General features: G+C 43.2%; 1 protein-coding gene across 4 annotated transcripts; it reads left to right on the top strand.

The window, feature by feature from the left end:
- Positions 1-13113: 13113 nt before the first annotated feature.
- Positions 13114-51132, top strand: LOC120021326 (phosphatidylserine decarboxylase proenzyme, mitochondrial-like). Of its 4 annotated transcripts, XM_038965034.1 has the most exons (8): positions 13114-13191; positions 13964-14034; positions 18004-18179; positions 40894-41130; positions 44964-45111; positions 45400-45549; positions 47633-47793; positions 49101-51132. In XM_038965034.1, the coding sequence occupies exons 1-8, from the start codon at positions 13127-13129 to the stop codon at positions 49323-49325; spliced, it is 1233 nt and encodes a 410-aa protein (XP_038820962.1). In that variant the 5' UTR covers positions 13114-13126; the 3' UTR covers positions 49326-51132. The 4 variants fall into 4 exon arrangements, with proteins under 4 accessions (XP_038820962.1, XP_038820963.1, XP_038820964.1 ...); XM_038965035.1 differs by lacking the exons at positions 13114-13191; positions 13964-14034 and adding an exon at positions 36561-36726 and having other exon boundaries at positions 18067-18179; XM_038965036.1 differs by lacking the exons at positions 13114-13191; positions 13964-14034; positions 18004-18179 and adding exons at positions 23438-23555; positions 36561-36726.
- The last annotated feature ends 7091 nt before the right edge of the window (positions 51133-58223 follow it).

Here is a 58223-nt window from a genome sequence, read left to right as displayed (position 1 = left end):
CAATTTTGTCAAACCAGATTTTTCAGATTTTGAGAGTTTTACTAAGATCAGCAATCTTATCAATTATTGCAGTCATATTCTCAGAGGAGTCAGGGAGGAGCATAACACAATTTTCAGGATCAATAATACCTAGTGCGTTACAGTGTCCTCCTTCCTTCGCCAAAAGATCATCTAAAACCAACTCATGGCGCCAGACTACTGCGTTCAGATTTTGGACATCTAATGAGAGTTGGCTAAATCCTCAGATTGTTAAATTCATATGGGCCTGTAAAGAATAGGTTAAATTGTTTACCCACTTTCCTAGGACAGCCACACCCCAGGAGGGTATGACTGACATACCAAAAATCTCACCTGGGTGTAGGACATGACCATAGGCTTCCTGATTGTCTGGGATGAGTCGTTTGGCAAGCTGCAGTACCACAGAGTTTGTTTTACCTGTCTCATTGAAAAGATCGGTGACCTGAATTCTTAACATGTACATTTCTGTTCTCCCCAAATAACAACATCCCGCCCATCCAGGAGGTAAAGTGAGGTACCCCTTGTCACTGCTACCCACATCCATCCAAAAGGTGCTCCCATGCCTTCCTCTATCCTGGAAATGTTTACACCTGTCACCTGTTACTGTAAGTCTCATGCCTTCCTCTATCCTGGAAATGTTTACACCTGTCACCTGTTACTGTAAGTCTCATGCCTTCCTCTATCCTGGAAATGTTTACACCTGTCACCTGTTACTGTAAGTCTCATGCCTTCCTCTATCCTGGAAATGTTTACACCTGTCACCTGTTACTGTAAGTCTCATGCCTTCCTCTATCCTGGAAATGTTTACACCTGTCACCTGTTACTGTAAGTCTAACACACTAAAATCCCCTTTAGCATAGTTTCTCCGATCACTATACTCTTCTCTCAGTTGACCCATATATTCATGACAAGCTCTATCTAGTATCTCCCATATCTTCCTTCTACCACATTAGGTAAGTTTGCTCCCTTCTTGTGATCACCCCAACATACCTGTGTCACATAATCCCCAAATGTTCAACAGTCTTTCTAGCCAAGCACTTTATTATACCTAAAGCAACAGCAAAACACAAAAGTGGAACAATCATGGCAGACATGATAATCATTACCTTACCCATCACGTTTCCAAATACACCCTTAAACCAGTGTCCAATTTGGTCAAAGATGGTGTTGTCAGCTTTTCACAGAGTACCTCCTAATTTAGCCAGGTCATTTATAATAGCTGTCATGTTGTCAGAGGAGTCAGGAAGCAACATGACACAGTAATCCTCATTGTTTATTCCAAGGGACCTGTAGGCCCCTCTGTTTTTAGCCAATATGTGCCATTTCGTCTCTGGTCACTACTGCCTTCAAATTCTGCACATTTAGTGACAACTGAGTAAAACCCTGTACTATCAAATTAGTAAGGGCCTGCATGGAGTATGTCAAATTGTTAATCCCCTTACCCTTTACTACAACTCCTGCACCTGGAAAGATTACTAGGGCTGCCATCTCTACCTGAGACAGCACATGTCCATAAGCTCCATTATTTTGAGCCACTGCTCTTTTAGCTCTGCCATTCGATTTGAAACTAATTTGCAGTGAACTGTTCAGCAGCTCAGAAGCAAGTAATGTTGCTGCTGTCAGTTCAGTTTTCCCCAGATAACAACACCCTTTCCATCCCATGGGGAGGAACATGTAGCCAGTACCCCCACAGATCCAGAGATGATCCAGAGGTGTCCCCATGCCTTTGCCTATGTTTGACATATTTACACTAGTTATCAATTGTTGCCCATCCAGTACATCAAAACTACTGGTATCCGTTTTTAGGCCTGTGTAAGACAGGCAATTAGTGGTGTTTCCTACATCCCCGAGTTGCAGATACAAACAGGGGGTTTAAAACCCACAGTTATTGTGGGTTTTAATCCTGTCAACACAACATCTCCTTTATCATTTAGGGGCTTTACACTACCAGTCAGATATTCTCCCCATTGTACTTTTGGAGGTCCTATGCATTTAATCAGCTGGGAATTGTTACCTGGTTGTACGCTAGGAACCTTCTTCTACCTTGGCCATTTAGTCTCAATGTGCCCACCCTCCTTAAATTCTTTAGCTGCATCTAAACTATTACCTATTGTCTTATTGGATACTCCACCTTCCCATGTTACTTCCTTCCCCCTAGTGACCAACATTAGAATAGTATAATTGCTGTTTCTTTGTCGAACCCTGGTATTGTTCCTTTGCATAAAATGGAGTCAGTACCAATTGGACAGAATGATTTTGGATGTTAATATCTGGGTTTCCCACAGAAAGGCTGTGGAAGTGGGTTTATGGAAAATCATTACCCGTGTGCCAGATGTGTTCCCCCTCCCCTGTAATCCTATGTATGTCACTGTTTTCACCCATTTATTATTCTCCACATCCCTGTCCAGAAAGGGAACGGGTAGGATTTGGAGAGCAATAAATACCCTGATGTGTGTTTCCATGGTTGTGATTTTCTTGTTTCACAACCATAGTGTGTGTGTATGATGGTTTCCTCGACATCTGATGACTCTTCAGGTTCTGTGGCTGAACCCTCTGTTGGTTCTTCTGACCTTTGGTCTCGGCCTTCTGCTCCTGTCCTTTGGGTCGGACCTGCTTCCTCCTGCAGATGTTCTCGGGGCCCTGCTCTCCCTCCCTCCAGTCGCTCATCCATGGCTTCCACTCTGGGAGGTGCTTGCAGTGGGAGAGATGATGCTAGCCGGACCTCTCCTCTAGCCACAGGGCTGTTGGTGTTACCATGGTTACCTGGAACAGACCCATCCATCGTGGTTGGTTCCATTTTCGCTTGTGGACCCCGAGTTTCACCCATTTTCCAACGTTTATGGGTAGCTCGTCAGGGTCTTCACCTGGGATTGGTTCTGCTGCTTTCCTAGTGTGAGAGTGGAGAACTTACAACAGAAGTCAGTTCCTTCATGTACTCAAGATGGTCACACTATATCTCAGTTATGTCTGTCTGTCGGTCAGTCATAGGTCTCACCCCTGGGGTGTTCATTGGTCGTCTTGTTAACATTTCATAAGGTGTACACCCAATACCTTTGTTAAGGCTGCTGCGCATTTTCATGAGGACAAGAGGTAATCCCTCTACCCATGTCATTCCTGTGGAGTGGCATAGTTTGACAAGGGAGCCTCTCAGGGTCCAGATTAGACCTCAGTAACTCTAGTTACTCCACGGTTGATAGATGGACACAAACTTCTGGTCAACACCCATCATTTTGGCCATTTGGGTAACCACATCTCCTGTGAGATGGGTCCCATTGTCTGCAGACAAACCTCAGGCACTCCGAACCTGAGCATAAATTCCTTAACTAGCAATTTTGCAACTGTTCGCGCATCACGGATGGTTCCACCCACCTGGTAAACCTGTCAATTATCACCAGGCAGTATCTTTTTCTTTCTTTTCGCTCTACCATGTCTATGAAATCCATAGCTAGGTAGACAAAAGATCATTTTGGAGTGGGGAACATCCCTGGTTGCAGTGGAGTTCCCTTGTCTATGTTATATAACAAACATGTCGTGCAACGATAATTGAACTGTTTTACTTGCTGATTCAAATTCTGGGTCAAATTTTCAAACATTCTCCTCCTCCTCCATTCTCCTCTCATATCCCCCTTTGACGAATGGCTCACTTCATGAGCCAATCGGCAATTATTAAAGATCATGGTTGATGGTAAACAGGGCATGCCATACAAAAGATATAGCAACAAGCCAGACCTAGGACAGAGAGCACACCCTCTCTCCCTCCACACTTGGTGATTGAGAATATCAGCCTGCTGCTGTTTCTCAAGATTAGTAGTTTCAGATGACACAAACGACTAAAAATAAAATGCATGTGTGTGACAACGGGAAACAGCCAATTTGGCCGCCTCATCAGCTATGCTGTTACCAATTCTAGTATTATCATACCAAACCGTGTATGCCTCAACCTTAACACTAGCCAATGTGTTAGGTTTTCACATAGCTTCAATCAACTGTTCAACATAAGGTCTGTTGTGGGCCTCCCGGGTGGCGCAGTGGTCTAAGGCACTGCATCGCAGTGTGCCACCAGAGACTCTGGGTTCGAGCCCAGGCTCTGTCGCAGCCGGTCACGACCATGGAGGCCCATGGGGCGGTGCCCCATTGGGCTAGCGTCATCCGGGTTAGGGAGGATTTGGCCGGCAGGGATATCAGTAGTTTCATCTCACACTAGCGACTCCTGTGGTGGGCTGGGCACAGTGCACGCTGACCAGGTCGCTAGGTGTACGGTGTTTCCTCTGACACATTGGTGCGGCTGGCTTCCGGGTTGGATGTACGCTGTGTTAAGAAGCAGTTGTGTTTCGGAGGACACATGGCTCTTGACCTTCGCCTCTCCCGAGTCCGTGCGGGAGTTGTAGCGATGAGACAAGACAGTAACTACTAAACAATTGGATACCACGAAATTGGGGGTAAAAAAAAAACATAAGGTCTGTTTTTAATAGATTTGGAGAGCAAGAGAGTTTACTAATAGGCGTGTGCCTGGTATTAGTAAACTCTCTTGCTCTCCAAATCCCACACCATGACAAACAAATCCCAATAGCATATGCTGAGTCTGAGTAGCCTTCCCTTCCCCCAATTCACAAACTGTAATAAATCTGTCTGTTGCGCTGATAAATGGTCTGGTAGGGGCCGTATAACCTCAATATCACCTCCCACATCTACTACATCAAATCCTACATGTTTCTTCCCTGTGCTTTGATCTATATAAGCAGAACCATCAACGAACTGCACCATGTCAGAGTCGAGCAGAGGTTCATCAAACAAGTCTTTGTCCAGTACACATTCCTGGGCTGTCCAGATGCCCCTGTTATTTGCTCAGGGAAGCTCCAACAACTTGTTCAGGTTTGCATGCCCCAACTTCCCACAGGTCCAGCATTGAGTGTTTGTCCAGTCACGAGGGGCTCTGGTGGGCCCATATCCTCTTCCAGTCCATGGTTGTGGTGAGCCTGTAGAAACAACTTGAGCAGATGTCTAGGGTCTTCCAGTCTGTTCCTTTTTGTAGAGTGAGTTGGGGTGGCGAGGGAAAACTCCCTCCAGGAACTGTGCCTCCGTTTTCTTCCAGCACCATCATTCCCATCACAGTTTCTGATACAAGGGCACTCTTCATCCCCTTCTTTTTGTCCATTTTTCTTGTCTGAATTATCTCCTTGACTAAATCCAACCTAGTCTTGTTGAATGATCCAGCCATTGGATATCTATTTTCTCCTGCCATCTCTGTCCAGACATGCCATTTCTCAAAAGTGAATGTAAATTCCACAGCAGGAAACTTCTCTTGCATATATTCAACAGGCGTGACAGGCTTCATTGCTCCTATCTCCTCATTCTGGTTTAACTGTGCCATTGTTCTCCGGCTTTTTGTTTAGATAGTCTGCGTGTAATGTGTTTTCCAATTACTATAGGGCTATTCTAAAGTGGGTGTAATATGTATGAATATGCCTATATAAATTCCTCTCTATCTCCTTTCAGTGTGTGTTAAATAAGAGTGGTTGATACTGTAATCCTAATTATATTCTCACTTAATCCAGGCTATATAGAAATGGTTCTACTAAACTCAAATATATTTCATACACGGGCCTCACAGAGAAACCCGAATGCCAGACTTCAATTCCTAATGTGATATCTTAAATGTAGAGTAACAGTAATATGTTATACACCAGTGCCCCCTGCTGGTGATAAAATCACATAATAACTTTTAATGAAAATTTCCACAGAATTTCTTCGTATTTCTTTTACTGGTATACTAAGGGTTGTACATTTCCAATACTATGGTAGGAAAGTGTCACTAACAAATACGTTCAACCTTTTAATCAAATAACTTCTGTCCTACTCCTAATTTTTTAATCCACCATCGGGCCATTACCCAATACACCCCGCCCTAATCCACAGACAAACAAACAATGAAACATATAACGCACTATTCATAAACAACTCAACTCATTCACTTGGTAAATTTCACACAAAATTACCACTATTCATAACAAACTCAACTCATTCACTGGGTACCTCTACAAAATAAAAAAATAACTAGTATCCAACAAATAAAATGAGGTGATTAACGCTAAATCACCTCTGCAAAACGAATTAGTATTTAACTCATAACCGGCCACCCCTCCGTAGATAGGGCATGCCTCCGGTAGCCTCGTCAAACCACCTCTGCAAAATAAAATAACTAGAAAACAAATTAAAATTAAAATCATCAAGCTTTCATTTCATTCATCCTATATTGACATCATGCATTTCACCAATAGCCCGTTACGTAAATTTACCAAATTAAGATCCGACTATGTCATATTCAAAGTGTATGTCTAGAATTTAAATTGAGTGAGGTGCCACACCAGTGAATGCCAATTAATTACAGACTTAGATTAAACGGGTGTCTGCTTACCTTTTTAAATTTGGAGCTCTGGCACATGGTGTGGAATCTCCTCCAACCAGGGGTTGACACTCACTCCTGGCTAGCTCACCAAATGTTGGGGTTCGTTCCTTGTTCCTTGTCAGTCATTGGCTCATTGGTGAAATTAGCATTATGACAATATCTTTAATTAAATAATTCAAAAACCTTTATTAATGCAATTGCAGACAGAAGTTGACAACAGGAACATAACGCGTGTTTCTGAGTAAGTTCTGCAAAGTAGAAAGGTCCCAAGTTGCTTTTATTAAACCCGAAGTCCAGCCGTAGTGATGTCACTGCCTACGTCATTACCTTTTACTCATGAGACCAAAACCATGCATACACAGCTATATAAACAAGGATTTTAGTGTTATCTAAAAGCTTAGCAGTAAATGTCCAAGTTGATTTATAGTGGAATGTCTGACTAGTTTCCTATCTCTTATACTCCCCTGCAGAGTTCTGTCTTCACAGTCACACATTTCTCAGACAGTTTCTTCATAAGAGGCAGAGAGCCTAGAAAAGTACTGTGGAACAATATTAAACCTCATAATGTATATATATTGTTAATCTGTAGTCTAGGACCCTATAAATGTAAGGAGGGAGGGGTCTTATAACCCCTCCCCTTCTATTAATACAACATAAGCATAATCAATTATTCTAATACATCAAACATTTGGTACAGCCCCAATCATGACCCCTAGGTGAACCTCTAACAAGCTTATGGCTTGGTTTTTGCTCTGACATGCACTGTCAACTGTGGGACCGTATATAGACAGGTGTGTGCATTTATAAATCATGTCCAATCAATTGAATCTACCACAGGTTGACTCCAATCAAGTTGTAGAAAAATCTCAAGGATGATCAATGGAAACAGGATGTACATATTTTGCGGATGTAGCGAAATGCTTATGTTCCTAGCTCCAACAGTGCAATAATACCTAACAATATACGCGAATCCCAAAAATGTGATGTCAGAGTCAGGAATATAAATGTATATAATTGTGTGTACAGACATTATGGACAGTATATTAATAGAAAAGTTGTGTACAGCATTAGTTGTATAGAATGAGCCTTGTCTAGAATACAGTATATACATATGAAGTGGGTAAAACAGTATGAAGTGGTCACTTTAATGATATTTACAATGACTATCGGCAGCAGTTTCTAAGGTGCAGGGTTGAGTACCGCTCTCTGGAGAGCCCTGCCGTTGCAGACAGTGCAGTTGCTGTACCAGGCGGTGATACAGCCCTACAGGATGCTCTCAATGGTGCATCTGTTGAAGTGCGTGATGGTCTTAGGGGCCAAGCCGAATATCTTCAGCCTTCTGAGGTTGAAGAGGCGCTGGTGCGCCTTCTTCACCACACTGTCTATGTATGGACCATTTCAGGTTGTCAGTGATGTGTACGTCGAGGAACGTGAAGATTTTCACCCTCTCCATTGCGGCCAGTCAATGTGGATGGGGTCGTGCTCCATCTGCTGTCTCCTGAAGTTACCAATCAGCTCCTTCGTTTTGTTGACATTAAGGGAGAGGTTATTTTCCTGGCACCACTCTGCCAAGGCCTTTACCTCCTCCCTGTAGGCCAGGGGTTCCCATTTTGAAACATTTGAGTGACCTCAACAATGTGAAAAAATTATGTAATTAACAGACAGTTTACTTTTTTATTTCTGTGAGTGGGAGGTATGGGAGGAGTCGACAGTGGGGAGTGACCATTACCCCATAGTATGCACAGTAGGCCAGAGGGAGGAGGTGTCAATGGATAGAGTAGGCAGGTGGGTGTTTGGAAGGGAAAATGCGATCAGTTTAAGGTGCTGAGTGAGCAGGTGATGGCTCGGGTGGATATGAGAGGGGATGTGGATAGTATGAATAACTGGGTGAGAACAGCGTTAGTGGGGGCAGCTACTGAGGTTATACCTAAGAGTTCAGGGAGGAGGAGGAGGAAAGCAGTCCCATGGTGGACGGAGGAGTGTGGGGAAATGGTGAGGAATAGGAACAGGGCATATGAAGTACTGAAAAGGATGCATGACTTCCAACATCTGATTCAGTATATGCAGGCCCAGGCCCTGGTGAGGAGAACTATCCGTCAGGCAAAGAGGTCATGTTGGCGTCGGTTCTGTGACACCATTGAAAGGGCGACACCTGTGGGAGAAGTGTGGGGGATGATTAAGAGGATGAGTGGGCTCAGAAGGGAGTGGGATTATCCAGTGTTGACGAGTGGGAAGGATGTGGCAGTGAGTGACAGATGAGAGAAGGCAGAGATGATGGCCAAAGCATTTGTCCAAGTGCATAACTTGGCAAATGGGGCAGATGGGGAGAGAGAGAACGAGAGAGGAGCATCCTGGAGTGCTGGATAGGAGGGAGGATGTAAATGATGCGTTGAATGCACCATTTACCATGGCAGAGGTGAAAAAGGCAATAGGTAAGGCTGGGTTAACTTCACCTGGGAAAGATGAGGTGTGCTATGTTATGTTGGCCAGTCTTAGTGATGAGGTACTGGATGGAAGGAGACAGTAGTGGTACCAATCCGGAAGCCAGGGAAGGACCCAACGAGGCCAACGAGCTATCGGCCAATAGCTTTAACATCACATGAATGTAAGATTATGGAACGTATGATTACGGAGAGGCTAACTTACTTCTTGGAGAGCAGGGGCCTAGTATCGCCACATCAGAGTGCGTTCAGGAATGGTAGGGGAACTATGGACCCAGTGCTCTGCTTAGAAGCAGAGGTCAGGAAGGCTCAGGTGAACAATGAAACTGTTGCAGCTGTCTTTTTTGATGTGGAGAAGGCCTATGATATGATGTGGAAGGAGGGGTTGTTATTCATGCTTGATATAATGAGTGTGCTGACAAACTGCCTGGGAGCTTTGTTCGAGACGTGAACGTCAAAGTGGTCCAAAGCTCCTGCCTTCCTGTCACAAAACCCGCACTAAACCGGCCATCGGCCAAAGTCCTGAAAGAAGCTACGCAAACCACAGTCCTGCACAGAGATGTTCGACGCCTGGTTGTCTTGCTACCAGTTGAGGATCAAACTCGGAGCTGACCGGCAGTATGTAGGTGCTGATTTACGATCTTTCCATCGGTTCCCGTGGGAAGATTGAGTGGGAGGTGTGCTGACAAACTGCCTGGGAGCTCCTCAGTGGTGAAACTCCTCCTCCTTCAATCAGTGGTGAACCAGGTGGAACAAATCTTCCAGGCAATCTGGGCGTGCCAGCACCTGGCTCTGCTGTTGTCTTTAGACCGCAGTGAAAGGAGCATTTATAACACCACAAGACCAAGGAAACTTCATCTTTGTGATCAAGGTGACTGTGCAAGTCCAAGCCCTCCACAAAACTGTGAAAGACAGCCGGTAAGCGCCATATTGGCCATGCTTGGCTAGACTGACTTAAGCAGTGCACTGCTAATGATACTCTGGAAAACACAGACTCTTAACTCTTAACTTTGATAGGACTTTTGCAGTGGTATTTATAACTTCAAATGTTGTTTGTGGGGTATAAAGGAAAAGTAAGAAGAGCCAAATTCATTGTTGACAAAGAACTTGTTTGAAATGGTTAAAAGTAATTTAAACTTTGTAGAAATCTTAGTAAACCAAGTTCTTAATTCAGTAACAAATGTATAGTCTAAAAAATCTTTGGCTAAAAAAAACTAAAAACCTCAGATTTCCCACTTCCTGGTTGGATATTTTTCTCAGGTTTTTGCCTGCCATATGAGTTATGTTATACTCACAGACATCATTCAAACCGTTTTAGAAACTTCAGAGTGTTTTCTATCCAAATCTACTAATAATATGCATATATTAGCAAATGGGCCTGAGTAGCAGGCAGTTTACTCTGGGCACCTTATTCATCCAAGCTACTCAATACTGCTCCCAGCCATAAGAAGTTGAATGTGGGGATTCAGGTTCTCTGTAGAGAAAACTCAGACAGTGTTCTTTACCAGGAGGAAGGTGGGAGATGAGGTTATATGGGAGAAACTTGGAGAGGGTGGGGGCCTTCAGGTTCCTTGGGGTGTAATTTGACACTAGACTGACCTGGGCAGAACACATTGAGAGAGTGGTGGGAAAGAGTAAGAAGGTGCTAAATGTGATGCGCTGTCTGACGGGGAAGGGGTGGGGAGCTGGGCGTTCCTCAATGAGGACCATGTATGTTGCATTGATCCGATCTGTAATAGACTACGGCAGTATAGCGTATGGTTCGGCAGCCCGGACCTCATCTGTAATAGACTACGGCAGTATAGCGTATGGTTCGGCAGCCCGGACATCATTGTAAAGGCTAAATGTCATACATGGGAAAGGACTCAGAATATGTAGTGGGGCGTTTCGGACGTCCCCAGTGGCTACACTATAGGTGGAGATGGGGGATATGCCATTGCAGATTAGGAGACAGCAGCTGGAAATTAATTATTGGGTCAACCTACAGGGACATGGGGTGTGTCATCCGGCAAAAGGTATTCTACAGGCATGCTGGTTAACATGAGCGAAGACAGAACACAAGCTTTTGGTGGGTGGGTATTACCCAGGCGAAGGGGATGGGACTGTATGGAAGGGAGTTTAGTCCAACGGTAGCTATTCCTGTAAATCCACCATGGCTACTCTCACCTCCAGTAGTTGATCTAGAAGTGTTGGAGAGACTACAAAAAAATAGGGATGGTGTTGATCCATCTGATTTGTTTAAGAGATGTCTGGATAATGTGTATCAGGATTTTGTGGCCATTTACACAGATGGTTCAAAAGATCCAAGGACAGGACGTTCTGGGTCAGCATTTGTAGTGCAGGAATGTGGGGTGGCAGTCAGGAAACGTATTACAGATCATCTGGCTGTATATACGGTGGAGCTGATGGCCATACTGTTAGCCTTGCAGTGGGTGGAGGAAGTCAAGCCAGACAGAGTAGTTATTTGCTCTGATTCATGTGCAGTGTTGAGTCTCCAGTCCTTTAGCTCACATAGCAGACACAACCTGCTTTGAGGCGCAACAAATCCATGGCAGGATTAGACAGATGGGTATACAGATAAGATTTACTTGGGTCCTACCCCATGTGGAGGTGATAAGCAAGGCAGGGGCAAAAAGCCTGATATGGACAGTGATGGTGCAGAGATGGCAGGAGCAGTGGAATAGAGATACTAAGGGCAGGAATTTATTTCAAGTACAGAGGAACGTCAGGGAGGGGAGGACAGCAGGAAGGGACAGAAGAGGATGTTTTTACAAGATTAAGGGTGGGACACGGCCGGTTGAATAAGACTTTAATTGTGATAGGAAAGCATCCAACGGGAAAGTGTGACTATTGCCAGGAAACAGAGACCATGGAGCATGTATTACTACAGTGTGTAGGGCATTATCAGAGGGAAAGAGAGAGGCTGATATCTAGTATCTGAGTATACTGAGTAGAACGTCATTAGATATAGTCTCAAATATGTTATCTTTGTTTAAGAGCAATGGGGCTGGCAGGTAGGATTTAGTTTCTCCCTGTCTCTGGCCCCCACTCCAGTACCGTATCTCGGTAAAGCACCATACGTGGATGCCAACCGCCGATAAACCCCGAAGAAGAAGAATAAGCAGCAGCGTTCCTCAATCCCGTGTTATGATTGGTTGTTAACGCTAGCGTTTTAGGCGTCGCGTTGGATGTGGAGACCTCGTGGTTTATGAGGAGCATACTAGGAGTAGTTGAAGCACGCTGGAATTTTGAAGTGGATTTGAAGAAATTAAAAAGCCTGTCGGTATTATTGATGTTTGACGAAGAGTATCTCCATTCACATGTGAAGATGGGATGTGTTAGATATGCGGCGAGAGCTTTTGTGTCCAATCCGTTGTTTTGCCGGAATTGTAAAAGGTATGGACATGTATCAAGTGTGTGCCGGAGGAATGTTGTTATAGAATCTGAGGGTGTTCGATTATGTAATTGTGATGGAAACCACATTCCCAATTCCCCGGAGTGCCCGGTTAGGGTAAACGCGGGTAAAGTGGCCAGGGCTACACAGCAGGGCTCCTACACTGATGCACGTGAAATAGTTGAAGGAGCGAAGCGAGCTGAAAATATGGCGGTGGATGCGCTGTAGACCGTAGATTCAGTGTTGTTCAACAGTTGAGGGGAGCTGATATGCTGATGGTGAAGGTGGATTTTTATGGTGTTTATTGCACATATGATTAATTGTACTGAACAAGAAGTCCAAGAAACTGGGTATTGTAACGATACAGTATCTGCGGCTGAAAAGTTTGAGTTTCCAGGACTTCACTTTTTAGTGAAGTAAAGTTTAGTGTAGTAAAAAAAAAAAAAAAGAACAACAAATCAATACAGGAAGTACATGTGGGAACACAAGTGCATATATAAATAATATACAAAGGACAATTGGGCTAGGGGGTACAATATCACATTACACAAGGACCAGAACTTCACTGTTGAAACATTGCAAAGCATGTCCGAAGATGCTCTTCCTATAGGGATGGGCGTCCACAGTTGAATCTGAATAAAGGAGTACATTGAGTTTATTTTGTTTAGTTTTATTTTAATTATTTGGGCTGATATACAACCAAAACAGTAGGTGGCAGCATGCACATATAGCATTTATTTGGGGAGTAATATATATATATATTTTTTTTTTTAAAGACTCCGTACAGTAGGTGGCGGCAATACACCAATAGGTGTTGTCTGACATAACACTTTAAAGTAGAACACTAGCGTTCTACACACTCACAAGATGGCAGCGTCCTTAGGAAAGGTGTGCTCTTATCAGCTGCCACTGAATGCAGGGAGATTTGGCAGGTAATAGGTAAATTGCTATTTCAATGTGTGGTAGCTACACACTATTGGAAGAGTCGCAAAGACACAGTGGCTGTCTTGGTGGGAGAAAATGAATTCTGGTTTGCTCATTTCATAAATTCTTGCAGCTAACATTAGCTAGCCAGCTAGTGTAAGCTAACTAGCAAGCTCTTACCTTATGATGCCAATGTCTTGTTACTCGTGTCAACAAATCTACTTGTCAGCAATATAGTATATTATAGACTTTATATAAACCAGGTGGTTCGAGCCCTGAATGCTGATTGGCTAAAATGTGTCATATACCACTGGTATGACAAACATTTGTTTTAATGTTCTAATTACGTTGGGAACCTGTTTTATAACACCAATGGGGCACCTCAGAGGTTTGTAGTATATAGCCAGTATACCACGGCTAAGGGCTGTATCCAGGCACACCCCCTCTTGCCTTATTGCTTAAGTATACCACACCGACCTACTTTATGATTCTGCATTGTCTCTGTCAAATTGTCAGTGACAGTTTCTGGAACATGCCTTAGTATTAATAGCCTTACAGACATGTCCAACCCGAACAGGAGGGTTGCTGTTTTTGTGAGTTCCTTTTTGACTTCATCTGACTGTCAAATAGCCACTCCTCAGTTATTGGTATAGTTTGCAATGGTTTGGGTATTGTATCATAATGCCAATACGTTTGACGCAGACAAGTAGGAAAAACTACATTTGAGTCCATCTCATTGGGTACATTTATAATATGTGCTGCTTCTCTGTCTGTCTGCAGTGACTGGCTCCTCCTCAGAGCACAAAGAGCCCGGCAGTTTCAGCAGTGGCCATGGTGTTCATTATCCAGTGGTGAGTTTCACAATGACATCCTCAGTCCGACCCAGCTTTTTACAACCCACATATTGTTGACTGAGGCTGTTGACACACTCTTAGGCTACCTTCGCATTAGTCTCTGTGCTAATAAGATGAGCACACTCGGTGAACACACTAGCTTTACTACCCTCTACCCTGCTGTATTGCTTACAAACTTTCTTTTAACCTGTTCGGGAATCAGTACTGGCGGTACAATTTCCTGTCAAATTGGAGGGTGCGTAATTCAAAAATTCTAATAGTTATTATAGCGGTTAAACATTTAGGTACATATAAATGTCTTATATCGGCTGAAAGCTTAAAATCTTGCTAATTTAACTGCACTGTACAATTTACACTAGCTATTACAGCAAAAACATGCCATGCGATTGTTTGAGGACGGCTCCCCAAATCAAAATATTTTTTCCACCGGCACAGGTTTCATACATTCACATAAAGATTAAATATTCACTCACTTTTTGATAATCTCCCTCTGATTTGTCATCCAGAGTCCCAGAAATAACATTTGGTATCGTTTTGTTAGGGAAAATCCTTTTTTATAACCCAAAAAGTCCGTATAGTTGGCGCCATCGATTTTGAGTAATCCACTCGTTCAACTTGCAGAGAAAGGAATCCGAAAATCTACCCCTAAACTTTGTTTCAACAAGTCAAACTGTGTTTCTATTTACTCCTCAGACACCCTAAAATGTAATCAAACTATAATACACTGCTCAAAAAAATAAAGGGAACACTTAAACAACACAATGTAACTCCAAGTCAATCACACTTCTGTGAAATCACACTGTCCACTTAGGAAGCAACACTGATTGACAATAAATTTCACATGCTGTTGTGCAAATGGAATAGACAAAAGGTGGAAATTATAGGCAATTAGCAAGACACCCCCAATAAAGGAGTGATTCTGCAGGTGGTGACCACAGACCACTTCTCAGTTCCTATGCTTCCTGGCTGATGTTTTGGTCGCTTTTGAATGCTGGCGGTGCTTTCACTCTAGTGGTAGCATGAGACGGAGTCTACAACCCACACAAGTGGCTCAGGTAGTGCAGCTCATCCAGGATGGCACATCAATGCGAGCTGTGGCAAGAAGGTTTGCTGTGTCTGTCAGCGTAGTGTCCAGAGCATGGAGGCGCTACCAGGAGACAGGCCAGTACATCAGGAGACGTGGAGGAGGCCGTAGGAGGGCAACAACCCAGCAGCAGGACCGCTACCTCCACCTTTGTGCAAGGAGGAGCACTGCCAGAGCCCTGCAAAATGACCTCCAGCAGGCCACAAATGTGCATGTGTCAGCATATGGTCTCACAAGGGCTCTGAGGATCTCATCTCGGTACCTAATGGCAGTCAGGCTACCTCTGGCGAGCACATGGAGGGCTGTGCGGCCCCACAAAGAAATGCCACCCCACACCATGACTGACCCACCGCCAAACCGGTCATGCTGGAGGATGTTGCAGGCAGCAGAACGTTCTCCACGGCGTCTCCAAACTCTGTCACGTGCTCAGTGTGAACCTGCTTTCATCTGTGAAGAGCACAGGGCGCCAGTGGCGAATTTGCCAATCTTGGTGTTCTCTGGCAAATGCCAAATGTCCTGCACGGTGTTGGGCTGTAAGCACAACCCCCACCTGTGGATGTCGGGCCCTCATACCACCCACATGGAGTCTGTTTCTGACCATTTGAGCAGACACATGCACATTTGTGGCCTGCTGGAGGTCATTTTGCAGGGCTCTGGCAGTGCTCCTCCTTGCACAAAGGCGGAGGTAGCGGTCCTGCTGCTGGGTTGTTGCCCTCCTACGGCCTCCTCCACGTCTCCTGATGTACTGGCCTGTCTCCTGGTAGCGCCTCCATGCTCTGGACACTACGCTGACAGACACAGCAAACCTTCTTGCCACAGCTCGCATTGATGTGCCATCCTGGATGAGCTGCACTACCTGAGCCACTTGTGTGGGTTGTAGACTCCGTCTCATGCTACCACTAGAGTGAAAGCACCGCCAGCATTCAAAAGTGACCAAAACATCAGCCAGGAAGCATAGGAACTGAGAAGTGGTCTGTGGTCACCACCTGCAGAATCACTCCTTTATTGGGGGTGTCTTGCTAATTGCCTATAATTTCCACCTTTTGTCTATTCCATTTGCACAACAGCATGTGAAATTTATTGTCAATCAGTGTTGCTTCCTAAGTGGACAGTTTGATTTCACAGAAGTGTGATTGACTTGGAGTTACATTGTGTTGTTTAAGTGTTCCCTTTATTTTTTTGAGCAGTGTATATATTTCGGAAAGAAGTATGTTCAATAGGGAACCGATTTAAGCAGGTGCGCAACTTCATCATGGCGTGCGATGACATGGATTTTCAAGACTGTCTTCATACAAAAACTCTTATTTCTTATTCGTTTTTGAAGTTACAAGCCTGAAACTTTGAACAGACTGCTGACACCCTGTGGAAGCCATAGGAATTGCATCCAGGGAGCTATTTTACAATATGAGCTTTCTCTTACATTTCTAAGAGGATGGTCTCTCAAAAAAAATTCTGCTTGGTTTTTCATTGGATTTTCTCCTACCATATGCATTATATTCTCCTACATTATTTTAACATTTCTACAAACTTCAAAGTGTTTTCTTTCAAATGGTACCAATAATATGCATATCCTCCAATGGCCTCACAGGGGCGCCATCTCACCTCTGACACCAGGGTAGCAAATTCAGAGACAGTGAGACCAGGTCATCTGATGCAGCACTCCATCACTCTCCTTGGTCAAATAGCCCTTAGACAGCCTGGAGGTGTGTTGCGTCATTGTCCTGTTGAAAAAAAATGATAGTCCCACTAAGCGCATACCAGATGGAATGGCGTATCGCTGAAGAATGCTGTGGTAGCCATGCTGGTTGTGTGCCTTGAATTCTAAATAAATCACATACCACCCCCTCCCCCCACACCATCACAACTCCTCCTCCATACTTCATGGAGGGAACCACACATGCGGAGATCATCCGTTTACCTACTCTGTGTCTCACAAAGACACAGCGGTTGCAACCAAAAATCTCAGATTTAGACTCATCAGACCAAAGGACAGATTTCCACCGGTCTAATGTCCATTGCTCGTGTTTCTTGGCCCAAGCAAGTCTCTTCTTATTATTGGTGTCCTTTAGTAGTGGTTTCTTTGCAGCAAATCGACCATGAATGCCTGATTCACGCAGTCCCATCTGAACAGTTGATGTTGAGATGTCCGTTACTTGACCTCTGAAGCATTTATTTAGGCTGCAATTTCTGAGGCTGGTAACTCTAATGAACTTATCCTCTGCAGCAGAGGTAACTCTGGGTCTTCCTTTCCTGTGGCGGTCCTCATGAGAGCCAGTTTCATCATAGCGATTGATGGTTTTTGTTACTGCCCTTGAAGAAACTTTCAAAGTTCTTGATATTTTCAGTATTGACTGACCTTAATTTCTTAAAGTAATTATGGACTGTCGTTTCTCTTTGCTTATTTGAGCTGTTCGTTCCATAGTATGGACTTGCTCTTTTACCAAATACATCTTTCTTTATACCACCCCTACCTTGTCACAACACAACTGATTGGCTCAAACGCATTAAGAAGGAAAGAAATTCCACAAATTAACATTTAACAAGGCACACCTGTTAGTTGAAATGCATGCCAGGTGACTACCTCATGAAGCTGGTTGAGGGAATGCCAAGAGTGTGCAAAGCTTTCATCAAGGCAAAGGGTGGCTACTTTGAAGAATCTTTAATATACAATATATTTTGATTTGTTTAACACTTTTTTGGTTACTACATGATTCCATATGTGCCATTTCATAGTTTTGATGTCTATTATTCTACAATGTATAAAATATTGAAAAAAACCTGTAATGAGTAGGTGTACAAACTTTTGACTGGTACTGTATATGCAATACTTGTTATGGGAAATGCTTAAATTGTTCCTAATATAAACCTCTGTGTATATTCAGGGCGAGGGCGGTTCAATGCAGCCTCTCTAGGCCTTCAGGCTCGCGTCAGGCCCTTTCCCCTCCTCATCGCCACCGGCGGGGGCTACATGGGATACGACCAGTACGGTCGCTACAAGGACCGCCAGTTGACCAAGATTGGCGTGGAGCTGCCTCCACGCATCGCCAATGACGCCCAGGTAGGGTAAATTCAAGTGTCAATCTATTGTACTGTATTTTTGGACCTGGTCACGGTCCCAGGTACCAGGATGGGTGTTGTGCAGAGAAATATCACTTGTCTTATGCTTGCTGTCAACACTAATTCAGCGCACTGTTTACTGGTTGGACTTGAGTAGCTCACTCCAATTTCAACTCGCCAGCAAGGAAAATCCACACCCGGTATGATTGAGCACTGTGGTTTTTCAGTCCCTCCATGTAAGCCCAACGCTCAACCTCAAGTTGACACCTCTGGATGCTGAGAAGTGTGTACAGAGCTAAGACTCAAAGGATGTGTGCGTTGTGTGATTGAGCTTCCTACGTGTTTGTCCGTTGGACCCTGTCCATTTGTGTCCTTCCTCGATGCTGCTCTTTCTTTTCGTCCTGCTTGCTGGCATTGTCTGTGTTCTGTTGCTCTGTTTTGCGTTGTCTGTGTTTTGTGGCTCCACAGGGAATATGTTTGTGTCGCCATAACGCTGTTCCTTCCCCAATAGTTGGAAAGTACCTACCCTCGTGTTCAAGATGAGCAGCTGTTGCGAAATGAATTGCTTTCACATGAAGACATTTTCAGTTCTGTTGCACCTATGATCTAGCCTATGTAGGCAAAATATTGTTTGCTGAGATCACAACATTGCTTTGAATTATGCCAGGTATGTTGGCTTCATCAGTTTAAGTTCTCTGTGTTAGTTATGTTTTTTTTCTGAGTGCAGAACTATATTTGTTCCTCACTTTGGGCCTCTAATGCCCTACACGTTTTTGACTTAATCAAGTTGGTTTGGAACAGCTGGATTAGCAAACCTGATCCAGAAGTGATACTGAGGCTCATTCTGTGAGATTTTACAGTTAGATTAGTGAGGAGGGTCACCGTGTTCTTAGTGTCCATAGTGTTGGTGTCATATAGGAGTAATCAAAACAGGCCCTTTGTCTGTGCCATAGGAATAATCACAACAGGCTTCACAAAGCTTATTGTTTGCTTAGGCTATTTAACATGGGAGAGAGCCAAGTGGCAACATAGGTGATGTCATTGCAGATACAAAAGGGTGATTATTTATTCACCAAAACTGTGATAGATTTTTGCTTATTGTGAAATGTGCTCTTTGGGGGGCATGGCCAGCAGACTTGCTCAGTAGGGCTTTGCAATGAATAGAGTGTGGGGTGAGGTTCCCAGTGGAAATGCAAGCTCATTGACTGGTATGGGGGATTGTTTTAGGGATTTTCCTTGACTGCAAATGAAGTTGTCGCTATATTGTAAATAAACATGGAACAGCAAACATGATGGACTTTCAGTTCCACCCCCTGTGAACTGTTCAGTACAACATGCCACGAGGGAATTCCAGCGGTCTCTATTTGGCAAGCGTACCTTCCTGAAGTTGTTGACTTGTTGTGCTGGCAAGTTTGCTAGCAGTCTTTAGCTGTTGGCAGTTTCATACTGTATTTGTATTTTGAAACGCGTATTTAAATTACTTTAGTATTTTGTCATGTAGATTTTTACGGCCTGAACTACAATCCAATGTATTTTGTAACAAGATATTTCTGTGAATTGTAATTTGTTTTCAAAATAGTTTTCTATACTTTTTTTTTGTTGTGCGATTCACACTTTTCTGGGCCCATTTCACCCTGCATTCGTATCTGAAGTCTCATGGCACTATGGTGTGATAAGTGTCTGCTAAATGAACACTTGCAAAGCACGCTGGGTATTATTTGAATGAGCTCCACCCCTGAAACAAGGCCTAAAATAATAACCAGTGTGCTTTGGAATTGTTTACGTTTTGGTCATTTTATCAGACACACTTAACCAGAGCGACTTAGTCAGTGCATTCGACTAAGGTAGATAAACAATCAGACATAGCAAGTGAAATGTTTTTTTGTTACTGTTAATGTTGCAAATGTATTTTGGATTGACTAAATACCTCCAATATACCTTTGGAAAAGTGTTTTGGAAAAGTGTTTTGGTTTGATATGTTGGTCTTTAGTGTCTTGTGTTTGTAACAAGATAGATACATCAAAATGTATCTTTTTCCCAGCTCTGAAATATTTAATGTGACAGATAAAACATAAAAATACCGTTTTATAGAAGGTAATGTAAAAATCCAAACTGGTCCGTGAATGAATACCGTTATAGTTTTTACAGTTTATCGCCCAGCCCTAGTCAACACACACAACCCATTGGAACAAATACATAGTTTGGCCCACGCTTCTCAAAGAACCAAATGCACATGCCCTCCTAACAATGGCCTGAGTTTTTCTCCGGGTGAATTTGGGCTGAGACGTGACTGGAATGGTAATGAGCAGACTGGAGAGGGGCCCACACTTTTCCCTCGGACAAGCCAAAGACGCATGCACAATTCTGAGCCAGCTACTGGGATAGGAGCATTCACTATCTCACTCTCTAGTCTCTACCCAAATTGGAACTGCTAAATCTGTCTGTAAAGAGTGCCACTGAGGTATTGTGTATTGGTGTAACATATTTTACATTTGTGTAGATGGATACATTTTGAACATCTAAATATTTCATAACACCTTATTTTGATTGTAGAGCATCTACAGATGGACTGACTCAATAAGATTTCAACTATATCTACTAACCGTAGCTCTAACTAGTGATGCACCGATATGACATTTTTGGCCGTTACCGATATCCTATATCTTCCTTGCCAAAAAAACCCGATACCAATATTTAAAATTTTTGCGGCTTTTTAAGCATTCTAGTACTGTTAAATAGTTACACACACGGACGCAGTGGTCGAAGGCACTGCATCTCTGTGCAAGAGGTGTCACTACACTCCCTAGTTTGAATCCAGGTTGTATCACATCCGGCTGTGATTGGGAGTCCATCTATGTGAATCTAGCCACAATAAGGATTAGCCACAACAGTGGACTTTGCGGTCAGCCTTCAAAATAAAAGTACCTCATTGACAGTGATGCAAATGAATACAAATAGTAGAATTATGCCATAATTGAATAGATCATGCTAAACGAGGTTGGAATATTATATAAAATCAATAAGACAATAATTTGATGACAATCTGTTGCAATCACACTGGCTGTATTATACTTTAGAATTGCATTGGGGGCATACTTATTTCACTGTACATCCTTACCTATGATTCTGGATCAATGCCATGGTGTATCAGTCTATTCGGTGACACCCAGAGAACATTAGCTTCGTCGCTCTTATTGCGGGACTCTGAAACATCTGTGTTGAGCCACATGTATTGTCAACCTTTGTGTATTGAACACTTCCAGAGGGAAAACAATACTGCATGGATGTTTTGGCATCTGATAACTCTGAGGATGACGTTGGGGGAAAATATCTTGGGTATTGAGTAGACTGATAACCCATTGCATTGATCCCCAATCCTTAGGTAAACCTGTACAGTGCAATATGAATGTCAATACACACAATAGGCTGATTGGGAAGGTGATTTCACAGTCCCGCAATAGCTACAATGCTAATATTTGCGTAAACTCTTCAGTTGTGTTCTGTGCGTGTCACCGAGTAGACTGATACCCCATTTCATTGCTTCACATTCCAACCTTGTTTAACATTATCTAGTCTAAATATGGCATGATTCCACCAATTGTAACCTTCATCGCTTTCAAAGAGGTACTTTTATTTTGAAGGCCAACTGCAAATTCCACTATTGTGCCTAATCCTTATTGTGACTAGTTTCACAACACAACCCGCTCCGGTCGAGCCTCACCAGCCAGATGAAGCTAGCTGGCTGCTTATAACGATAGCTTTGGGCAACAGGGTTAAGTAGCTGGCTAGCTATTTATGATCATGAACTGAAGTTAAATTTCAATAGGTGAACAACAAGTGGCTAACTAGCTAATACTTACAAGGATTCCTAATTCATAGCTAAGAATAATGAAATGACTGCCGTTTCTACTGGTCATTGTTTTCAGGCTATTGGTGCTAGCTAGGTACCAAGCTAAAGCTAGCTACCACAGAAGTTGCGGTCTAACAAATGTGTTATTTCCAAGGCCGTATTGTAAACACATCGTTCGTTGTCGGTGTTTGCTTGTTTGCAGACATTTTTTGTACAGCTTTGACAGTGCCACTGATAGTAGTGGTGGTGCTTGGCTTGCACGTGCAAATTCAGAACACACAACATTCTATAATATAACTGTTATTTGACATGTATCTTTTTTGACACGTAAAGACCCAAATGGCGTTTCATACTATGTCGTGAAGCGAACAGCAGTGATGCTATTACTGTGTAACTCTGGTAGGGCAACATGTGTACCGGTGCTCGACCAGTCGGCGAAAGCCAACATCACCCACGACAGAACGGTTGATTGTCAAGGGCAATGAATTCCGTTATCTTGGCGTTGTCTTGCTGAAATGTTGTTACTCTTTCAAATGACTGCTCGATACACACAGCAGACATTGTGGGCTAGGTTAGGAATGCTGAGTTGCACGTGTACCGCAACATTTTCATGGCGTCACGTACCTACCATTATATAGGTATGCACGTCAGCTTTGACATTGGTTTTGCACATCGGTGTTAAACTAGACATTGGGCAGATACCGATGTTGTCATTTTAGCTAATATCTTCCGATTCCAGATATTTTCACTGTTTTATATCGTGCATCCCTAGCTCTAACCTTTACCGTAACCTTAGCAAGCAGTTGCTTATCAACAGATGGTCGTAGTATCTCTAAATCATCTACCGATAGAAAGTCCAGACTACTCAAAATAAAATGACCAAATATTTAAATAGGGTAATATTGGCGCTTTCTAACTCTGCTCATGGATGCATGTCGGCCTAGTTGAATACAGTTCATCACCCCAAATCGTTAAAGAGTCCTTAGTTGCTACATTTTTTTTACTTGTAAATTTAACGATATACCCATTGATTCCAGAAGAATATAACTTATAAATGCTTCATGAGCTTAGTTCAACTGTCATACCCCATAACTCAAATATAAGCTTGTTTTAGGTCAATGTTTGGAAACAACATATGTTAACAAACATGGTTAAAACTATACATTTGATATCATGGATGGTCAGTTCCTGTACCCATAGCAGAACACTTTTTATTGTATCAATTAAGGATTCTAGCTTTTAAGTTAGCTCTGCTGTAAACTTGATGAATGATGAGATATTGTACAGCTACAGTAGATTTGTGTGTTTGGCCCATCGGGCTACTTTTTCTGATGACATCACCCAGCAATGACAGTCTTTAGAGGGTGGGTGGGCAGATATCACATTCAAGTCTCTTAAAGGGCTTGTCTAGTCAGCATGCAGCACTTTCTTGTGAGAGTAGTCTTCACTTTTAACTAGCACGCAGTGAGAGACTTAACTTTGCCTTTGTCAATTTTATTCACATTTCAGACAAAACACCAAAAGAAGGTAAGGTTCTGAGTTTCTTTTTTAAAATAAGCTCAATACTGTTTGATGAACTTGGTATAATGCATTAGCTGAAATACGTAACTGTTTATGGAAATTGTTCAATGTATTCTAGTTAAACCGAAGAGTGTTTTAAAATGGAACTGTTACAGTAAAGTGGTCAAAAACCTATGTGAATTTAGGCATAAACAGTCTGTACTGAAGTTTTATTTGGACAGTTCCTGTCTTTACGGTAACTGTTTAGATGAGTCATCTCACAGGATACGTAGTCTGTAGCGTCAGTGTTTCAGATAAGGAAGTGGGTCCTGTTTCCTGCTTTTTGTGGCTTTTAGGGACCGCCTTCCTGTTTGGTCAAAACGGGTTGGTTGAGAAACTAATAGAGTAGGAACTCACCCCTGAAGTCCAACATCATACTGCTGGATAAACAATATTGAGAAAATACTTGCACACTTTTGGGAGTATAGTAGGCCTATAGTGTGCGACTACTAGCGTTAGCGCAATGACATGCTAGCTGTTCCCATAGACTTCCGTCATTGAGCCAATGACTATCCATTTAAAAGCGTGTCTTGGAAGAATATATACATACATACAGTTGAAGTCAGAAGTTTACATACAACTTAGCCAAATACATTTAAACTTTTCACAATTCCTGACTTTTAATCCTAGTAAAAATTCCCTGTCTTAGCTCAGTTTGGATCACCACTTTATTTTTAGAATGTGAAATGTCAGAATAATAGTAAGGATTTTATTTCAGCTTTTATTCCATCACATTCCCAGTGGGTCAGAAGTTCACATACACTCAATTAGTATTTGGTAGCATTGCCTTTAAATAGTTTAACTTAGGTCAAACGGGTAGCCTTCCACAAGCTTCCCACAATAAGTTGGGTGAATTTTGGCCCATTCCTCCTGACAGAGCTGGTGTAACTGAGTCAGGTTTGTAGGCCTCCTTGCTCGCACATGCTTTAAGTTCTGCCCACACATTTTCTATAGGATTGAGGTCAGGGCTTTGTGATGGCCACTCCAATACCTTGACTTTGTTGTCCTTAAGCCATTTTGCCAACTTTGGAAGTATGCTTGGGGTCATTGACCGTTTGGAAGACCCATTTGCGACCAAGCTTTAACTTCCTGACTGATGTCTTGAGATATTGTTTCAATATATCCACATCATTTTCCTACCTCTTGATGCCATCTATTTTGTGAAGTGCACCAGCCCCTCCTGCAGCGACGCACCCCCACAACATGATGCTGCCACCCCCGTGCTTCACGGTTGGGATGGTGTTCTTCGGCTTGCAAGCATCCCCCTTTTTCCTCCAAACATAACGATGGTCATTATGGCCAAACAGTTATATTTTTGTTTCATCAGACCAGAGGACATTTCTCCAAAAAGTACGATCTTTGTCCCCATATGCAGTTGCAAACCATAGTTTGGCTTTTTTATGGTGGTTTTGGAGCAGTGGCTTCTTCCTTGCTGAGCGGCCTTTCAGGTTATGTCGATATAGGACTTGTTTTACGGTGGATTTAGATACTTTTGTACCTGTTTCCTCCAGCATCTTCACAAGGTCCTTTGATGTTGTTCTGGGATTGGTTTGCGCTTTTCGCACAAGTACGTTCATTTCTAGGAGACAGAATGCGTCTCCTTCCTGAGCGGTATGACGGCTGCGTGGTCCCATGGGGTTTATACTTGTGTACTATTGTTTGTACAGATGACGTGGTACCTTTTGCTCCCAAGGATGAACCAGACTTGTGGAGGTCTACAATGTTTTTTCCTGGGGTCTTGGCTGATTTTCTTTTTTGATTTTCCCATGATGTCAAGCAAAGAGGCACTGAATTTGAAGGTCGGCCTTGAAATACATCCACAGGTACACCTCTAATTGACTCAAATGTCAATTAGCCTATCAGAAGCTTCTAAAGCCATGACATCATGTTCTAGAATTTTCCAAGTTGTTTAAAACCACAGTCAATTTAGTGTATGTAAGCTTCTGACCCACTGGAATAATCTGTCTGTAAACAATTTTTGGAAAAATTACTTGTCATGCACAAAGCAGATGTCCTAACCGACTTGCCAAAACTATAGTTTGTTAACAAGAAATTTGTGGCATGGTTGAAAAACTAGTTTTAATGACTCCAACCTAAGTGTATGTAGACTTCCGACTTCAACTGTATATGCTCGCGCGCACACACAGTACCAGTCAAAAGTTTGGACACCTATTCAAGGGTTTTTCTACATTGTAGGATAATAGTGAAGACCTCAACTATGAAATTGCACATATGGAATCATGTAGTAACCAATAAAGTGTTAAACAAATCAAAATATATGAAAGATTCTTCCACGTATCTGCCCTTTGCCTTGACAGCTTTGCACACTTGGCATTCTCTCAACCAGCTTCATGAGAAATGCTTTTCCAGCATCCTTGGGGTTCCCACATATGCTGAGCACTTGTTGGCTGCTTTTCCTTCACGCTTAAAGTCCAACTCATCCCAAACCACTCAATTGGGTTGAGGTCCGGTGATTGAGGAGGCCAGGTCATCTGACGCAGCACTCCATTACTCTCATTCTTGGTCAAATAGCCCTTACACAGCCTGGAGGTATGTTGAGTCATTGTCCTGTTGAAAACAAATTATAGTCCTACTAAGCGCAAACCAAATGGCATGACGTATCGCTGCAGAATGCTGTGGTAGCCATGCTGGTTAAGTGTGCATTGAATTCTAAATAAATCACTGACAGTGTCACCAGCAACCCCCCCTCACACCATCACACCTCCTCCATGCATCACAGTGGGAACCACACATGCAGAGATCATCCGTTCACCTACTCTGCGTCTCACAAAGACACGGCGGTTGCAACCAAAAATCTCAGATTTGGACTCATCAGACCAAAGGACAGATTTCCACCGGTCTAATGTCCATTGCTCGTGTTTCTTGGCCCAAGCAAGTCTCTTCTTATTGGTGTCCTTTAGTAGTGGTTTCTTTGCTATTTCACGCAGTCTTCTGAACAGTTGTCTGTTACTTGAACTCTGTGAAGCATTTATTTGGGCTGCAGTTTCTGAAGCTGGAAACTCTAATGAACTTATCCTCTGCAGCAGAGGTAACTCTCGGTCTTCCTTTCCTGTGGCGGTTCTCATGAGAGCCAGCTTCACCATTCCGCTAGCGACCCACCTCGACAACATCCGGTGAAATTGCAGAGCGCCAAATTCAAAATACAGAAATAGTCATATACATTCATAATAAATGTGTGTAAATGTAAGTGTTATACATCGACTTAAAGATTAACTTCTTGTTAATCCAGCCGCTTTGTCAGATTTCAGAAAGGCTTTACAGCGAAAGCATACCATGCGATTATCTGAGGACAGCGCCCCGCTTACAAAAGCATACAAACATTTTACAACCAAGTAAAGGAATTACAAAAGTTAGAAATGGCGATATAATTGATCACTTTGAAGATCTTCGTGTGGTTACATTCACAAGAGTCCCAGCTACACAATAAATGTTTGTTTTGTTCGATAAAGTCCCTCTTTATATTCCAAAAACTTTTTGTTGGCGCGTTTTGTTCAGTAATCTACAGGCTCAAAGGCGGTCAAAACATGCAGACGAATACATCCTAATAGTACCGGTAAAGTTCGTTGAAACATGTCAATGTTTATAATGAATCCTCAGGTTGTCAATTGTCTAAATAATCGATAATATTTCAACCGGACAATAGCGTATTCAAAAGAAAGGAAAAACAACGAAGGGCGTGCAATCGGTCATGCGCGCAAACCAGCTCTGCGTTCTTCCTCAGTCCACTGAGAGAGAAATCTCATTCTTCTTAATTTTTCTGAAAACAAGCCTGAAACAATGTCTAAAGACTGTTGACAACTAGTGGAAGCCAAAGGAACTGCAATATGGGTCCTAACCCATTAGAAACTCTATAGGCATTCAGTTGAAAAGTACCCACATCAAAAACATCCCACTTCCTGGATGGATTTCCTCAGGTTTTCGCCTGCCATATCAGTTCTGTTATACTCTGACATTATTTTAACAGTGTTGGAAACTTTAGAGTTTTTTATCCAAATCTACAAATTATATCCATATCCTAGCTTCTGGGCCTGAGTAACAGGTAGTTTACTTTGGGCAAGCTTCTCATCCAGATGTTGAAATACTGTTAATTGAAATGCATTCCAGGTGACTACCTCATGGTTTAGAGAATGGAAAGAGTGTGCAAAGCTGTCAAGGCAAAGGGTGGCTACTTTGAAGAATGTAAAATAAATTTTGGTTTAACACTTTTTTGGTTACTACATGATTCCATGTGTTATTTCATAGTTTTGATGTCTTCACTTTGTTTCTACAATGTAGAAAATGGTAAATAAAGAAACCCTTGAATGAGTAGCTGTCAACTTTTGACTGGTACTGTATCTTTTAAATGACATGTCTTTTGCAGCAGTGATAAGAATTCAGCAGCAGTGGGCTACCGCTGCTAAAATGAATATAGGGGAAACACTGGAACTGCATCTTGAGTAGCCTTTTAAAATCTTACTTAAAGAATTACCAGTCAGGCAACAGATGTCTAATGGTGACGATTAACTTTCTGAAATGATTAACTGACAAAACCGCAGATAGTGTGTGGGGGGTTAATCTATTCACTGAGCTTTGCTGAGCTGATGGTAGGATAGGATAAGGTAGGAAGCAGTGGACTCCAGGCTCCCTAAATCAGGCCAAAATCTAAGGAGAAAAACAAGGTATGGCATGCTTATGAATGCCAAAAAGATACTGTAATACAAAACGATACAGATCAGCAGTATAGGGGAGCTGCCAGGAGTCTATAACAGGGTCCGTGAACACTTTAGCTGATGGGGTTATTTGTATTTATTATGGAACCCAGTAGCTGCTGCAGCTACTCTTCCTGTGGTCCAGCAAAATTAAGCAGTTATGAATGTATTGTAATGTTTTTAAAATTGTGTAACGGATTTCACAACACACTGTGTGCCCTCAGGCCCCTAATCTACTACCACTTATTCACAACACAAAATCCATGTGTACTAGTGTGTGTGTGTGTGTGTGTGTAGTACGCATGTTATCGTGTTTTTATGCATGTCTGTGCCTATGTGTTGCTTCACATTCCCCGCTGTTCCTTAAGGTGGAATTCTTTTTTTTTTTAATCTAATTTTACTGCTTGTGTGATTTACTTGATGTGGAACAGAGTTCCACGTAGTCATGGCTCTATGTAGTGCTGTGCGCCTTCCATAGTCTGTTCTGGACTTGGGGACTGAAGAGACCTCTGGTGGCATGTCTTGTTTGGGTATGCATGGGTGTCTTGTGCCAGTAGTTCAAACAGACAGCTCGGTGCATTCAACATGTCAATACCTCACACAAATGCAAGTAGTGATGAAGTCATTTTCTCCTCCACTTTAAGTCAGGAGCGATTGACATGCATATTAATGTTCGCTATCTGAGTACATCCAAGGGCCAGCCGTGCTGCCCTGTTCTGAGCCAATGTCCCTCTTTGTGGCAACTGCGACAAAACTAGAACCTGTAGGAACTGCCCTGTTCATAATGTTGTTCAGAAGTTAGAGTAACACTTTATTATGGACAGACTTCTCCCAATCCTAGCTACGGTTTTATCAATGTTTTGACCATGACAGTTTACAATCCAGGGTTACTTCAAGCAGTTTAGTCACCTCAACTTGCTCAATTTCCACCTTATTCATTACAAGATTTAGTTGAAGTTTAGTGAATGATTTGTCCCAAATACACATTTTTTTGTTTGAAATATTTAGGACTAATTTATTTCTTCCCACCCATTCTGAAACTAACTGCAGGTCATTGGTAAAGATTGAAAAAATTAAGGGGCCTAGACAGCTGCACTGGGGAATTTCTGATTCTACCTGGATTTTGTTTGAGAGGCTTCCATTAAAGAACGAACGCCCTCTGTATTCTGTTAGACAGGTAACTCTTTATCCACAATATAGCAGGGGGTGTAAAGCCATAACAAGTTTTTCCAGCAGCAGACTATGATCAATAATGTCAAAAGCCACACTGAAGTCTAACTAAACAGCCCCCACAATCTTTTTATCAATTTCTCTCAGCCAGTCATCAGTAATTTGTGTAAGTGCTGTGCTTGTTGAATGTCCTTCCCTATAAGCGTGCTGAAAGTCTGTCGGTTTGTTTACTGTAAAATAGCATTGTATCTGGTCAAACACAATTTTTTCCCCAAAACTTTACTAAGGGTTGGTAACAGTTGGTTGGCTATTTGAGCCAGTGAAGGGGACTTTACTATCCTTAGGTAAGGGAATGACTTTTGCTTCCTTCCAGGCCTGAGGACGCACACTTTCCAGTAGGCTTAAATTGAAGATGTGGCAAATAGGAGTGGCAATATTGTCCACTAATATTCTCACTAATTTTCCATCCAAGTTGTCAGACCCCGGTGGCTTGTCATTGTTGAAAGACAACGTTTTTTTTTAAGGTGCTCCAAATCTTTTTACTATCATTCTTAGTCATGCATCTGTCTTTCATAGTGTAGTAACTACTTTTTTAAATTCAGTTTAGTCACATGATTTCTCAATTTGCAGTACGTTTGCCAATCGGTTGTACAGCCAGACCTATTTGCTATCTCTTTTGCCTCATCCCTCTCAACCATAGTTTTTCAATTCCTTATCAAACCTTGGATTTAACGGTTTTTAGTCATTTTCTTAAAGGGTGCATGCTTATTAGTAACTGGGATAAGCAATGTCATGAATGTGTCAAGTGCAGCGTCTGGTTGCTCCTCATTACACACCACAGACCAGCAAATATTCTTTACATCAACAACCATAGGAATCGCAAACCAAACTTGTCGCATTTCCCTCCTATCATCAAGCTGCCCCTCCCCCAGGCAGACCAGTCCTCCTCCAGTTTCCCACCGTCACCAGTCTGCTGCAGTTCCTTTCAGGTTAGCCGTGAAACAGTCAGCCCACCCAGAAAATGCCCATTCTCTAGTACAAAATCACTTCCAGAGGCCCTTGGATCCCTGAGAAAGAAGAGGAGCGAACGGATTACCCTCCACCACGTCACATCCGTCCTACCAGAGAAGGGGGCTGGGCTTGAGAGTAGCAGAGCGAGATAACGAGATCCAGCAAGAGAACAGAAGTGCGCACACCGAGCGAGAGCGGCAGCCCCAGTGAGCGCGAGAGAGAAGCGTCTGTAATACCCCCCCACGCCTTCAGTGATCATGTGTCAGAACAGGAGCCTTCAGCGGGCGGCAGCGCAGAGCTCAGGGAAATGGTGAGATGCTGCAGGTCTTTGCACAGCCCTCCGTCTTGCTACAATCTCCACAGAGTTAGGGTTGATGTGCGCCGGCTCCGGACGATCAGCTCCACAGGAGCTGCCGGGGAGCAGGGGGGAGGCAACGGCGGCAACGTCTCAGGCCACGGGGCCCAAGCACTCAGCCACAGGAACCGATTCAGGTATGCTGAGAGCAGGAGAGAATGAGAGCGAGAACAAGAGATGAATGACCACAGGATGCCTTAGCATGTGTATAACATGCTTGTTAGACATGACAAAGACAAGACTGACGCCGAGAGGGAACGAATGGTTTTCACCCTATAAAGTGATTGTTTACAGTATGTGAGAGATGGATTAAAGGCGAGTGAGAGAGGGATGACCAGAGCGAGCATAGAGGGGATGATTAATGTAATGTTCTGCTGTGAGATTGAAGCTCGGGCAGTTATGGTTTGTGAGTGGGGGGTTGTGTGCACTTCGTGTTGAGCTGCTACATGAGGAGCAGGACAACCAAGGGGCTGAATATTGAGTGGCCACAGTCTGTCCGCTCTCCCAAAGCCCCGTCTTTCTCGCTCTTTCTCTCGCTCTCTTCTCTCTCTCTCTGTCCCAGGCAGCACAAAGCCGCTGTTTGGCCTAATTGCAGCGTAATGCCCTTAAGCCCCATCCAGGCAGGCCAGTCTAAGGAGGAACAATATATCTGGGCCAGGCCAAGGCCAGCCCTATACAGCCAGTTAGCCAGCCTTACCCAGCCAACCTCGGAAGTGGGCCTGAAAGAAGTGAGGGATAGATGTAGTTTTAGAGATCTGTGTGGCGGCTGAGAGAGACTGTTGATGTAGATAGAGCGAAGCAGGAGAGAGAGAATGCTATGCAGCCAGTGATTGGCTAATATGTGCCTGCATTGAAGAGGGGGGGTGCTGTTGGTGCCTGCGTTTTGTGTGGTGGAGGGAGACTGGATAGCCGGGAAATAAAACAATTACAGAAGTGTATTCTTTACGTGTTGGTTTTTTGTTACTTTTGTTGCGTTTGTTGTGGTTGGCTGGGATATTTAAGCTATACTTTGCGTTTGCTGAAACCAAGGTGCATGACAGGCTACGGTAAATAATATTTAAATGCTACTGCACTGGTTGACTTGTATGAGAATTGAGATTCAATTACAGCAAATTAATGACTTTCAGGGTAATTTCCATGTAAAAGGACCCATGAGTACCAACGTAAAGTTCATAGGAGAATGTCAAATGTAAGCTTTTTTGAGCTTTTTTTTTTTTTTTACCATTTTCCATCATAAATATTAGGAATAAGTAAAGGCTTTGATTTCTGGTCAAACAGATGGAAAAGTGGTCTTTAGAAAACGTCTCCTAAAAAGTCTTAAGGTATTAGAAATACATCATTTTGAAGTAAAGACCCCTGCCAATTACTATCAACACATTTAGTTTAGGAGTAATCTTTCTCCCTTCGGGAAGTTTAAGAAACATTTCCTAGTGCCTTGAAATTCCATTACCAAAAACCCACATACATTACATGACCAAAAGTATGTGGACACCTGCTCGTCAAACATCTCATTCCAAAATCATAAGCATTAATATAGAGTCGGTCCCCCCTTTGCTGCTAGAACAGCCCCCACTCTTCTGGGAAGACTTTCCACTAGATGTTGGAACGTTGCTGCGGGGACTTGCTTCCATTCATCCACGAGCATTAGTGATAACAGGCACTGATGTTGGGTAATTAGGCCTGGCTCGCAGTCAGCGTTCCAATTCATCCCAAAGGTGTTCAATGGGATTGAGGTAAGGGCTTTGTGCAGGCCAGTCTAGTTCTTCCACACCAATCTCAACAAACCATTTCTATTTTTGTCCTCGCTTTATTCACAGGGGCATTGTCATGCTGAAACAGGAAAGGCCTTCCCCAAACTGTTGCCACAAAGTTGGAAACACAGAATTGTCCAGAATGTCATTGTATTCTGTAGCATTAAGATTTCCCATCACTGGAACTAAGGGGCCTAACCCAAACTGTGGAAAAACAGCCCCAGACCATTATTCCTCCTCCACCTTAACTTTACTTTGGCGCTATTCATTCGGGCAGGTAGCGTTCACCTGACATCTGCCAAACCCAGATTCGTCCGTCTGACAGCCAGATGGTGAAGCATGATTCATCACTCCAGAGAACGTGTTTCCATTTTTCGAGAGTCCAATGGCGGTGAGCTTTACACCACCCCAGTCGACGCTTGGCATTGCGCATGGGGATCTTAGGCTTTTGTTCGACTGCTCGGCCATGGAAACCCATTTCATGAAGCTCCCGACGAACAGTTCGAACAGTGCTTCCAGAGGCAGTTTGGAATTCGGTAGTGTCTTGCAACTGAGGACAGACTATTTCTACATGCTTCAGCATTCGGCGGCCCCGTTCTGTGCACTTGTGTGGCCTACCACCTCGTTGCTGAGCCGTTGTTACTCCTAGACATTTCCACTTCACAATAACAGCAGTTACAGTTGACCGGGGCAGAACTGACTTGTTAGAAAGGTGCCATCCTATGACGGTGCCACGTTTTAATGTCAGTGAGCACTTCAGTAAGGCCGTTCTACTGACAATGCTTGTTTATGGAGATTGCATGGCGGTGTGCTCGATTTAAAAAAAAATAAAAAATTATACACCTGTCAGCAACGGGTGTAGCTGAATCCACAAATTTTAAGGGGTGTCCACATACGTTTGTGTGTATAAAAAGTGTCTTAAGATATTTTCTCATTTCTCTTCCTCATGTGGGAGGATAATGAACGTTTACAGAAGTAACAAGTGAAGGAAGGTCTGTCAATTACTTAGTGTTTTTACTGATATCAATTTTGTTGATGAATTAAGTGAACTCTAAATTCCGTTACCAAATCTTCAAAGAATTTCAGAAAAAACAATAACGGAATTTCTGCAATTGAATTGGCTGCAATGGAAAATCATAGTCAAACCACAGTTTGGTTCACAAGTTTGGACAATACAGTAAAGAAAGAGTTCAGTACAGTAAAGAAAAGCAGCGTAGAGTTAAATACAGTATTGTAAAATTCAGTAGAGCACACTAGAGTTGTACTGAACTATACTCTGCTGTACTTTGATGTTTAACTTGTGAAACAGGTCGGTTCAAATGTTTTCTTGTTTGGGGGGGGCTCATTAAAATAAGAGCCAGTGTGTAGAATAATATTGAAATATGCAATGGATTTTGCATATTTCTACCCTTTTTTTGTACCTATTTAGTATTCATCTCTATAAAGAGTTGCATTCATATCCATAATTATACATTTCTGTGTAATACAGATCAGGGAGCCATGATGCAATTCCGTTACCGGGTGTAAATCCACTTCACTTACTGTAGTTCATTAAATTCAATGTGTCATGTCATAGCTGACACCCCATTCTTAATTTTATCTTTTGAATGTTAATTTGGAGCAGTTATTGGGAACCGTGGACGTAAAAAAAAAAAAAGTTACGTTTTTTACGGAACTTTGCATCTGCAGAGTTATTCTCTTTTTTAAAAATGTTTTTGTAAAATGTTGTTTAAATTGTTAAAAGTAGTCCTTGTGCATAGAGTTGTATGGTTTTGTGAAACTTTTTTTTGTAAATCAATCGTATTTGTTTGGCATACATTTTTTAAAGTGAGAAATCTGAGTCTCAGCGCAATTCCGTTATCGTGGAATTGCCCTAAATCTATATTAGCGCCATTAGCTGGAATCTAATTATAGGCTGTGTACCCGGCCAGGCTCTGTAGTAAACCTTGCTTTTCTGTTTTTAGAGCTTAGAGAGGATGAGTGGCCCAGTCTAACGCTCTGCAGTCCAAACTAGGCCAGCCAGCCAGCGGTAACTATGAGGAGAGCAGTCGCTATCTCCAGTTAACTAGGCACCATACAGCAGTGTGCCTCAGTGGAAGTAATCCCGTACCCAGCTACCGTGGAGCCAAAGTAATCAGAGATGGGATTTTTCCCTGATGAATCAGGAATTTCATTCCAGATTTCCAGAATGGGGCGATCTTAAATCGCTGTGGATCATTCAGATGTGTTTAATGATATCCTTTTCTTTCATGACTGCCGTGCTGTGGTCCTCAAACCCTTGAGAAATTACACAGTAAAATGTGGTGGTGTGCGGCTGTCTGTGTGGACCCACTGAACCTCACAGCTCCACACGCTGCTCCGGATCTATAGGCCATCCTCAGATACATGTGTATTCAGATAGTGGAACAATATGGGCAGTGTTGTGTCTGAACGGCTGTGCTGCCAGTGGCGAGTGATCGTCTGACAGCAGTTTCACAAAGGGGGCATCAACACCAGCCTGTGAAGCACCATTCAATTGATCTGATTCAACGCAGAGGCCAAACAGGTCTATAATAACACAGGGATTAATATAGACGCCGCGGGAGATAACTTACTGTTCGCCAGTCACTACACCACTTTTTTCTCTGTCATGTCAGTGTGTGTAATATCGGTGTCTCTGGATTGTGTGTGTGCGTGTGAGATGGTCGGGGGTCAACTGTTTCCAGCCCTTCTCCCTTGTTGTCATTAGGGTTGTTGGCCTACAGGTCCTCTCTAGCTGGCAGCATCTGTGTGTATGCCAGTGATTGTGGCGGTAAGGTGCTGCTGACTGACGGCTGTCCGTTAGGGTGTCAGTGGCTAAACCATGCATGGCCTCACGCTTTGCCGTTATCCTGATTAGAGTGGACAGGTCTTCTTTAAGCCTATAGATAGCCCCACAGAGGCTATACAGCTAGCCTGTGTTATGCCACCGCTTCTCTCAAATCTGGACTCTCACTCGCTCACTGTCTTTTCACAAGTCTGGATTTTTGCAGAGCTAAGGCTGCAGCACCTCCTGTCACTTGGCTGAGAACTAGCTATACCCCCCCCCCCCCCCCCCCCCCCATATCGCATCTAAAAGCCTTTGGTGTTGTACATTTGTGCGTGTTGGATGTCCCTTGTTGAGAACATTGGTCTCCCCCTTAGAGTCCAGTCCACCGCTGCATCACTGCTGCCCTAGTTGTTCCTATTGTACAGGGTCAGGACAACACAGGCACCACTGAGGCCTATTTTAATAGACCTATGCAGTGTGGCCAGGCATAGTCATGGACAGATTATGGATTTGACTGTTGGGTGGATATGCTGTTTTTCTATGCGTTTTTAGCTGTGTGTTTACCACCCACACTTCGAGAGCACAGAGTTTGTCATTTAAAATCCCTCTCCTAAGGCTAAGCGAATAAAGTGATGCATTTTTTTTTAACATGTCATATTGAGAGATCTGGATGGATGGGAGTCGGAAATGAGGATATTTTAAGGAGAGACAGTTGATTTGACTAAAAGCAGCCTGAAGAGTAGAGTGGGTTCTGTATGAAATATGAATTTTCAGGAAACGAACCACGTGGGTGTTTTAGATGAGATACTGTGGAAGACTATCATCTAGGTGGTTGAGGCGATTCTGGGGGAGGTTGTGCAGTCAGAACGTGTGACGGCTCAGTAGCCCATTTCCCGATAGGAATTTGCTGTGTTTGAACAGTATAACGTAAGAGGGCATCATCTGTCAACTATTTCTGTTTGTGCTTTGTTGTCGTGTCATTTAGTTCCCGTTATACGTGTATTTACCCACGTCTTTGCGTGGACGTTCTGTCATTTTTCACGTGCTTTGTGGGTGTGCGCGTGGGTGAGAGACTCTGTGCTTGTCTGTGAATGTGAGTCTGTCCTGCCTGTGTTTGTGAGTCGGAGACTCTGTTTGTGTGTACACTGCCATACCTGTGCCAACCCAGGGCTTTGTATGGTTGCGCAGGTTGCAGTTCCCTCAGTTGGCCTTGCGGCGTCGTCTTGGCCAGTTGAGCTGCATGTCCCGGCCCGTCTTGCGGCTGCGCTCATGGCCGCTCAGCTTCCTCTACTACTTCCTGACCTTCGGTGCACTCAAGCCCCTGGCCAAGGTTGGCTGGAGACCAACAAGCAGGGTGAGTACTTCCCTACTAACGAGCTACTACAGCGTTTTTCTCGTGTGTGTGTGTGTGTGTGTGTGTGTGTGTGTGTGTGTGTGACATTCATTCATTCTCTCTCACACAATCTCAGTATCCAGAGGTACCAAGTCCTATAATACTAGTTGAGTTAGGATACCAGTTCCTCCAGTACAAAGTAAATCGCAGCTGGAACACTTGAAAAAGCACTTTAAATCCACTTGAATAACCCCTATGTTCATTACAGTTCCTACCAAACATAGTTTGTTTCCCCTGCTTCACTAGGTTTTCTTGGCTAGAAGTGCTCTGTTAGAGAGCCACTGATGTGAGGTGCGCCCCCCCCCCCCCCCCCCTGTCACAGATGGCCAGACCCATATGGACCTGCAGAGCTCTGATCTCGGCCCAGGCTCTATCGTAACGCCTATTAAAGGCCCTTTGTGTGATCCACACAATAACGGGAGGAATGCTTTGTTTTCTTCTCCTGCTGTGCTTGCTCACACTGTCGCGGCAAAGGGGCGAGTGAGTGGCCTAAGTTTCAATGGATGCTGTTTCCCCCTTACCAATAAGCATTTAATGTTATTAATGAAATGTTGATCTATTCCGCCTCCCCTTGGCCTATTAATCAAAGTGGATACTTAATCATGGAGATAGAACTTGTCTGCCACCCATATCCTCAGCTGATCTATTTCCTGCAGTTTGGACAAGATCTGTGATCATCTCTGGAGCTACAGGACCTTACTGCCTATGAGTTATGTGGGCGGGTCCAGACTCAGCATGCAGCACCGGTTTGGCTTAAATTCAGGAGGGTGCGCAAAGTTCCAGAGAATTTGCATTGAAATGTTGTAGAACAGACATGCTTCTCTCTATTGTGCACATTGAATCGGTTTGTCAGTTTGATCTATACATTATATTTCTATCGGCAATGTTAAGCTCCAAAATAAGCTCCAGTATTTCTCCACTGTTTTTCTGTTTTACAGTCTGAACTCTGATCAGCTTTAAGGTTTTTAATCCTGGGGTCAAAAGGCTTTTTGAGACCCTCCTTACCTACCTGTTAAACTCCTATTCTATTGCAGGTGTATTTTAAATCTGATTTCTACATGTATTACCCTGACCTCGCATCTGAGGCCATGTAAAGAAATGGCTATTCCAATGCATTTTTTTATTGTGCCGGTGGTCCGTTCGTAGCTGCGTTGGATTTGAGATGGAATATCATTAAGGGCTTCAGCTGTTCGGCGGGGATAAGGGGTGGGGAAGATCCCCAGGCAGCCGATCCCTAAAGTGCACAGTTAACAAATTAGAATTCAATAATAATTTATTTATAAAGCCCTTTTTACATCAGCCCATGTCACAAAGCGCTGTACAGAAACCCTGCCTAAAACCCCAAACAGCAAGCAATGCAGATGTAGAAGCACGGTAGTTAGGAAAAACTCCCTAGAAAGGCCAGAACCTAGGAAGAAACCTAGAGGAACCAGGCTCTGAGGGGTGCCCAGTCCTCTTCTGCCTGTGCCGGGTGGAGATTATAACAGAACATGGCCAAGATGTTCAAACCTTCATAGATGACCAGCAGGATCAGATAATAATAGTAATCAGTGGTTGTAGAGTGTGCAACAGGTCAGCACCTCAGGTGTAAATGTCAGTTGGCTTTTCATAGCCGATCATTCAGATTTAGACAGCAGGTGCGGTAGAGAGAGAGTCCAAAACCGCAGGTACAGGACAAGGTAGCACATCCAGTGAGCAGGTCAGGGTTCCATAGCCGCAGGCAGAACAGTTGAAACTGGAGCAGCAGTATGACCAGGTGGACTGGGGACAGCAAGGAGTCATCAGGCCAGGTAGTCCTGAGGCGTGGTCCTAGGGCTCAAGTCCTCTGAGAGGGAGAGAGTGAGGAGAGAGTGAGGAGAGAGTGAGGAGAGAGTGAGGAGAGAGTGAGGAGAGAGTGAGGAGAGAGTGAGGAGAGAGTGAGGAGAGAGTGAGGAGAGAGTGAGGAGAGAGTGAGGGTGAGAGTGAGAGGGCGCATACTTAAATTCACAGGATAAGTCATGAGAAATACTCCAGATATAACAGACTGACCCTAGCCCCCCGACACACAAACTATTGCAGTATAAATAGGCTGAGACAGGAGGGGTCGGGAGACACTGTGTCCCTGTCCGACGATACCCCTGGACAGGGCCAAACAGGCAGGATATAACCCCACCCACTTTGCCAAGGCACAGCCCCCACACCACCAGAGGGATATCTTCAACCACCAACCTAATACCCTGAGACGAGGCTGAGTATAGCCAGCGAAGACCTCCCCCGCGGCGCGAACCCAAGGGGGTGCCAACCCAGACAGGAAGATCACGTCAGTGACTCAACCCACTCAAGTGACGCACCCCTCCTAGGGACGGCATGGAAGGGCACCAGTAAGCCAGTGACTCAGCCCCCGTAATAGGGTTAGAGGCAGAGAATCACAGTGGAGAGAGGGGAACCGGTCAGGCAGAGACAGCAAGGGCGGTTTGTTGCTCCAGTGCCTTTCTGTTCACCTTCAAACCCCTGGGCCAGACTACACTCAATCATAGGCCCTACTGAAGAGATGAGTCTTCAATAAAGACTTAAAGGTTGAGACCGAGTCTGCGTCTCTCACATGGGTAGGCAGACCATTCCATAAAAATGGAGCTCTATAGGAGAAAGCCCTGCCTCCAACTGTTTGCTTAGAAATTCTAGGGACAGTAAGGAGGCCTACGTCTTATGACTGTAGCGTACATGAAGGTATGTACGGCAGGACCAAATCGGAAAGATGGGTAGGCGCAAGCCCATGTAATGCTTTGTAGGTTAGCAGTAAAACCTTAATCAACCCTAGCCTTAACAGGAAGCCAGTGTGGAGAAACTAGCACTGCAGTAATATGATCACATTTTTTGGGTTCTTGTCAAGATTCTAGCAGCTGTGTTTAGCACTAACTGAAGTTTATTTAGTGCTTTAACCGGGTAGCCGGAAAGTAGAGCATTGCACTAGTCTAATCTAGAAGTGACCAAAGCATAGATGCAGAACATATATCATTTTTGGACCGAACGTTTCTGATTTTTGCTATGAAAATGGAAAAAAGCTGTCCTTAAAGTATTCTTGATATGTTCTTCAAAAGATAGATAAGGGTCCAGAGTAACGTCGAGGTCCTTCAGTTTTATTTGAGATGACTGTACAACCATCAAGATTAATTGTCAGATCCAACAAAAGATCTCTTTGTTTCTTGGGACCTAGAACTAGCATCTGTTTTTGTCAGAGTTTAAAAGTAAAAAATCTGCTAGGTCCTGGCAGTGTTGTGCAGATTCAGGACAACTGAGCTTTGGAGAAATACGCAGATTTAAATAGTCCGTAATTTGCTTTCTAATGAGCATGATCTTTTCGTCAAAGAAGTTCATGAATTTATCACTGCTGAAGTGAAAGCCATCCTCTCTTGGGGAATGCTACTTTTTAGTTAGCTTTGCGACAGTATCAAAAATACATTTTGGATTGTTCTTATTCTCCTCAATTAAGTTGGAAAAATAGGATGATCGAGCAGCAGTGAGGGCTCTTCGATACTGCACATTACGGTCTTTCCAAGCTAGTCAGAAGACTTCCAGTTTGGTCTAGCTCCATTTACGTTTCAATTTTCTGGAAGGGGTCTGTAAGGCCGTGACAAGATGGCTTCCATGCGACTTAAACTTTAAGTTTAATTTGCAAATGTACATGATCTGTGCGAGTTCTGATGGTTCACATTTGGCTTCTACAATGCACCTGTAAATGAAGACCGTACTTCAGGAGTGCAAAAGTTCAATCTATTCAGGCGCGTTAAAACACTCAACTCTCGCTTGCTACCTATCCTGCACATGGCCTTGATGCAGTTGACTTTTAATGCTCTTTTCAGAGTTGCGATTGCGCCTTGCCTTAAGCTTAGTGATCTAGTCAACTTTATAGCCTCGTCTGCCATGGTTCTAGCTTCTCCTGTTACAGTTCACCCAGTAGAGAAGTAGTAGCCCTGTCTCATCTGTTTGTGTGGTCTTGCCAACCCCTATGGTTGTTTGGTGTAACAATGAGCATAGGAGTTGGCCAGACAGCACAAACCGATCTGGGATAAGCCAGGATGCAGCCAATGTGAGAACATGCAGTTTAACTATGTGTAGACTAACCCAATCATCTCTCCCTCCCTGGCGCAGGTTGCTCTGTACAAGACCATCCCAACACGGCTGCTGTCTCGGGCCTGGGGTCGCCTGAACCAGGTGGAACTACCGACCTGGCTGAGAAAGCCAGTCTACAGTCTGTATATCTGGACGTTTGGCGTCAACATGCAGGAGGCGGCTGTGGAAGACCTAATTCAATACAGGAACCTGGGAGAGTTCTTTAGACGGAAACTCAAACCGGCTGTCCGGCCCGTGTGCAACTCGCACTGCGTGGTGAGTGTGTGTGTATGCGTGCGCGTGTGTATTGTCCCTTCAAAGTATTCATACCTCTTGACTTATTCCACATTTATTGTTACAGCCTGAATTCAAAATGGATTAAATATTTTTTTTTCTCTCACATCTACACACAGTACCCCATAATGACAATGTGAAAACATGTTAGCAAATATATTGAACATTTAATGCAGAGATGTGTATTTTACATAAGTATTCAACCCCTGAGTCAATACTTTGTAGAAGCACCTTTGGCAGCGACTACAGCTGCAAGTCTTTCTGGGTAAGTCTCTAAGAGCTTTACCACACCTGGGTTGTGCAACATTTGCACGTGTATTAATTTCAGAATTCTTCAAGCTATGCCGCTGTTGTTGATCATTGCTAGACAACCATTTTCAGGTCTTGCCATTTGACTTAAATCTACTTGGAAATCAAAACTGTAACTCAGCCACTCAGGAACGTTCACGGTCTTCTTGGTAAGCAACTCCAGTGTAGGTTTCGGACCCACCTATGTGAAGCTGGCCACAATAAGGAGTAGACACAATAGTGGAATTTGCGGTTCACCTTCAAAATATGTCTCTAATTGAAAGTGATACAAATAGTGGAATCGTGCCATAATGTAATAGATCATGCTAAACGATGTTTGAATGTTATATAAATTCAACAAGAGACTTTGTTAATTTGACAAATCATGTGTTAGACTTGAGAATTGCATTGGGGGCGTACTTATTTCACTGTACAGCCTATGGATTGTGGATCAATGGCACGGGGTATCAGTGTGCTCCGTGACATCCACAGAACATTAGCATCGTAGCTCTTATTGTGTGACTCTGAAACCACTGTGAAATAAGCAACATTTATTATACCAGTCAACCTACTATTTGGATTGAACACTATTCCAGAGGAAAAACAAGTCTGATAACTCTGTGGGGGGGAGCACTTGGGTACTGAGCAGACTGATACCCCATTTCATTTCCCACAGTCAAACTCCCGCAGTAGGAGCTAAGATGCTAATATTTGTGTAAACTCTTCAGTTGTGTTGTGTGGGTGTCACCAAGTAGACTGATACCCCATTTCATTGCTCCACATTCCAACACTCCAACGTTTAACATTATCTAGTCTAAATATGGCATGATTTCACTAATTGTAACCATTTGCATCACGTTCAAAGAAGCAGAAGTCTGAATCTCAAAGTCTTAGGGTTAAATATTAATAGCCACTTTGATAGTAAGGCATGGCTACACACAAAAACAACGATGAAAATATAAAAAATGTCATACTTTAGAGAAATTGGCCGTTATGGATGTGACGTCCTCCCTTATGGATGTGACGCTGTACAAAATGTTTATATACAGCCCTTAGCCGTGGCATATGGCCATTTACCACGAACCTTCAAGGTGCTTTATTGCTGTTATAAACTGGTTACCAATGTATTTAGAGCAGTAAAAATACATGTTTCGTCATACCTGTGGTATACGGTCTGATATACCACGGCTGTCAGCCAATCAGCATTCAGGGCTCGAACCACACAGTTTATCATTGTAAATAATGATTTGTATTTTCTTTTTATGGTGAATAAAAAGTTGGCTACTCAAAACATTGTCAGATGTTCTGGTAATTATGAGGTGGATAGACAAATCTATAAATGTGTTTATGCAGGTCCTAAGACAGAAGGCTAAAAAAAATTTTTTTTTTCAATAGAATAGCATATTTTGAGTTTAATGTTAGGCTACTGGTCTGTTCATCCCATAGCTGTGCAAGGCAAATTAATCTATAGTTATTTTGTTAATTAAACAGACAAGAGACACACTTTGCCTACTTTCCCCTGCCCTGATCAGTCAACACACAGGGCCTATATTTTATAGTAAGATTTAATATAATAGAATATAACAGAATAAAATAAAGGTATTTAGAATGTGTGGAACCGCTGTCATAAAATTATTTCAAAACAGTGCCTCATTTTTTTTGAGCCCATGTCCTCGTTTTTTTATTTTATATAGAAGCATTATTTGCTTTCTGACCTGGATGAACCTCCTGTAGGATGGTATCAGAAAGTTCCTTTATTGATCCACGTTGGACGTGATCACACCATCTCTTACTTTCTTTTTCAAACTCCCAACAGGACTTTTAAACACATTACCGCAATCGTGACGAGGTCGGTTGGTGGCTTTGTTACCGGCAGATATATAAAGAAAATGCGGAAACATTTGGCGGCATTGGTAAAGTTGACTGAAAAACGTCTTGGTGTGAAAGGTGCCGTATTCACACCCCTTGACTTTCTCCCCAAAAATGGTATTACAGCCTGAATTTAAAATGGATTTAATTTTGATTTTGTGTTACTGGCCTACACACAATACCCCATAATTTGAAAGTGGAATTATGTTTTTAGAAATGTTAACAAATTAATAAAAAATGAAAAGCTGAAAAGTCTTGAGTCAGTAAGTATTCAACTCCTTTGTTATGGAAAAGTTCAGGAGTAAAAAATTTGCTTAAGTCACAAGTTGCATGGACTCTGTATGTGCAATAAGTGTATAATTTTTTATGATAACCGATATGTGGGGTACAGAGATGAGAGAATCTGTAAGGTCCCTCAGTTGAGCAGTACATTTCAAACACAGGGTGTTTTACAGGGAGGTTTTCCAATGACTCGCAAAGGAGGACACATTTGTACATGGGTAAAAAACAAAAACAAAAACAGACATTGAATATCCCTTTGAGTATGGTGAAGTTATTCATTACACTTTGGATGGTGTATCAATACAACCAGTCACTAAAGATACAGGCGTCCTTCCTAACTCAGTTGCCGGAGAGGAAGGAAACTGTTTAGGGATTTCACCATGAGGCCAATGGCGACTTTAAAACAGTTAGAGTTTAATGGCTGTGATAGAAAACTGATGGCTCAACAACATTGTGGTTACTCCACAATACTAACCTAAATGACCAAGTGTAAACATGCATCCTTTTTGCAATAAGGTACTAAAGTAAAACTGCAAACAATGTGGCAAAGAAATTAACTTCATGTCCTGAATACAAAGCTTTATGTTTAGGGCAAATCCAACACATCACTGAGTACCACTCTTGATATTTTCAAGCATGGTGGTGGCTGCATCATGTTATAGGTATGCTTGTCATCGGCAAGGACTAGGCAGTTTTTTATTTTATAAAAAGAAACGGAAAAGAGCTAAGCTCAGCCACAATCCTAGAGGTAAACCTGGTCGTCTGTTTTCCAACAGACATTGGTAGACCCATTCACCTTTCAGCAGGATTATAACCTAAAACACAAGGCCAAATATACAGCTGACTAGCTTATCAAGATGACGTTGAATGTTCCTGAGTGGCCTAGTTACAGTTTTGACTTAAATCGGCTTGAGAATCTATGCCAAGACTTAAATGGCTGTCTAGCAATGATCAACAACCAACTTGACAGAGCTTGAAGAATTTAAAATGTGCAAATATTGTACAATCCATTTGTGCAATGTTTTTAGAGACTTACCCAGAAAGACGCACCGCTTCAATTAATCGCTGCCAAAGGTGATTCTAACATGTATTGACTCCAGGGTGTGAACACTTATGTAAATGAGATCTCTGTATTTCATTTTCAATACATTTGCGAACATTTCTCAAAACATGTTTTCACTTTGGCTTTATGGGGTGTGTGTGTAGATGAGTGAGAAACGATATTTAATCCATTTTGAATTCAGGCGGTTACTCAACAAAATGTGAAATAAGTCAAGGGGTATGAATACTTTCTGAAAGTACTGTATATTCTAGACATAGAGGAGTAGATCCCTGGCTTAAGCCGTAAATGTCGGAGTCTTTTTTTTTTTCTTCAGATCAGCCCAGCAGACGGGAAGATCCTGCACTTTGGGCGGGTGCGGAACTGTGAGGTGGAGCAAGTCAAAGGAGTCACCTACTCTTTGGAGACCTTCCTAGGACCCCACACCTGGGCTGAGGCCATCAACTGTACCATCAAGCCATCAAGTGAGTACCTCTTCCCTCTCCCCAGTCTAATGGGATCTAATACCTAATCCTAATTCAATCCTTAATCCCCTTGAGACTTGTTGATCTCAAAGGGTTGGGCGGGTAAATACAGTATAACTGATGTTGTAGACCTAATAGGCCCACCTTGCCCCCAATCATTTTTATACATCTTATCAGAATTAGACACATCTAATCCTGTTTTGTTTAGAGGCTAGGGATTTAGGATTGGTTTGTATGACGCACCTTACCACCCTGCCTGCTGACCATAATTATGTGCGTGTTTCCCAGATGAAGAGGACCCCAGCTCATTCCAGGACCTGCTGGTGACTAAAGAGGGGAATGAGCTGTTCCACTGTGTGGTGTACCTGGCTCCAGGAGACTACCACTGCTTCCACTCCCCCACAGACTGGAGGGTGGCCCACAGAAGACACTTCCCTGGTCAGTGTGCTATTAGGACTGTCCTGCTCATACATTCAACATTGAAATTCCCCTATATTAACACCAGAATTACTCCGCTATGCTAGGACAATCCCAGGACATTCAGGACACACACATCATAATCATGCACCCCAAAACATATGGAGGCACAAAGTATGTGAGGATGGCTGGGGCTGGTAAATTGGATAATTATTTTTCCAAAACCTGAAACGGCTTCCTGCAATCTAGAGCAGTAATCATTATGCTTCATTCTATGTAAAAAATATGATATATATATATATATATGTAGGTTTTTCTGCATATCTAAGCATACCTCTTGAGCTGTCTGTATCCTCCTGACTGGTGGTTATTTTTTTAACCCTTCTCCTACAATTTCCGTGGCCACGCAGAAATCGAATTAACATAATAATAAAAAAACATCAATATCCGTCTGTTTAAAACCTCTTAAGGATCCGCCCCTTTTTAAATTTTTGCCTAAAATAACATACCCAAATCTAACTGCCTGTGGCTCAGGACCTGAAGCAAGGATATGCATATTCTGATACCATTTGAAAAGAAACACTGAAGTTTGTGGAAATGTGAAATGAATGTTGGAGAATATAACACATTAGATCTAGATTTTAGTATTTTTTTTTGTACCATCTTTGAAATGCAGGAGAGGCCATATTGTATTATTCCAGCCCAGGCGCAATTAGACTTTGGCCACTAAATGACAGCTTTGTATGTGCAAAGTTGTAGACTGATCCAATGAACCATTGCATATCAGTTAAAAATGTTGTATCAAGACTGCCCAAATGTGCCTAATTGGTTTATTCATACATTTTCAAGTTCATAATTGTGCACTCTCCTCAAACAATAGTATGGTATTCTTTCACTGTAATAGCTACTGTAAATTAGACAGCGCAGCTAGATTAACAAGAATTTAAGCTTTCTGCCCATATCAGATATGTCTATGTCCTGGTGAATACTTTTTTGTATCTTACAACCTCATGCATTAGCCTACATTAGCTCAACCATACCGCGGGGGGTACACTGATCCTGTAGAGGTTTTAAGATGTTTTTTGTTTTTTTGCATGTGCTGCGTCTCAATCCACCACATCCGCCAATATCGCCCTTCTGCAGATGCGAGCTAGAGTGGTTTTTGTCAGATCATGAGACGTCCTGAAAATCGGTCTTCTCGAAAAACTTCTGTAGCATGCAAATGGTTTTCCCTCTGTGGAAAGATGCGACTCTCATGAACGCAATGGTGTTCTCCATTTTGCTCTACGACCCTCACAAGCATCACGGGACTCGTCTGAATTCGGTACAGCCTCTTCTGCCAACTTCTGTCTGTACCGTCCGAAGAGTTTGGACTACACGTTAATATGACCCCTCTTACAAACACGTCAGACTTTTTGTTCTAGGATGCCTCGCAAGACCAGGCAATGTTTTTCCACTCAGTTGTCCAGTGTTTGTGATTGCGTGCCCACTGGAGCCGCTTCTTTTTGTTTTTAGCTGATAGGAGTGGAACCCAGTGTGGTCGTCTACTGCAATAACCCATCCGTGACCAGGACAGACAAGTCGTGCGTTCCGAGATGCCATTCTGCAAACCACTGTTGTACTGCGTTGTTATTTGCCCCTTTGTGGCCCATTTTGTTAGCTGGCACGATTCTTGGCATTCTCCTTCGACCTCTCAACGAGCCGTTTTCACCCGCTGACAGGATGTTTTGTTTGTCCCACCATTCTCGGTAAACCCTAAACACTGTTGTGCGTGAAAAGCCCAGGAGGCTGGCTGATTCCGAGATACTGGAACCGGTGCTCCTGACACCAACAACCATACCGCTCTGAGTCGCTTAGGTCACTATTATGCCCGTTTTTTTTATAGCGTTCAATCGAACAGTAACTGAATGCCTCTGCCTGACTGCCTGCTTTATATAGCAAGCCACAACCACGTGACTCTGGTCTGTAGGCATGAACCATTTTCGTACACAGGGTGTACCTAATAAACTGGTGTATAGTGCTGCTTGCCGTGTTTGTATTATGTTTTGTATCTGTGTCGGTATACCTGTGTATTTACTTTCTGCTCCCTCTGTGTCCTTCCCAGGCTCTCTGATGTCAGTGAACCCTGGCGTGGCTCGCTGGATCAAGGAACTGTTCTGCCATAACGAGAGGGTGGTGCTGAGTGGAGAGTGGACGCACGGCTTCTTCTCCCTCACCGCTGTAGGGGCCACCAACGTGGGCTCCATACGCATCTACTTTGACAAGGTTGGAGCTAAAAACACACTTAGGTTGGATGTTTCACTAGTCTGAACCTGTTCCGGTTCTGTCATAGTATATAACCACTCACTCGTCCATTTTGCGCCGGCTGGTGCGTAGTGCAGCATCAATGTCTCGCCACGGCATAGTATTTAGGGACCTTGGCATTGTCCATATACATGGAGGAAGTTCTGAATGGGAGCATCAAAGTTAATGGTCCCACTATTGTTTATTAAACATGTATTTACACTGCAATTCTATACTGTTGTGCAGTTATAGTGTATGTACACATTTTCAAACTGGCGTTTGATGTGTTACTGATGGCGATCTCTTTCTCTGATATTGTGAGGACATACAAGGGTCACCTGCTTAACCTATTAGGACATAACAGTACATGCAGTACAAAGTCAGTGTGACATAAAGCTGAGAGTGGGCCAGCCTGACTCAGGGTTTCTGTTACACTTCTTATCACTCCATTAAGCTCCCTCTGCTTCCTGTCTCACTTACCTGTACGTCAGGCCATTTCCCTAAGCTGCCGACACGCACACACACACACACTGGTAGGCCTATTTAATCTCCACACTCACTGTGTTCAAACTGGCTGATGTCCCGTAGACTCCCATTGATTAGAGCAGAGGCTTAGGATGACGTGGACGTTTTAAAAGCCCACCCTCTCTCACTTTCCTGCTGTAGGTCAATAGGATCTCGGCTTCGGGGGCAGACAGGCTAATGCGTTTGGTCCTCTGGATCAACGCTCGCCACTGGGCTGCCTCCCTGGGTCAGTCAACAGAGAGCAGACCAATAAGGGGACGTTCTGCTCACTGGCGCAGCCTGCTGTCCCGTTTCATCTGAAGTAGATGGATACAGGAGTTTCTCCTTACCATGTGACATTGTGACCTGACCAGGAAATACTCTGTTTTTGTGTCTTAGTCATAGGATTCCGGATTCAGTTGTCATGAGATTAGGCCCTACAGTTTTCCTTGTCAATTCGTCAGGTGGGAAGGGAGGATAAAGTAGAGGAGGTGAGTGGGAGGAGAGGCGAGAAAGATGATGGTGAGATGAGTTGAGGGGGCCAGCGAGACAAGCTGTTTCCACCTGGGAATAGTCAACACAACAGGAGGATATGACCTCATTCAGCTGCGCTGCTTGTTGTCTAATGGGAATTAGTCCAATTCAACTATTCTCCAATTTGTTTTTTTAACACATCACATGGATGGACACTGAATTTATGGGGGGGGGGGGGGTATAAAGCTATGCTCTATAACCAATATATGATTAATATATATTTACTAAACTGGCCCCACTTTCCCCCCCAGGAGCTTCGGACCAACAGCCCGCGCTACAGCAAAGGCTCGTACAACGACTTCAGCTACTTGTCTAACAACAACCAGGAGGGTGTGAGCATGAGGAAAGGGGAGCACCTGGGAGAGTTCAACCTGGGCTCCACCATCGTCCTGCTCTTCGAGGCTCCGCACGACTTCACCTTCAACCTGAAGGCCGGCCAGAAAATCCGCTACGGAGAACCCCTGGGGACTATGTGAGCCAAGATGGCTGACCAGAGAGACGCTTTCTGGGGGAAACAGACTAAACTATAAGAAACTGATGGACACGCTAACGTGCGTGTACAGATCCAAGGGGACTTGCGTGCGCACACACAAACACACACTCATTCATACACTGACATTCAGTAAATGTACTGTACATTGAAATTGAGCGATGTACACCTACCATACGATGCACTGACTGACTCACAGCAAAAACTCACAAGCCACCACTGTTGCTTTATTAACAAGGGGGTCTCCCTGTTCCATTGACTAGTTTCAATTAACTATTTACTTATTTTGACAATTGATTACGACCAGCAAAAGCAAGATAGTTTACATCTATTAGTTACTTTTTTGTTCCATAAGAATAACATAGCTTAAATTTTATTAGCATCTTTTATTTTATTTTGATACATTTTACCCATATTGCCTTTTGTCAGGGGTCTCCTCGTCAATGGGGAGTTCCTCTGAGGTTTCAGACACAAGCAGCACGAGCCTGATTTAAAGATCTGCTTAGTGCCGTGTAGCCCAACTCCTTTGTCCGTAGGCCATACATCACAAACAGATCTGGGACTAGGCTAGCGAGCTGCGAGACGCATCCACACACACAGGTAACCCCCCCTGTCACACTAAGCCACTATCATGTGGACAGGCTTCCCTATATAGTATACACACCTACAGCAAACACACCGCGAAGAAGGAATGTACTAGAGACTATATACAGAGTTACCCTCTTCCTTCTCTTTCCCTCCCTCCTTCTCTTTCCCTCCCTCCTTCTCTTTCCCTCCCTCCTTCTCTTTCCCTCCCTCCTTCACTCTGATACTGAACGCCTTCCTCCTCTCCTTCTGTCTCATACACTCTCCGTCCGCACTGCTGGCTCTCCCTCTTCTGCCATCCCCAGAGAAGGTGCTTGTGTTGGGGTGATTATGTGGACTCTTCCCCCTTCCTGTCATGGAGGTGAAGACTGGCACGATTCCGCCCAGTCAAATGTGTCTGGGTCGTATTCATTAGGCACCTGCAGGAAGAAAACTGTCTGAAACCAGCCAGGAGTAGCTGGACTTGGTCCAATAGGAACCTCTTATTTTCAGTGTGTGATGAAAAAAATAAAATGTTTTGCTATGGGTGTGCCCTAATGAAAACTTCCCTGTTGTATTAAGCCCATAGTGTACGATCTCTGCCATGCATTATTCATCATCATTAGAGGTAGCTAGCAGCGCTGCCTGCTGCCAATTCTCCTGTAACCCTAACCGTAAATGACTGCTAAAAGGGGTATGTCACATTTTAGAGTAGACATTAACATGTGATGATGACTTCAGCGATTTCTGTGAAGATGATTTACGATGACGTGTGTTAATCTAACCCAATTCATCAATGGACGAAATCCTGATGTATTCCTCTGAATGGAGCCATTAATTGTATGCTGATATACAGCCATCTGACCATCATTACAAAAACAAACCCGTGCCGAAGTGCAGCACTTGTGGTAGGATCATGGGAGAGAATGTGCAAGCTGGTACTGGTAACTATTACGTTTTGTCTTCTGCTGTTCAGTTGAATTGGAATAAGTTGTTAAACTGGAAGTTATCTGCCAGTGATAATATTCAAATAAGTTGTGCTAAACCTTTTTAAGACTGTAAAACTTATGCTGATATCGATACTAACGATTGTGACAACCTTCAGATACCCAGGGCTGAGCTATTTAAAGCTATTTTTTTCTGTGTTTCTGTTTTAGATTTTCTAGTAGTGCCAAAAATACTAGTGTTTTTTTTGGGTTGTTTTTCGATGTATTCAAAAAAATTGCTTTGAACAAATGTAGACTTCCTGGCGCTTTTTGGGTTTCTGCTGCTGAACTATTGCTCTGTTTTGAGGGGGTAGCGACATCTTCTGACTCTGATCCCCTCGGTAAAGGAATTCTGATCGCCAGCATACGACGAGCGGTGGTCACAGACGTGATGGACCGGGGAGATGCCGGTGACACCAAACCCCTTGGCTACATCGTCGTCCCACAAATAGTGTCGCAAACAGAAACCAAACGCCATGGCCTGGCCACTGCCTGCTGCACACTAGTTTTTATATGTACATTGTAATATACTTGACTCATTCAACACTGCATAGACTTTAATCTCACCTTTTTTTTTTTTTAGAAGCAGGAAAACATGTCTAATAAATTTTGGCGTATTCTTTAAAAATATATTTTTGTGTATGTGTGTGACAAGAAATATGTACTTCACACATCATAGGATTGGTGTTGATCTCTGGAGCTAACCCCTGCTCAATTTTAATGTTAGAGGAGTGATTTGATTGGAGCACAAGGAAAAATGTCCCAAAGGTCATATTGGTTATTGGTAGCAATGGTCTGCTATGTAAGTTAGCTTGAGGTAGAAGTTACCCTAAACCACAGATTTAGGATCAAATTCTCCTATCCTAATGTTGATTTTTGTGAGATTTTTCCAACATTCACTCAATGCACTCTGGGTTTTTACAAAGTGCAAGATAAGCCATTGCGTTATTGGACAGCTTGATATACCTACTTACAGTTTGGAAGCTAATTGATTGCATTTACCTAATATTAGACACATAAATTGTAATAAGATACTGTTAACATGTAAATATTATTGGTAACCGAATAAATAGCAGAATAACTGCAGATTAAGTGATGTAATTGAAAGTTGTACACCCAATGTAGGCTACTTCCCCGTTAAGGGTACAAAATCATTTCTAGCTCTATGATGTGATTCTTACCCAATGTTTTCTTCTCACACTATTCAAACCCCACAATTTAATAAACCGCCTAGGAAGCTCTTAGCCTATAGATCACATATTGCAAACAAATAATCTGAATTAAAAACACTGTCATTTCTGTGCATCAATTGCTAATCAATATCCCAAAACGGCACACGTTTTTTCTGCGACCCTGCATATCTTCTCTTGCAGCACCAATGTGAGGGTTTATGTCAGGGGAAACGGTGTTGCAGTAGTCTAGTGTGTGGTGCTGGAATAATGACGAGAACATGGGGAGCTTTGTTCACATTGCGCTAAAAAGAACCCAGACTTCAGAATTCAAGCAAGCTGAACTCCGATCACCTCAAGATGGTCTCAGTTCGATTCCTTTCGGGTGCTCTTTTGAGGGGTCGGAGTTCCTTTTGGAGTGGTCACATTGCACAAAAAAAAACCACTGAGTTCACAAATGTGTTAAAAGTAACCAAGTGTAAAAACACCTGGTTCAAGTGTGGATCCCCCTTCCTTCAAATGAGTGGATTCTGCTATTTTCAGCCACACATAATCGAGCACACAGCCATGCAATTTCCATAGACAAACATTGGCAGTAGAATGGCCTTAATACCTCAGTGACTTTCAACATTGCACCGTCATAGGTTGCCACCATTCCAACAAGTCCGTTCGTCAAATTTCTGCCCTGCTAGAGCTACCCCGGTCAACTGCAAGTGCCATTATTGGGAAGTGGAAACATCTAGAAGCAGCAACTGCTCAGCTGTGAAATGGTAGTCTACACGAGCTCACAGAACGGGAACGCAAAGTGCTGTAGCATGTAAAGAAACTGTTTGTCGGGATCTTCATGAAATGGGTTTCCATTGCTGAGCATAAGCATAAGATCACCAAGCGTCGGCTGGAGTGGTGTATAGTTCGCCACCTCTGGAGCAGTGGAAACGCGTTCTCTGGAGTGATCAATCACGCTTCTCCATCTGGCAGTCCGACAGACGAATCTGGGTTTGGCGGATTCCAGGAGAACGCTACCTGCCCAAATTCATAGTGCCAACTAAAGTTAGGTGGAGGAGGAATAATGGTCTGGGGCAGGTTTGTCATGGTTCGGGTTAGGCCCCTTACTTCCAGTGAAGGGAAATCTTAATGCTACTGCATACAATTACATTCTAGACGATTCTGTGCTTCCAACTTGTGGAAACAGTTTGGGGAAGGCCATTTCCTGTTTCAGCATGACAATGCCCCTGTGCACAAAGCGAGGTCCATACAGAAATGGTTTGTCAAGATTGGTGTGGAAGAACTTGACTGGCCTGCACAGATCCCTGACCTCAACCCCATTGAACACCTTTTGGATGAATTGGAACATCATCAGTGTCCAACCTCACTAATGCTCTTGTGGCTGAATGGAAGCAAGTCCCTGCAGCAATGTTCCAACATCTACTGGAAAGCTGTCACAGAAGATTGGAGGCTGTTATAGCAGCAAAGGGGGGGACCAACTCCATATTAATGCCCATGATTTTGGAATGAGATGTTCAACGAGCAGGTGTCCACATACTTGTAGTGTAACTCCCAGAATTTGAGGATAATTCTGAGTGAAAACTGAAATATACAGTTGAAGTCGGAAGTTTACATACACCTTAACCAAACACATTTAAACTCCGTTCTTCACAATTCCTGACATTTAATCCTAGTAAGAATTCCCTGTTTTAGGTCAGTTAGGATCACTACTTTTTATTTTAAGAATGTGAAATGTCAGAATAATAGTGATTTATTTAAGCTTTTATTTCTTTCATCACCTTCCCAGTGGGTCAGAAGTTTACATGCTACCAAATACAAATTGAGAGTATTGCCTTTAAATTGTTTAACTTGGGTCAAGCGGGTAGCCTTCCACAAGCTTCCCACAGTAAGTTGGGTGAATTTGGCCCATTCCTCCTGACAGAGCTGGTGTAATTGAGTCGGGTTTGTAGGCCTCCTTGCTCGCACACACTTTTTCTGTTCGCCCACAAAATTTCTGTAGGATTGAGGTCAGGGCTTTGTGATGGCCACTATAATACCTTGACTTTGTTGTCCTTAAGCCGTTTTGCCACAACTTTGGAAGTATGGTTGGGGTCATTGTCCATTTGGAAGACCCATTTGCGACCAAGCTTTAACTTCCTGTCTGATGTCTTGAGATATTGCTTCAATATATCCACGTAATTTTCCTGCCTCATGATGCCATCTATTTGTGAAGTGCACCAGTCCCTCCTGCAGCAAAGCACCCCCACATGATGCCGCCACCCCCGTGCTTCACGGTTGGGATGATGTTCTTCGGCTTGCAAGCATCCCCCTTTTTCCTCCAAACATAACGATGGTAATTCGGGCCAAACAGTTCCATTTTTGTTTCATCAGACCAGAGGACATTTCTCCAAAGTACGATCTTTGTTTTGCAGTTGCAAACCGTAGTCTGGCTTTTTTATGGTGGTTTTGGAGCAGTGGCTTCTTCCTTGCTGAGCGGCCTTTCAGGTTATGTCGATATAGGACTCGTTTTACTGTGGATAAAAATACTTTTGTACCTGTTTCCTCCAGCATCTTCACAAGGTCCTTTTGATGTTGTTCTGGGATTGATTTACACTTTTCGCACCAAAGTACGTTCATCTCTAGGGGACAGAACACGTCTCCTTCCTGAGCGATATGACTGCTGCGTGTTCCCATGGTGTTTATACTTGCGTACTATTGTTTGTACAGATGAACGTGGTACCTTCAGGTGTTTGGAAATTGCTCCCAAGGATGAACCAGACTTGTGGAGGTCTTCAATTGTTTTTCTGAAAACTTGGCTGATTTCTTTAGATTTCCCATGATGTCAAGCAAAGAGGCACTGAGTTTGAAGGTAGGCCTTGAAATACATCCACACAGTACACCTCCAATTGACTCAAATTATGTCTATTAGCATATCAGAAGCTTCTAAAGCCATGACATGTTCTAGAACGTTCCAAGTTGTTTAAAACCACAGTCAATTTAGGGTATGTAAGCTTCTGACCCACTGGAATAATCTGTCTGTAAACAATTGTTGGAAAAATTACTTGTCATGCACATAGTAGATGTCCTAACCGACTTGCCAAAACTAGTTTGTTAACAAGAAATTTGTGGAGTGGTTGAAAAACAAGTTTTTATGACTCCAACCTAAGTGTATGTAAACTTCCGACTTCAACTGTATGTAGACTAATATACTCAATAGCATAAATGTACAAAAAAAGTACCAAACCTTAGTTGCTGTAAAGTGAAACGCATTGACCAGTAAAACCACTTGAGGGAAACAAAGGGCCATAGAATTGTTATCTTACAAAATCATGACGTGTGTGTGTGCATGCTTGTATGTGTGTGAAAGAGTGACTGCGGTTGTGTTTAACTGAACTAGTAAATGAAAAAGAAATTGACCAACTGGGTACATTTTGTCAGTCCCCACAAGGTCAAATACTATTTCTAGGGGATTTAGGGTTAAGGTTAAATGAGGGTCAGGAGCTAGGGTTAGGGAAAGATTTTGAATGGGACTGAAATGTGTGTCCTCACAAGGTTAGTTATACAAGACTGTGTGTTTGCATTTGTGTGTCCATTTGTCTGCATGAACGTGTTCACTTTGACTCATTTCACAAACATGCTGAGCATACAAATGTAAAGGTTCGGGTGAAAGCAGAATAAATAGCCACTTGAATGTGTTTCGTATGGAACCAGGTAAATGTAACACTGGAATGAACCTAAATTCAACAAAACCCATACAGGTACAAGTTATGTCAGCAATCCTATAGTATCATGGTTTAAACTTGAGTGGTCTCTATAGACCACTCTCTGCAACTCAAAAAGTATCAAATACAACAAACAAGACTGGTCATGTCAATATGACACACTGTACCTGTGTGATTATAGCTTTGAGTGGTCACACTCATTTACCAGTTACATTATATTTCAATGGGCGGTGTAGCTGAGCAGCAGGCTACAGATACTGTGAGAGACAAAGGGAGAGGAGTGACCTGGTCACCATGACAAATGCACCTGTGTTGAGCAGCGAGAGGAATGACATTCCAGGACTGAGGCTGCCAGTCGTCACCACACCCTCTCAGGGTTTCGGGCGTCTGCCCTGTTCTCATAGGGGTGGGGTCAGGTGGCTCCCAGGTATGCTAACAGCTCTCTACCTCACCGGAGCATGTGTGTGGGCCATCTCAGTCTTTACTCTGACACACACCGCTACAGGTGTGGCTCCCTTTTGCTGTAAAGAGACACAGAGGAAGTACACCTAGAAGGATCTTCAAGAGACAACCATTAAACCTTTAAGTGCTCACTGGATTGTATGACCCATCTAAAGACCAGGGGAATTGACATTGGATGTCATACAACACTTGACTGCTGAGGAACTCCACAAGTTGAAGAGGTAAGCGGGAACAATCAGTGCTTGTTACTGGTGAAGTATTTTGTGTTTTTAAAAGTTCCGTATAAAAGACGTTTCAGTGTCAACATGACATATGATTATGAAAATGATTTGGAAAGAGAATGGGACAGAACAATTCTAGCAGTAAGATGAGTTAATGGATAAAACCGAAAGTGACAAAGATCCTACAGTGAGCTTTGGATCAGGAATATGCAGGAACATTATGAAGCAGAGGGACTGAAAATGATTTTATATTATTATTTTACTCTGTGATACTCCTCTTCCCAAATTTGTCGAATGTCAAGCAGAACAAAACCAGAGCTTTTGTAGTTTCAGAATTCTCTTTATAACTATACAGTTGTTTTTTCAATCTGTCTTTTACAGGAGTATTCTTGGAAGGCCAGTTCAAGTCACCAGAGGAAACCAGAACAAATGTTGACAGCAAAGCTTAATGTTCAGATCAGAGTCTCAGAGCCTCAATACCGTGTCTGAGATCTAAGACATTGACAGTCACAGACCCTATCTACCTGTGTTTCGTACTCAGCCTTCTATAACCAGCCATCATGAATCTGTCTCTGGACAGCTCTTATGGAGACGTAACCATCCCTCGGGCCAAGCTATGTTCTGCAGAGGACAGCACGATCATCATCAACCCCTTGGCCCTGGAAAGTACCTACAGCAACCGCAACTCTTCCCTCAACCCGTACGGGGGCTTCAAACCCAATGGGGAGTCGCAAGCCCCCTCAGAAGTTACCAAGGATGGGGATGGTGATGCCTCAAACCCCCCGCGCTACAACAGCAAGTCCTCCTACACAGTGAAGGAAGACAAGGAAGAGGAGGTGGGTCGCTCTCGGGGCTGCTGCCTGCGCTGCCGACGGAAATGAACTGGCAACTTCCACCCAGATCAGGAAACCATCAAACAATGCCCAGCTACAAAGGTTCAGGGTATATGAACTAAGACAATCAAGGGACACTGTCGGAAGACACTGTCCAACCTGGTGTTACCAGCTGGATTAAAAGCCAAAGCCATTACTGGTGAAATGTATAGTTTTTGAAGGATTCATCAGTGGTATCATTTAAATTTTATGCAATTTTATGCAATCCCAAAGGGATTCTTTTTGAGATTGGATGCAAGATGCACTCACAGCCACTATGGCAGAATCTGCCTTTGAAACAGAAGTGTTTTACATAAGCCTTTCACTTCCGACTTTGTATGCTTGCTTTTTTCTTCTTCTAGTCGACAAGACTGTGCTATATTTAGCTATGGGTTTTTTTTGTTAAATATTTATACCCTAATGTCTTTATGCCTTATTAGTTTTTTTATCTGTCAGTGTTTGAATGACGTCAAAAAGGCCACTTGGGTGGATGATGCAACTAGCCAGTGTTCAGGGAGTGGTAGAGAGCAAGACAAATGCTACAGTACACATGTCAAGGAATTAATATGCAACAACCTTTTACTTTCTCTGTCAAACCAACCCGTCACAAAAGATGACGCGTGGTCCCGTGTGGCTCAGTTGGTAGAGCATGGCGCTTGCAACGCCAGGGTTGTGGGTTCAATTCCCACGGGGGGACCAGGGTTCAATACCCACGGGGGGACCAGGATGAATATGTATGAACTTTCCAATTTGTAAGTCGCTCTGGATAAGAGCGTCTGCTAAATGACTTAAATGTTAAATGTTAAAAAAAAATGTTAAATGACATACTAGGCTTTTTTGATTTGTCATGGACAGACCTGACCAAACCAGTGAGGTGGAACTAGAGGGGCAGCTAGCTCAGAG

This window comes from Salvelinus namaycush, chromosome 26 (genome assembly GCF_016432855.1).
Source record: "Salvelinus namaycush isolate Seneca chromosome 26, SaNama_1.0, whole genome shotgun sequence".
Classification (NCBI taxonomy): Eukaryota; Metazoa; Chordata; class Actinopteri; order Salmoniformes; family Salmonidae; genus Salvelinus; species Salvelinus namaycush.
Note: the sequence above shows the minus strand (reverse complement) of the source record. Positions and strands in the feature narration are given on the sequence as shown.

Excerpts from the sequence above, each read along its gene's own strand:
- LOC120021326 (XM_038965033.1), top strand. The coding sequence starts at position 30,786 with ATGGTGAGATGCTGCAGGTCTTTGCACAGCCCTCCGTCTTGCTACAAT. Across the intron at positions 41,131-44,963 it reads TGTGCAACTCGCACTGCGTG|ATCAGCCCAGCAGACGGGAA; the intron begins GTGAGTGTGTGT and ends TTTTTTCTTCAG. Across the intron at positions 45,550-47,632 it reads CCACAGAAGACACTTCCCTG|GCTCTCTGATGTCAGTGAAC; the intron begins GTCAGTGTGCTA and ends TGTCCTTCCCAG.